This window comes from Vicia villosa, linkage group LG7, assembly GCF_029867415.1.
Source record: "Vicia villosa cultivar HV-30 ecotype Madison, WI linkage group LG7, Vvil1.0, whole genome shotgun sequence".
Classification (NCBI taxonomy): Eukaryota; Viridiplantae; Streptophyta; class Magnoliopsida; order Fabales; family Fabaceae; genus Vicia; species Vicia villosa.
The window spans coordinates 100,596,465-100,657,412 of NC_081186.1; the positions used below are offsets into that span (position 1 = coordinate 100,596,465).

The 60,948-nt window shown below is 33.6% G+C and overlaps 8 protein-coding genes and 1 pseudogene across 12 annotated transcripts; 6 read left to right on the top strand and 3 right to left on the bottom strand.

Annotated features, from left to right (window-relative positions):
• Positions 1–7,550: 7,550 nt before the first annotated feature.
• LOC131619834 (probable polygalacturonase At3g15720) lies at positions 7,551–10,658 on the bottom strand. Its single transcript, XM_058890884.1, has 8 exons — positions 10,515–10,658; positions 10,269–10,400; positions 9,388–9,552; positions 9,000–9,207; positions 8,648–8,729; positions 8,084–8,192; positions 7,891–7,995; positions 7,551–7,772 (listed from the first exon to the last, which is right to left on the bottom strand). The coding sequence occupies exons 1-8, from the start codon at positions 10,656–10,658 to the stop codon at positions 7,551–7,553; spliced, it is 1,167 nt and encodes a 388-aa protein (XP_058746867.1).
• A 13,536-nt stretch (positions 10,659–24,194) lies between these two features.
• LOC131616167 (FRIGIDA-like protein 3) lies at positions 24,195–28,831 on the top strand. The gene is made up of 4 exons (XM_058887426.1): positions 24,195–24,334; positions 25,193–26,250; positions 26,448–26,620; positions 28,213–28,831. The coding sequence occupies exons 2-4, from the start codon at positions 25,203–25,205 to the stop codon at positions 28,627–28,629; spliced, it is 1,638 nt and encodes a 545-aa protein (XP_058743409.1). The 5' UTR covers positions 24,195–24,334; positions 25,193–25,202; the 3' UTR covers positions 28,630–28,831.
• LOC131616168 (FRIGIDA-like protein 3) lies at positions 24,195–35,517 on the top strand. 2 transcript variants are annotated; one of them, XM_058887428.1, is made up of 4 exons: positions 24,195–24,334; positions 33,336–34,375; positions 34,572–34,744; positions 34,863–35,517. In XM_058887428.1, exons 2-4 carry the CDS (start codon positions 33,346–33,348, stop codon positions 35,283–35,285), a joined length of 1,626 nt encoding a protein of 541 aa, XP_058743411.1. In that variant the 5' UTR covers positions 24,195–24,334; positions 33,336–33,345; the 3' UTR covers positions 35,286–35,517. The 2 variants fall into 2 exon arrangements, with proteins under 2 accessions (XP_058743411.1, XP_058743410.1); XM_058887427.1 differs by lacking the exon at positions 24,195–24,334 and adding an exon at positions 32,293–32,452.
• Positions 35,518–35,684: 167 nt separating this feature from the next.
• On the top strand, positions 35,685–39,439 carry LOC131619835 (TMV resistance protein N-like; annotated as a pseudogene).
• An 824-nt stretch (positions 39,440–40,263) lies between these two features.
• On the top strand, positions 40,264–44,472 carry LOC131616170 (ubiquitin-like-conjugating enzyme ATG10). 3 transcript variants are annotated; one of them, XM_058887430.1, is made up of 6 exons: positions 40,264–40,402; positions 43,006–43,234; positions 43,394–43,472; positions 43,603–43,695; positions 43,847–43,944; positions 44,068–44,472. In XM_058887430.1, exons 2-6 carry the CDS (start codon positions 43,010–43,012, stop codon positions 44,272–44,274), a joined length of 702 nt encoding a protein of 233 aa, XP_058743413.1. In that variant the 5' UTR covers positions 40,264–40,402; positions 43,006–43,009; the 3' UTR covers positions 44,275–44,472. The 3 variants fall into 3 exon arrangements, with proteins under 3 accessions (XP_058743413.1, XP_058743415.1, XP_058743414.1); XM_058887432.1 differs by having other exon boundaries at positions 43,006–43,216; XM_058887431.1 differs by lacking the exon at positions 40,264–40,402 and having other exon boundaries at positions 40,409–43,234.
• Positions 44,473–44,608: 136 nt separating this feature from the next.
• Positions 44,609–47,308, bottom strand: LOC131616169 (uncharacterized). The gene is made up of 9 exons (XM_058887429.1): positions 47,170–47,308; positions 46,944–47,031; positions 46,346–46,425; positions 46,107–46,209; positions 45,856–46,012; positions 45,620–45,748; positions 45,431–45,517; positions 45,246–45,290; positions 44,609–45,159 (listed from the first exon to the last, which is right to left on the bottom strand). Exons 1-9 carry the CDS (start codon positions 47,273–47,275, stop codon positions 44,803–44,805), a joined length of 1,152 nt encoding a protein of 383 aa, XP_058743412.1. The 5' UTR covers positions 47,276–47,308; the 3' UTR covers positions 44,609–44,802.
• A 2,763-nt stretch (positions 47,309–50,071) lies between these two features.
• Positions 50,072–53,430, top strand: LOC131616171 (uncharacterized). The gene is made up of 13 exons (XM_058887433.1): positions 50,072–50,334; positions 50,406–50,463; positions 50,557–50,612; positions 50,685–50,785; positions 50,917–50,986; positions 51,097–51,166; positions 51,664–51,720; positions 51,857–51,924; positions 52,016–52,096; positions 52,295–52,372; positions 52,644–52,799; positions 52,979–53,131; positions 53,222–53,430. Exons 1-13 carry the CDS (start codon positions 50,218–50,220, stop codon positions 53,297–53,299), a joined length of 1,143 nt encoding a protein of 380 aa, XP_058743416.1. The 5' UTR covers positions 50,072–50,217; the 3' UTR covers positions 53,300–53,430.
• Positions 53,431–53,459: 29 nt separating this feature from the next.
• On the bottom strand, positions 53,460–55,444 carry LOC131616172 (probable polygalacturonase At3g15720). The gene is made up of 8 exons (XM_058887434.1): positions 55,261–55,444; positions 54,999–55,130; positions 54,693–54,857; positions 54,389–54,596; positions 54,197–54,278; positions 53,982–54,090; positions 53,794–53,895; positions 53,460–53,696 (listed from the first exon to the last, which is right to left on the bottom strand). The coding sequence occupies exons 1-8, from the start codon at positions 55,402–55,404 to the stop codon at positions 53,469–53,471; spliced, it is 1,170 nt and encodes a 389-aa protein (XP_058743417.1). The 5' UTR covers positions 55,405–55,444; the 3' UTR covers positions 53,460–53,468.
• Positions 55,445–57,725: 2,281 nt separating this feature from the next.
• LOC131618033 (probably inactive leucine-rich repeat receptor-like protein kinase At5g48380) lies at positions 57,726–59,160 on the top strand. Of its 2 annotated transcripts, none has more exons than XM_058889303.1 (2): positions 57,726–57,912; positions 58,277–59,160. In XM_058889303.1, exon 2 carries the CDS (start codon positions 58,303–58,305, stop codon positions 58,996–58,998), a length of 696 nt encoding a protein of 231 aa, XP_058745286.1. In that variant the 5' UTR covers positions 57,726–57,912; positions 58,277–58,302; the 3' UTR covers positions 58,999–59,160. The 2 variants fall into 2 exon arrangements, with proteins under 2 accessions (XP_058745286.1, XP_058745285.1); XM_058889302.1 differs by having other exon boundaries at positions 57,895–58,024.
• The last annotated feature ends 1,788 nt before the right edge of the window (positions 59,161–60,948 follow it).

The following is a 60,948-nucleotide window of genomic DNA, read 5'->3' on the forward strand; positions in this document are numbered from 1 at the left end:
TCTTCAGAACATTCACAGCTTCTGATTTCTGCTTCCCTCGGATAGCTTCAGAGCTTTGAATTTCTACCAACATCACTTCATGCTAGATTTGTATCAGAACATTGTTGAATGTACCAGAGCATCATCAGAGCATCTCTACATCCTAAAATGTTACAGAACAAAAACTAAACGACAAAAGTCAGCATGAACGAGTCAGAACATAAAATGTATATTAGAACACATGATATGTATCAGAGCCATATAGGCTAAAATAATGTATCAGAGCAAATAGAATTTTGTCAAAGCAAATAGACAAATTTTGGATCAAATTCTATTATCAGTGCTTCTGATTCTGAAGCTTGACAACACTCAGCTTGCTTCAGTTTCCATAAGCTTATTCTTTTTACAGAATAACGCTTCTTATGGTTTTGCTTTGAAGATTCTCTTCACTTCTTTATACCTGCAAAACACTTAAACCATATAGAACTTGCAGTTCTTGTTAGTAAAAGCAACTAATTAAATCAAATCATTTATCACATATTTCTCCCCCTTTTTGTCATATCATCAAAAAACAAAAAAGATTCAGATACAAACAAAAAGAAACACACGGAGGAAAAAGGATGATTTCATTGAAGTTCAAACAACAGGTACAGAAGTACACGCAGAGAAGGAAGACAAGATGCACAAAAACAGATGCAGCAAAAAGAAAGAAACAACACAGACTCAATCTAAGATGGCCCTAGCCTTGACAGGATCTTGGCCAGCATCTCTTGAACCTCATTGTTGTGTCCATCTTGCCTCACCATGAAAGTTCTAAACTCAGCATTGAGTGAACTTTGCTCATCCTGTCTCTTCTGAATTTCTTCCAGAGTCCTTGCAAGACGAGAAGATTTATCAGAAGAGGTTTCACCGCTTTCAACCACAGGAATAGCAACTTGATCTGTAGCTTCCATGGATAGATCATTTGCAGGGATTTCCTCAACAGGATCTGATTCAGCAACATGATCTTCTACATCTGATTCTTGCATAGAAGCATCTCCATATTCTGCAGCAGGAATTTCCGAGTCTCCATTCTCAAGTGCCTGAAGAATGGCAGCTAGATTCCTGGGAGCAGAAGGACCTTCAACTTCTGGTGGGTCAACAACTTCCGGAATGACCAAGCTTGGGTCTTTCTTAGAAGGGTTTTCCCTCAGATAGTTAAAGAGAGTCTTGAAGTCTCCGAGCAGAACAGGATAAACAGGAATAAAGATAACAATATCCCTGCATGGATTTGCTTCCATTTCAGCAGCCAGTCTTAATTGTTCCATCTCATCCACAAAGGGTTTCTCCTCAGCTGCAACACAATTTCTGAGAGGATGGTAGTATATACCATTATCATCCTCCAGAAGGTAACCAGGGTAACCAGGAGCAGCAACCACTAGTCTTTTCTGTACTCCCATTGCTTCTACTTGAAAATCCTTGCGAAATCTTCTCCAGAGATTTCTTGTAGAAACATCATCCAGACCATTTAGAAATGCATCCTTCAGAAGGTCTAGACTGCTAATCACCTCATGTCTGAAAAGTTCCAGGTAGGTATAGGGTTCAGGTTCAGGCGGATTGAAGGTGAATTTGTAGTCAGGGTAGAGAAGACAGTAAGGTTTGGATTTTCTGGTAGGTAAGGGATGGGATATAGAAGGTGGAGGTGCGGTGGATGAGGAAGAAGGGATATCTGAGAGAATGATTGATGAAGATGGAATATCAGAGATGATAGATTGAGAAGAGGATGGAGTATTTGTAAAGGGAATAGGTGAGAAAGATTTATCAGAAGGAGTTGGGGGAAGAATACTTAAAGGTGTGGGGTTTAAAATAGGAGAGGAGAAGGATGATAGAGAAGGATTTGGTAAGGTGAAGTTTATTTTTGGTTCAGATGGAGGTGATTGGAAAGATGGTTTAGGGACAGAAGGAGGTGGAGTAAAAACCTGCCTGGAGGTTTGTACAGAAGAAGAAGATCTGGTTCTGCGAAAGGAATCTCTGATCCTTTTATCTCTTCGTTCTTCAGAGTTCACCTTGTCAGGATCATAGGTGACTCTCAACTTCTTGGCTTTCTTACCCTCATCTTCTTGGGCTTTTCTTTTTAGCCTAGCCTTTAGTTCCTTTTGATCCTTCTTCAGAAGATCAGCCTTGGACGGAAGTATTCTGCCACGGATCCAAGCAGGATCAATATCTGATTGCTTCCTAACACAATCTTCCAGGTAAAGCTTGACAGCCTGATGCAGTTCTTCTTGAAACAAGGGGGCAAAACCTTCAACAGCAACTCTTCTTGAGAGAATGTCAGGAAAGCTTGAGCACACGGAAGGTACATTTTGAATGAGTTCTAATCTGAACAAATCCACACCATTGAAAATGGGACCTTGAACTACTCCAAGCAAATGGGATGCATTGAGTTTTCTGATGGAGTCCAGCACTTTGCTTTCAATCAGAATGTCTGAAATCATTCTTCCAAAAGGAATAGTCGTTCTTGAAATATGAGGGTACTTCGCCCTTTCGTCTTCTCTTGACTCAAAGATAGAAGTCTTCAGATTCTCAAACAAAATATGGGAGATGTTGATTTCAGTCTTTTTGCCAATGCAGAAAAGAGTATACTTGTGATCCGGACTGATGTAGGAGGAGGAGAGCATCCTCTTTCTATGGTGAAGGGAACCCAGAATAATCTCAGCCCATACTTTATAAAACGGCCTTAAGGTGCCTGTGTTATTAGAGTCAATTCCAAAAGTCTGAGAGATTTGTTGTTCAACTTTAGACCAATCAACTGATGCATGTCGAAAACCAGTCCAGCCTTCTTCATCATTCAGATTGTACAGCTTCCTGATGAGCTTTTCAGTGATAACCACTTCATGCCCTAGCACGAATGAAATGATGGCAGTTGGGGTAACCGTTGCATGTACCCAGAAATCCTTCACAAGTTCAGGATAAATTGGACCAACCAATCTATCAAGATACTTGGACCATCCTTGCTCAAAGATTCTTGCATCACACTTAAAGCCATTTGCTTTTAGGTTGTTGATGTCCACAGCAGATTCACATAGAACTTCCAGTTCTTTCGTGGGTATTAAGCATGTTTTCAATGGAGCATACTCATATTTGCTTAGAAGGATCTGTGTAGAGGTGAGCTTTTCTTTTGAGTTCGATGAACAAGAAGATGAGTTCGTGATGATTATGCTTTGAGATCAAATCAAAAACTAGGGTTTAAAAAAAATGCACATAGCAGAGTACCATATTTCCTGAAAAGGAAATTGCATTTGATTAGAGTACCATATTGTCTTAAGCAAAATTCATAATATTGTTATCATCAAAACTAAGATAATTGATCAGAACAAATCTTGTTCTAACAATCTCCCCCTTTTTGATGATGACAAAAACATATATAAATGATATGAATTTGCGATCAGAAAGAGCAGACGGCAAAAGACAAATTACACAGCTATAGCATAAGCATGTGAATATGTCTCCCCCTGAGATTAACAATCTCCCCCTGAGATAAATAATCTCCCCCTGAAATAAATACTCGAAGAACTTTAATAAAAGACTTCCCTGATTATTTCGGTAGAGACGATCACATAAGCTTCTGTCTTCAGAGAATTCATAGCTTCTGACTTCTGCTTCCATTGGACAGCTTCAGAACTTGAATTTCTTTAGATCCCTAGAACACTCATAGCTTCTGATTCCTTAGGGTCTTCTTTAGTACATTTGGGCCTTATTTGTACCTCCTTTTCACTTCAGCACCCATTTATCATATTTTAGGACTAAATAGTGGTCGTTTTAGCTCCATTTCCTCTCCTTTTCATAAATAGTCGTAATAAGAGTGTAAAACCTGAAACAAAGCAAAAACTCGCGTAATATCATAATAAATCAACATAATAAACGGAAAATGCTATCAATATCTACGGAATTCAAGCTAAATATACGATATAAAATCGTGTTATCAAATTCCCCCAGACTTGAACCTTTGCTTGTCCTCAAGCAAAATAATAAAATAAAGATAGGAGGACAGCGAAATGAAATATGCTTCCACCACGTCGTTCGGTCATACTCAGCTACATAGTGTTCTTTTTTGAAAATAATGTTGCAGATCCTAGCAATAAGCTTATAGTAGCGACACTAGACAACTCCCAGCATGCATACCAATCCGATTCATGCCATTATAGCTTGACCTTGACTCGTCATCATGTTTTACCCTTTTCATTCGCGCGCAATCACATTAAGCCCTTTATCTTGACACGCACATAGCAGAGTAGTCGGTTAGTGACTATGATCCTTCTTATGGAGTTCTGGCACAATTATGTGGTATACTCCTTAGCGCTCATTTGTAGATTGTGGGGAATCGGACAATAGTCCTTCCTACCAAGTTCAGTACCAGATGACATCTAAACCAATCAACAATGAGTTTTTAAATTCTTTGTATTTGAGATTTGTGACCGTTAGGTTAAATGATCTTGTGAGGATCACCTTACTTAGTAAGCACATTTCTTTTTAGCGGTTAAGCACATAATTATTATTATGAGGATCATACACTTATATTCATCGACTCTCTGCGTAGTTGGTATCTAAGACGGTGCCGACTGCTAGAATAAACTACTAAGGGTTACTTCAAAAATTAAAGTCGATGGTTTCGGTATAAAGGGTATTCAAATCGGTTGCGCATACTTGGGGGTTTTAGAGTGTTGGGACAATAAGGATATTGACTTGAATCTTTATCAATTTCTATGCGTTGAGTGTTTGAGTAGCTTCGTATTTCTCGAGCGTGTGGGGTTGTGCGTTTATCGTTTTGGAGTAAAAATTTTGTTATGGCTCAAGAAAATGGAAGAAATTGTTAACCAACTCATAAAAGCTAGAATCTACCTTAAGACTATTTAACCAACTCCAAGGTAAAATACTTGCACGCACTATATTGTTTTCTTTCTAAAAAAACCATGTAATTTGTCAATTTTAAATCTCAGTTGCTTCAGTGTATGTTTTTATTTCATTAAAAGTGATGTTTCCTGCATATTTTGTTTTTATTCCAAAAATAAATCACTTTTCATCTCAATTATATTTTCCAACCAATGATATATATTTTGTTTTAATAATGGAGGAGAGAGAAAAAAAGATTCACACATAATCTCCACCATTTATTTTAAAATCCAACGGTTCAGATTCATTCTCACATTCTATATATATATATATATATATATATATATATATATATATATATATATATATATATATATATATATATATATGAGGAGGGATATTCTTACTCCAGGAGTAAGTTATCAACACTTACTCCCCATCATGACCATTGATTCTTCTTAATCTAATGGTTAAAACTAATGAGTATCATTTTTCTCTCTCCACATTTAATGACTTATTAATGTTAACCATTTGATTAAAAAGAATCATTGGTCATGATGAGGAGTAAGTCTAGATAACTTACTCCTGGAGTAAGAATATCCTTCCTATATATATATATATATTATAGCTTCAGTTTCATTTGCCAAAAAACAACACACTAAAATAACACACACATAATCCTAACAAAGAGTCGTAAACAATGAGATCTCTAAACGCATTTCCTCAATACGAAGATGATATTTCTAGAGCTCTCGTTCGATATTTGCTAGAATTAAATACCTAAATCATTTCTTACATTTCTTTTTCACGAGTTTGATACGTCAAACATCACAACTCATGTTATATTAATGATATTGTTGGTATTGTCATTATTACTGTTATTGTTGTTGTTGTTGTTGTTGTTTTTTGATGTTGTTGTTGAGATCCAAAATTCTAGACTTTTAATATTAGTTGTTGATTAGATTGAGATTAAATGTTAATGTTGCTATTTATTGATGTTTTTGAGTTTATGATGTTATTTTTGTTGTTGTTTAGTTGTTCTACTTTGCAAAATTTTGAAAAATTATATGTTCTTGTTTAGTTATTGTTATTCAGTTTGAGTTTGAGATTAAGATTATATTTTTGTGACTCACTGTGCACCTCTCATCTTGTTCAGTGGAACTTGTCAGAAGGATATTTTAGTGATAGAAAATAAAGTTGAATTTATTATAACCTATTAACTGATTTTGAAAATAATAATATAAAAAATTATGTTGTATTTGAAAAAGAACTTACATACACTCGTTCAATGTGTTTGAAACATTATATAACTCATCATTCATCTCCTATTCATTTATGGTTAAAACTCTAGTTTTTCGTTCAACTTTCTTCTATATTTGTTCGTTTTGCAACAAAAAAAAAAATATAGGATGTGTGGAATGAAGAACTTGAAACATTGAAGAGATTCTAACCATTAAAGAACGAGAGATGAATGATGAGTTACAAATGCTCCAAAATCATTGATTAATGTAAGTTGTTCTTTAAATATAACATAATTGTTCATATAATTATTTTGTAAACCAATTTTAAAAGTTAAATGTTCAATTAAGACTTTTGAAATAAGCAATCAACATTAAATATAACAAACTCAATGGTATTTTACCTGTCGATTAAAAGTCAAAATTGGGGGAAAGGTATTTTTGTCATTTAAAAATTCTACAAATGATCTTCGTGGGGGTTGAATCCATGACTTTTACACCATACTCGTCGGTGGAGTTAAAATCGAGAAGTAAAGTAACACATTTTTTTGACGTCCTTCGTTATCTCGCATATGAAAGCGATGTAACACTTCATGTCTAATCGATATTAAATTTATTTTTCATGGTATAGTTGTTAAAAAGATGTATAATCAACTTTATCTATTTATTTGTATAAAAAACAATTTCTCATAATTGATAGAAAACGAAAACATGTATAGCAAGTGTAGAATAGAAGTTATGGTCCTAAATCTTATTTTATAAATCATTCAAAAACAAATCAATCATCATCTTAGATAATTAATAAAAAATAGAAAATTTAGTAATCATTATCCTGAACGGAACTATGCTTTTTTTCATACTACTTTTATATAATCGATCGTAGCTTATCATTTACGCCTTATCATTTACGCCTTATTTTTGACTGTTCTCGGTTCAGATGAGAATCCAAACACCTTAATTATTAGTTTAGATCCTATAATCCAAGACCCTTTCATTGGATAGTGTATATAGTTAATGAATCATACAAGTGAACTAAATTGTATTGTAAAAAAAAAACAAATCAATTAAATAATTAATGAAGTGATATATACAAAAACCAACTAAGATTTTGAAAGCTGAGTTGAACTTCTTAAAACTCCTAAACCAAGATATATGTTTGAAGGATACAAAAATACTTATAGTCACATTCTAGCAAGTGTACAATAGAAGTTATGGTCCTAACAATTATTTAATTATCTAAGATTTTGAAAGCTGAGTTGAACTTCTTAAGACTCTTAAACCAAAATTTAGAATGTCATGAACAAAGAAAGAAATCATATATCACCAAAAGAGTCACATTCTATAACTTAGAGGAAGAAATTCAAGATATAGAAGTTTATATATTTTTTTATTGATTTCAATGATGAAGTTAAACAATACTTGTATAAGCTAGTGCATTATAAAGGTCTAGCAACTAATAGCATATTATTTAGATAGACAATTAACATTAGGAATAGTATTTGTAGCAGTTCCATGAGCATTTTTACAAAATGCAGAAGCCGTCTTCCCAGGTGTTACAATGTTGTTTTGATCCAATAAAATGTCAAAACATCCCGATGAGCTGCAATTTAAATTAATGGCGAACACAACACTAGAAGTTCCAGTAAATCCTCGATATGTCACAGAACTCACCAACATCGATGTATCCTAGTAATTAGAAGGAAAAAATATCAAAACAAAGATAGCAAACTAATCTTGGAATTAGTATATATATTATGTAAATAAAAGTAGTAAGCGATAAAATAGAGTAAAGTGAAATATATACATCGTCGAGACGAGCATTGTATCCTTGATCTATATATATTGGGTTCCTAACATTTTGAAGGATGATTTCCTCATATGTAATATTTTTCGCATAGCCCGTTCCACCCTAAAAAAATCATGTGCATGTAAAATTGAAAGATTCACGTTTTTTAATCAACTATAAATATATTTAACGTTATTAGATAAAAACTCACCAAAACCGTCTTGATTCTTGCTCCATTTTGAGTTCCCGTGAAAGTGCAATTTCGCACATAAACATTTGAAACTCGATCATCCGGTCTCTTTTTTCCAAGGCTACCAACACTGATTAAATTATCAAATATATATTTATGTCATTGATTAGAAATATAAATGCTTGTACAAAATATAATTTAAAATTCAATCAAATCTAAATAAATTTATGGGATCCGCGTTCGACTTTGACGAATGTAGATCAGCTATTATTATGAGATCTTGAAAGTGAATGTTCTCTTATTATAAAATTTCGATTGGTTGTAATTTTTTCTTTTGGAACTTTAATCCTCTCCTTTGCTTAAAAAAGTAACGTTTTGTTGTATTATAGGATGGAGTATCCTTTATACTCTCTTTTAATAGATTTGCCTATTAAACAAAAACATTTGAACTCTAACAACTAAAAATAGGTTTAATAAAAAAAATATAGAATTTTAATATTAAAAATAAAATTTAGATTATTAGTTGTATGATATCTTCACATGGTAAGTTTGGAATTTAACTTAAACGAGATAATTTTTATAGACCTTATCCCATGTCCCGGTCCACAATAAACTCCAGTAGCATTGATAAAAGATGAGCCACCATTGATGGCAATACAATCATCACCTGTGTAAAAAAAAAACAAAGCTAACGAAAGTAAACATTCATAAATAAATTCTTTTTGCAAATGTTAATCATTTTAAGAATAGAGAAATACTTGCATGGATACGAAACTTTTTTCGGATTTTTTACTCATTTATAATATTTATTTATAATAAATTATTCCTCTTTTACATAACAAAATCATGCTTGAAATTTTAATGAAAAAACTTAATCATTTTTTAAGACAAAATAAAAGTTTAAAATATGAAAGGGTAATACATAAAAATTAATTACCAGCTTTTATGTTGGAATCTTGTATCAAGACATAAGTGGAAAAAGAAATGTCAAACCCATCAGTGTTAGGACTCGTAGCAGGTGAATCAATGGATATACCAGAGAATGTTGCATGATTGCATTGATTAACAGATACATGAACTTTTGGGCTATTGCTGATTTTCAGTTTATTAACACTGAGATCATTGCATGCATGAAAATACAAGACCTGTACCATCAGAAGAAAAAAATTATTACACAATATATTCACAATCACTTCCAAATATTAATTACTCCTTTTTTTATTTTGTATTTGTGTAGTTTTCATTTCTTTATTAATAAATTATTTTTTATTTAAGAATAACAATAATAATAAAATTTCAAAGTGAATAATAAAGTTACAAATTACCCCAGGTCGATTACAACTTTGACAACCCCACCAAGTAGAACCATCTCCATCTATTCCACCTTGATTATTTCCATCAATTGTAAGTCCATTTACACGTTCAATGCTAATGAAATATGCCCCACCTTTCCACCCATCTTTAGGAGGTGCAACTATTTGTCCTTCGAACTGACAGAAAAAAAAATGAATGTGATTTAATTAATTTATTTATACAATTTTAATTATTATTAGTATTATATAATTGAATACTAATTTTTCATTTTCCCAATTATTTAAAACTAATGATATAATAACATAATAGTTTTTTTAATAAAATAATATAAATAAAGTTGAAACTTGATGTTATATAATCAAAATTGTAAGGTAAACACATCCTAAAATAGTAAAAATATAAGAATATATAATTAAATAATATGTTAGTTTTCAAACTCTTACTCAATTTAAAATATAATTATTTATTTGACTAACTTTTTTTTATACTATTTGTGCATAATTATTCAGTTCAATAAAAATTATTTATAAGAATATAAAATGAGTCAAATTATTATATATCAACCATTTGTTTCAAAGTTGTCATATAAAAATTATTTGTATACTTTTACTTATTTTTGTTGATTTTTTTAAAGAATTTACAGAAAATTAGGAGAAAAAATATTCAACAATTTTTAATAATGATTTTGAAGAAAATTATAAACTAAAATAATAAAACACAAGAGTCTTTGAACCATTGATAAATATTTATATTTACAATTTCAACCAAAAAGAACATCAAATGAGAAAAGATATTTTATTTTGATAATGATCATTATTTTTCTTTAAAGAAGCACATACACAAACATTGTTCATAAGTGTTAGATCAAGGTTGAATGTTAGATAATATATACCTGAATTAGAATTTTGGCTTTGCAAGGACCAATAAAATTTACTGTTGTCACCAAGAATGATTTTCCTGATGGTATAACTAATGTTGACATGCCTCCTCCATTACACGTTTTACTCCATGCACTTGCAAATGCCTACAATTCAACATATAATTAAAATATATGCATTGTTAAGGGTCACACAATTAATCATAAAATGATATGAAATAAATAAATATATAAATTATTTAAAAATGAAGGAATATATACTTTTGTATCATCAGTTTTGCCATCACCAACTGCACCATAGTCCATCACATTATAAATATCATTTGTGGTTCCAACATTTGACCGTGTACTTAAACTAGGTGAAATAAAACAAAGAATCAAAATACAAGTAATGAATCTTTGCATATTGATTGAAGTGGAAAACAAATCTAGCAAGATTATGAGTTACTATGATGATTTGTGATGAAAATAGAGTAGTGGTGTGGGGGTTAAATAGAAAATGCAGGGAATATATTTTATTAAGAATATAAGAGGCTATAAAAAAAATAAAAGAAAAAATTATTTTTAATTAGAGTTTAATGGAAAAAAATTATTTTTAATTAGAGTTTAATGGAAGTGTATTGTAAATATAAAGAAGTATTACAAAAACATTCAAGCAGAATATTTTAAAACATTAAATCATACGAGTATTTTAAAATTTATAAATTGAGTTGACAGAATACATAGTTGTCATTGGTTGACAATGTAAAAATAATTTACACTGTCAGTGCATCATTCAATTTTTCTATTAATTATTAAAAAAAACTTAATAATAGATAAAAAAATATTGAATGTTTGAAATTTTAATTATTTTTATAATTATTTAAATTACTATCGTAAGGAAAATAGATAATCTTTTGATTTGTCCTTGTTTTTTATATTTGTTTTTGACTTTTTTTAAGTTAAATATTTATTTAAAGATATATAATTAAAAAATATTGGAGGACATTTATCTATTGCTGAAAAAGAAAAAGTATCTTTAAATTACCATAGTTTTCTACCCCTTCTATTAGTATGACCCCTTGTATTAGTAGTATGATGTAAGAGAGACACTACAAGAAAATTAAGGTTTAACGACATAAAAATTGTGACAGTTACTTGATAATTGTCGTAACTCTAATATAGAGACGCGTCTCACGACGGTATACCCCTACCGTCCTTACATTTTTTAGAAAATTATTAAATATAACGACAGTTATACAACTACCGTCCTAGAAATCAATTCACGACGGTTTAAAAACCACCCTAAATTATATGTTACAACGGTACATTAACCGTCGCCCACCAAACCAAATTACACACGCCCTGCAACATGAGAAACTCATTAAAGGTCACGACGGTGAATCAACCGTCGCACCCACTTGTTTAAAAATTATCAAACTTCACGGCGGTGAACCTACCGTCGCCCACAATTACAAAACAGTTATCAAAGGGCACGACAGTAAACCTACCGTCGCTACCTCATACGCTTCAAACGCGGATAAAAAATTCGCGACGGTGATTTCACTTGTCGTCAACTCTAAATGTATCTTTCGCGCTAAAATTTATTATATAGAATTTTATAAAATTCAGAAGAAAATTTATTATATAAAAATTCATAATTTTAAAATGATAAAAATATATAAAAAGGATATCGAGATTAGTGATTTTAAAAGAAATATGATATTGGATATTTGATATTTGATAGAATATTATGCCAAAAATTAATCCATTTAAGTGGGATAAGATTTTATTGTTGTTGAGTTAATATTTTTTATTTGTCATAGACATCACTTGTGTAAAATTATCTTTATTTGTATTAAAATTGTATTATTAAATATAAGGGTTAAATAAGTTTGTAATCTTCTTAAATCACAGTAAAATACTAGTGCGTCTGTATGAGCAAATTTACTTGATATAATATAAAATATATTTAGATGCACGTGTAAATTTGTAATTAATTACTAATTGTAAAATCAATAATATATAAAAATTTAATTTTATTAAATAATCATAAAAAAAACTTGTGAGATGGAGAAAAAAGGAAATTTTGACATTTGAAAATAATAAAGATAATTTTTATTAAAATAAAATAGTATTGCATTGATAGTGATCCGTGAGATGGAGCATTTTATAATAACGTCAAAATTAAAATAATATAGAGTGATATTAATTTTAAAAAATAATCAATTTCTAATAATTAGCTTGCTAACAAGTAAGCAAAGAAAGAATATTTTTAACATTTCAAATTACTTGTTATTTGATTTCAATATACTCGTCTCATAATTGAAGAAATAATATGTAAAGACCAATGTTGAAGAATAATGTTGATTTCAATATATTTACAGAGTATGCATAAACAAAAGGGCGTCACATGGTGTTTTCATAGTAATGAAAACTCAAAACAAATCATACAAACATGCACTGATCACCTTATAACACTATTCGAAACTTCATGCTTTCATACATTATGCATAACGCACACGGAATTATGAATATAAAGTTATTTCATTAAATATATCTCATACTATATCCATCTACCAAAACATACAGCATAATCAACTCATATATATACATGTCATATGAATTCAACAACTACGCAACATAGCCTTCAACTTCAAGTATCCAAAATATCATGTCAAATACCATAAAGATGACAATATCCAAACATTAAAAAAATGAGTTCAAAATCCCCAGTGTTACATGATCATAGCATTTGACTCATAACCTAATCAAAACGATAAAACCGAAAGGCTCCTCGGCTAAATCTTTGTGCAAGCACGCTACTCGTCGAAACCTACACGATGCCACAATGAACATCATTCAAACAAAATGGTGGGAATTCACATCATAAAGAATACATCATATATGTACAATGAATATAGCATATCATAGCATAATCATTCATCACACTTCATAATTTTAACAAGTTTCATAAGTATTGCACATATCATAAATACAATTATCACACAAGTAAGTACATCAATTCAAACATTCATATATTAACAATGTGACTCAAAATGCAAATTAATGTGACTCATGCATGTGGTACCGCGTGAGTATCAAGCTCACCGCTCCCGATTAAAAACCAGAGTCACGCTTAAGATCCAAACAAGATCAAAGCCCTCAAAATATAAACATATAATTCACCGATTCCGAATACACAAAAGGAACAAAGTCGCTCATGTTTCTACACAAGAATCAAATCCAACCGGAGTTCAATCTCCCCATGAATGCATGTACAACAATGTTCACAACATATAAAATTAAGATTATCACACAACCTTAATCATCCAAGCATATCTCAATAATTCGCACAATTTGAATCATCCACCAAAACATTGTACAACATGCATCAAGTAATCATTCACAACAAAGTGCATTCAACGAGCATATATTCATTCACATAAACCATGAATATCATATCACATAACATATCCACAAATGTTATGCACAATTCACTAAATCATAATGCACATAAAGATAATCATATGTTATTCACACAACAACATCATAATTAATTCATCAAGTGTTAACTATTTCAATCTTATCAAATAGATAATCACATTAGCTTCCTAATGCTTCGAACGGCACATAAAACGGAGTTACGGATCAAAAGTTATGCACTTTAGCAAATTGGCAAAACATGGCAGTTTTACCCGGCGGAACGAATGGCTCGCCATGCGCTCCAAGGCAGAAACTTGGCCATATTTTTACCCCTCTCACCGGCTATCTCGCCCGGCGGCACAAATCCTTCGTCTAGCGGAGCCCACCGGAAACAGAAAAATTTGTGCGTTTTCAGCACCTCCAATACCAACCCAAACGCAATTTCAACCAACCAAAACTCATTCAAACAGCAATTTAACACACATATAAGGTTACTAATCATGTTTCTAACCATGAGTTAACATATAAACATCCTTAAACATGATTAATTCACAAAATCCCATGGATTCAATATAAACCCTAACATGTAAAATCTATGAAATAGAGGGATGAATATCCTATCATGCTACTACCCATTGGATACATATATATTCAAGATAATGAAGATTATCCCCCTTACCTTAGATTAATGTCCTTCTTCTTCTAGATTCCCCCAATCCCTTCTCTTTCTCTTGAGCTCTCTTTTCTCTTCTTTCTCACAGTGATAGTATAATCTCTCACTACTCTAAAATCCTATCAATTAGTGTTCTCTCATATTGGGCTTAACCCACAAATCCACATAATATTCTATTTCTACCATTTAGGCCCAACTAATTATATCTCCCTAATAACACAACTAACTCAAATAGCACAAATATACACATAATCAAATAATTAAATAATTTGTATACCACATAATAATTAAATAAGTAAATAATTAATAAAACACCAAACAAAATAATTAAATAAAATAACTATTTTACTGATAGTGATCCATGAGATGGAAAGTGTGTTGTCTGTAACAAAAAAATATTGTTAATTTAAAAATGTATTGTCTCCAACAAAAAATTATTGTTCTCCCTAAAATTCTAAAAAATTTAGGGAAATGTAAATTGAGTTGTGAAAAGTTCATACTTTGAAGACGTGTATGAGAATTTTCCCACTTGTTTCTTAATGACCAAGCACGAAGGATTTCTTCTTGAAATTAAGGTTAGTCATAGTAGAATCTGATTCAATTCATAGGTTCTTCCAATTGTTCATTGTTGCTATCTCAATTGCTTTCAGCACACCATTGATTTCAACCGTCACAAAAGAAATAGATGGTTACTAAACATACCTCTAGAAGTAGAAGAGGATACACCAAATGAGCTCAGAAATCAAATGGGCTTTAGGGGGTGAATATCCATATTGATTTTATTCAACAAAAAGAAATCAGACATGGATCCTCTATAAGTTAACTTGATGGGATTGCAAGTCAAAGCAACACTATTCGAAACCTGGGTAATATCACATTTCTAGTTGATGGATTTGCTTTGAAACCTAGTATTATTCCTAGCCTTCCATATGGTGTTGGTAATGTTGATAATGCATGCATGGATGATCACTTTGGTTTGAGGAGACCAATGTTTCTCACATATCAACTAGATTTCCTCCACCGAGTTGAAAAAAAGGTATGCCAAGTAAACCAGATAAGCATCTCTAGATGTTATAGGCAAAGTGGCAATCAACACTACAACAAGAAAACATCTTACCTCAGGGTAAAAGTGGATTGTACGTCGGTTACATAGGCGAGGTAAGGAAGAGTGACATAAAAACTTGTCACTTTACCCCTCGGTTTCTGCAAAACTTAGGGGATAGTTGAAATGGTCCTAGGTTTGATCCCTAGGGAGTCCTATTTGTAATTTTTAAATAGAAAAAAACATATCCCCTTGCTTTGAAATCTAACTGCAAGGTAAAACAAGCTTGAGTTTATTATATCTAATATGGACTCCTTGTATAATTTAACCCTAGTTTAACATATAACTTTCTAAATTGGTTAACAAAATAATTATATGAACAATTATATTTAAAGAACAAATTACACTAATAAATATTTTCGAGCATTATGCAACTCGTCATTCATCTCTTGTTCTTCAATGGTTAAAATATCTCCAATGCTTCTAGTTTTCGTTCAACTTTCTTCCATACTTGTTCTTTCAACAAGTGTGGAAGAAAGTTGAACTAAAACTATAAGTATTGGGAAAATTTTAACCATTAAAGAACGTGGGATGAATGACGAGTTGCAGAATGCTTGAAAAATATTTATTAGTGTAAGATGTTTTTCAAATACAAGATAACTTTTCATATTATTATTTTCAAAAATAATTTTATAGATTATATATTCAAAGAGGGGTTAGTGAAACAAATAATCAACATTAGATATAATAATAATAATCTTAATTGTATTTTCTGTCACAATAATGTCCTAATGACATGTTCAGAAGAACAAGATGAGAGTTGCACAAAGAATCACAAAAAATATAATCTTAGTCTCGACCTCAATAACAACAAATAAACCCTAAACATGTAGATTTTAGAACTTTGCTAAGTATAACAATTAGACACAATAACAATAGCATCAACAACTCAAAAACAATAATAAATAACAACACCATTAACAGTATATCAATCTAAACAACAACTAACATTAAATGACAACTCAAGAAAGAACAATTTCTCAACGGAAATACGGCAACATCAACAACTCAAAAACAATCATAAATAACAACAGTGTTAACAATATATCAATCTAAACAACAACTAACATTAAACAACAACTCAAGAAAGAACAATTTCTCAACAGAAATACAGCAACATCAACAATAAACTCATAACATCAATCTTAAAAAACCTATAATGTATTTATTTTAACAAAAACAACAATATATAACATGTCTCTCAGTTTAAACAACAATAACTTGATTAAACCTATAAGGTTTTGGGTCTCAACAACAAACAACAACAACTACAATAACGTTAATGTAATATGAATAGTTAGACATACAAGATATGTGAAGAAGAAATGAAGAAAAAACAAAAGAAGAAGAAGCGGACATGCACCTTAAACACATATCATCTTTGTATTTTCTTGCTTTTTCAGGAGTTAGAGAATGATATTTGTTTTGGAATTTTGTAGTCTAAAGCTCTTCATTATGATTCTGTGGATTTTTTTTAGTATACATTTTTTATGTAAGCGAAATTGAATGCTAAAAGTTAAGCTATATATATATATATATATATATATATATATATATATATATATATATATATATATATATATCACATCGGCTAGTAAACAAAATGGAGGTGAAAAGTGGCTTTTTTTTTATTAAAAACATAAACTCCATTTGTAGTGATTCGAAGCATGTACCTTGAATTAGTTTACCCTCGTTTTTCAATCAAAACTGATGGGTAAACTAATTTGAATCATAAACTGAAGTTGTTGGCATAACCTGAATTAGTTTACACCTTGGTTTTCTAGCAAAATCGAGGGAATAGTTTATACATTTCTAAAAGAAAAAAACATGGCACGTTAAATCACTATACCTTGGTATTTTGTTACGTGAGATGAAAACATTGTCATAAATTGTAATATTTGTAGTAGTGCAAAGAATAAGTGGAAAGAGATTTTCATGGTTTTGCAAGTAGAGATTACAAATTGAAGGAATAAGGTAGTCTCTCAATGAAAGGTTCTCATTAGTTGGTAACTTATTATGCATCAATCTTCAAGCTACCATAGATTTAGAGGGATGGATGTCTTTGTGCCAAATGAACTTAGTCCAAAGACATTGATTAGGAGACGAGTTTTTAGGTTTGAAATTATAAGCCTCAAGTAAAGATAGCTCACTAGATTTTGTGTGTTTCTAGCACAAAGGGTCTTTCTTTTAAACAATATGGAATGGTAACTTTCTCTACAAGATTCCTTAGGTTGAAAAACTACAAGTCAAGCTCAAGTGGGATGGCCCAATTGTTGTTCACTAGAAGATCACTAACATAAATATTAAGTTTGCTAGTCCAATGATCTAAGGCATTAAGTAGTTGGTCTAAAGGTTGGACACCACACCAACAGTCAGACTATAGATTGATTTATGTACCATTACCGAGAATGAAGTAACCATTTATGTGAATGATTGAGATATCAAATTTAAGGCTATTCCAAATAGAAGATAATATATAATCCTTTATAGGTATGAGATTTCTCATAGCTCTAATTTTAATAATCATGGCCCAAGGCTCAATAGACCTGATCATATCCCAACCTATTTTAAGGTCAGTTACTTCATTGAGGTTGATGAGAGACCTTATTCCAAGCCTTTCTTGAGATAGAGGTTAGCAAATATTTTTCCAGGCCACGATCACCAACTTCCTTTAATTTATGTCACCAGCCCAGATAAAGTTTTTGATCCACTTCTCTAAGTAGGGGTGTTCGCGGCCCGGTTTGGTTCGATTTTAAGAGAATTTGATACCCGAACCGATTAAAATTAAATGGATTGGTTTTGATTGAATTTACAAATTTTTGCGATAAAATTCAAACCGAACTGAGAAACAACGGGTTGGTTTGAGTTGAAATGATCAGGTAGATAAAAAATTGAAAAAAATAACTTATTTTCATAAATTAATTTTTCATAATAATATAAAAAATATAGTATTAATAGTATTCAATTTTAAATATTACACTAGCGATTTTTCCTAATAGATTCAAAAATATCTAACATAATGACTTTTGAATCTATAACTGGTCACTTGAGTTAGTATGATAATGAATGTGTTTAATAGCTTTATGTTCAGTTACCACATTACACTAACAATTTTTTAATAACAAATTAAAATAGCATAACTTGTCCATATACGACTTATGGGATATTGGATCGAACTCTAGTATGGTCGAAGGGTAGCTTCTTGGTTCGACAGGATTAAGCATGAAGTCGAAGGTTGTTCACATGCTTGTGTCGAAGATGCTAGGGTTGTTAGCATGTTAAATTAGGTTTTAGTGTTTAAACCCCAATTTGTTAAGTTAGCTTGTTTATTAAGTTGGCTTGTGTAATGGGTTTTGTGGAAAAAGCCCATTAGTTAGTATGTTAGGTTTTATTATAAATAGCATACTAGTCTCTCATCATTGCTAAGCTGCATATCCTAATTTAGGGTGAGAGAGGTTATTTGTTATTCTTGTAAAATTGTAATCTTGTTTTAAGAGAAAGTAAAAGAATAGCAGTTATAATCAATTCTTGTGTTCTTCTTATCTTCCCTAATTTTTATTATATTTTGTTCTTGACATTGTTTTTCACAACAAATTGGTGCGGTGAGCGTGGAGAAGATGCCGTCAACAAAGTATGAGATTGAAAAGTTCACCGGAGTGAATGATTTCGGTATGTGGCGCTTGAAGATGAAAGCCCTACTGGTTCAGCAGGGTTGTTTGGAAGCGTTGAATGGAGAGGCAGCCATGAATGTTGCATTAACGGCAACGGAGAAGACGACTATGATCGAGAAGGCACACAGCGCAATTTTGTTGAGCCTTGGTGATAAGGTTCTCAGACAGGTATTAAAGGAAACGACAGCATCAGGGTTATAGGCGAAACTTGAAAGTTTGTATATGACCAAATCGCTGGTAAATCGACTCTACCTGAAGCAGGCTTTATATTCATTCAAGATGGTTGAAGACAAAGTGTTGGTTGAGCAGTTGGATATGTTCAACAAGCTGATTCTTGATCTTGAAAATATTGATGTAAAGATCGATGATGAAGATCAGGCGTTGTTACTATTGTACGCTTTGCCTCGATCACATGCTCACTTCAAAGAAACTCTCTTATATGGAAGGGATTCCCTGACCTTTGAAGAAGTTCAATCAACCCTATATTCAAAGGACCTGAACGAACGAAAGGAGCATAAATCTTCGACTGTTGGCGAAGGTTTGGCCGTTAAAGGAAAACTCTTACGAAAGGATGGTAAGTTTGACAAAAAGAAGGGCAAAATCCAGTCGAAGTCTTACAGTGGCGAAGCATCTGGCATTCGATGCTATCATTGTAAGAAGGAGGGTCACACAAGAAAGGTGTGCCCTGAACGCCTGAAAGATCATGGAGGTAAGGATAATGGCAATGCAACCATTGTTCAAGATGATTTCGAATCATCTGATGTTCTTGTGGTTTCAAGCAGTGACTCGAGAAGAGAGTGGATTATGGATTCAGGTTGCACTTGGCACATGACTCCAAACAAAGACTTGTTCAAGGAATTATGTGATCAAGATGGTGGATCAGTATTGCTGGGAAACAACAAGACTTGCAAGATTGCAGGTGTTAGATTTGTGAGGTTCAAGCTCCATGATGAGTCAATAAGGTTGTTGACTGAAGTCAGGTATGTTCCTGATTTGAAGAGAAATCTACTTTCTCTTGGTGAATTCGACAAGAATGGATATGTTTTCCAAGGAGAGAAAAGTATCCTAAGAGTCATGAAGGATTCGAAGGAAGTCTTGAGAGGCGTGAAGAAACAAGGCTTGTATACCCTTGAGGCTGAAGTTGTAAGTGGTTCGACAAATGTTGCATCCAGGAAACCTTTGTCGAAGACAGAAATCTGGCACATGAGATTGGGCCATGTCAGTGAAAGGGGTCTGGTCGAATTAGGGAAACAAAATCTGGTTGGTGGAGACAAAGTCGAAAAGCTAAAGTTTTGTGAACCCTGTGTACTTGGAAAATCTTGCAGAGTGAAGTTCAACAAAGGCAAACAAAGAACACATGGATCCCTTGATTACATCCATGCTGATCTTTGGGGGCCTGCAAGGTGTCCATCACATTCAGGAGCAAGGTATTTTCTATCCATAGTTGATGACTATTCTAGAAAATTATGGGTATTCATCCAGAAGACTAAGGATGAAACTTTTGAGAATTTCAAAAGTTGGAAGACTCTGGTTGAAAATCAGACTGGCAGAAAGGTCAAGAGGTTGAGAACCGACAATGGCCTTGAATTTTGCAATGAGGCATTCGACAGTTTTTGTGCTGCCTCTGGTATTGCAAGGCACAGAACTACTGCAGGTACTCCACACCAAAATGGTTTGGCTCAAAGGTTTAATCGAACTATTTTGGAGAGATTCAAATGCATGTTGACTAGTGCGGGGTTAAAGAAGGTGTTCTGGGCTGAGGCTGTTTCGACAGCGACATATCTGATAAACAGATGTCCTTCGACAGCGTTAGATATGAAGACATCTGAAGAAGTTTAGTCGGGACATCCACCAGATCTCGACAAACTGAGAGAATTTGGCTGCGTAGCCTATGCTCACATTAAGCAAGACAAGGTCGAACCTAGAGCTCTGAAATGCATGTTCATGGGATACCCTGAAGGAGTCAAAGCTTATAGGCTATGATGCCTAGAGCTAGGTCACAGGAGGTGTATCACTAGTCGAGATGTAGTTTTCAATGAAGCTGAAATGGCTTTTAAGAAAACTGATGTTGGTCAAAATGCAGAAACATCTGACGAAGAGCTGGAATAGGTAGAGATTCCTGTTGAGGTGGAGCATGTTGACGCTAAATTGCATATCCCTGATGAAGTCGAAGAAGAAGCAGAAGATGCTGAGGAAATTGAGGAAACTATCGATGACTACCTATTGTCAAGAGATAGGTCGAGAAGAGCCATCAAGCCACCTCAGAGACTTGGATATGCAGATCTTATAGCTTATGTCTTAATCTCTGCAAGTGAGGTTCTAGACGAAGAACTCAGATACTACAAGGAAGTTATGAGGAGTCGTAATAAGACTAAATGGCTGAAGGCCATGGATGATGAGATGAAATCACTTCATGATAATCATAATTGGGAACTGATCAAGAAACCTGCTTGGGCAAGGTAAGTCAGCTGTAAATGGATTTTCAAAGTTAAGGAAGGAATTGAAGGAGTGACGTCGAAAAGATACAAGGCAAGGTTAGTTGCAAGGGGTTTCACTCAGAAAGAAGGTGTCGACTTCAATGATGTGTTTTCTCCTGTTGTGAAGCATAGGTCCATTCGAATGTTGCTTGCCATGGTGGCACAGTTCAATCTTGAACTGGAACAGATGGATGTGAAGACTCGTTCTTGTATGGTGATCTAGATGAAACGATCCTGATGAGGCAACCTGAAGGGTATGTCGAAAAGGGGAAGGAAGATTATGTGTGCAGGTTAAAGAGATCTTTGTATGGGCTGAAACAATCTCCTCGACAGTGGAATAGGAGATTCGACAAGTTCATGGCACGCATAAGTTTCATTAGAAGTCAGTTTGACCACTGTGTTTACTTTAGATTTCGGCCTGGTAATTCATTTGTTATTTTGTTGCTTTATGTGGATGAGATTCTCATAGCAAGCAACAATGTTGAAGATGTGACGAGAGTGAAGGCTGAACTCAATAAGGAGTTCGATATGAAGGATCTGGGAGCTGCTTCCAGGATTTTTGGAATTGACATTCGAAGAGATAGAAAGAAGTCGAAGTTATGCTTATCTCAAGAGGCATATCTACGGAAGATTCTCGAAAAGTTTGGTATGTCGAATTCGAAGCCAGTTGTGACTCCAACAAACTCTCAATTCAAGCTGAGTATTGATCAGTGTCCCAGTACTAATGTCGAAAGAGCCTATATGAATAGCATCCCATATGCTAATATAGTTGGTTCTTTGATGTATGATATGGTCTGTACTAGACCTGACATAGCATATGCAGTAAGTCTTGTAAGCAGGTACATGGCGAACCCTGGAAAGGCTCACTGGCAAGCATTGAAGTGGATTTTAAGGTACATAAATGGGTCTCTGAACAGAGTCCTAATTTATGGTGGAGCCTTGGGTGAAGATAGTAAAGCAGCATTTGAAGGATATGTCGACTCTGACTATGCAGGTTGTATGGATTCTAGAAAATCTATTTCTGGATATGTTTTCACTATGTTTGGCACTGCAATTAGTTGGAAAGCAACACTTCAGAAGGTTGTTGCTCTATCAACCACTGAAGCGGAATATATTGCCCTAACTGAAGCTGTGAAAGAAGCATTGTGGCTTGAAGGTTTTGCGAAGGAGCTGAAACTTCAAGGTCGAGGTATCACTGTTAAATGTGATAGTCAAAGTGCAATACACCTGTCGAAGAATTCAGCCTATCATGAGCGAACTAAGCACATTGATGTGAGGCTGCATTTCGTCAGAGGAGTAATCGAGCGTGGATAAGTCCAAGTGTTGAAGGTTTCGACTGAAGACAATGATGCTGATATGATCACCAAGACATTGCCGAGTTGCAAGTTTTTCCATTGTATGCAGTTGATAAAGCTGCATGAAGAAAGCTAGTTTGTTCCCTTGATGTTGTAGAGTTAGGTCCAAGGTGGAGATTTGTGGGATATTGGATCGAACTCTAGTATGGTCGAAGGGTAGCTTCTTGGTTCGACAGGATTAAGCATGAAGTCGAAGGTTGTTCACATGCTTGTGTCGAAGATGCTAGGGTTGTTAGCATGTTAAATTAGGTTTTAGTGTTTAAACCCTAATTTGTTAAGTTAGCTTGTTTATTAAGTTGACTTGTGTAATGGGCTTTGTGGAAAAAGCCCATTAGTTAGTATGTTAGGTTTTATTATAAATAGCATACTAGTCTCTCATTATTGCTAAGCTGCAAATCCTAATTTAGGGTGAGAGAGGTTATTTGTTATTCTTGTAAACTTGTAATCTTGTTTTAAGAGAAAGTAAAAGAATAGCAGTTATAACCAATTCTTGTGTTCTTCTTATCTTCCCTAATTCCTATTATATTTTGTTCTTGACATCGTTTTTCACAACACGACTTTTACTTTTTTTTCATATCGAACTTGAATGCTTGATAGTAATTTTCATGATAATTAATTATGGTTGGTTTGAGTTAGGCTTGCGGGTAGAAAATTGAAAATTCGATGCCCGAACTAATTGTCATTAGATTTTATTGGTTTGATTCGGTTCTTGCCCGAACTGAAAAAATGTCCAACCCAAACACTATGGTTTGATTCGGATTTACCCGAACCAATGAACACCCCTCTCTCCAAGTCTATCAATAAGGAAATATGCCAGGCATAAATTTAGCGTGGAAAAAATTATAAACTACTACTCCCTCCGTTTTAAAATTAGTGTGTTTTAGAGATTTTTTTTAGTTATAATTTTTTCGCACGCTTCTTAACTTCTACTATTACATATCTTTTTTTAAAAATGTTAAAATTATTGGATTCCAATTCCCATCATAAATCAAACTTCGTCTTTAGCAGAAGTTTCTTTATTACTCGAGTTCCAATTTCTTAGATTTAAAAAAAGTGCAATGTCCTCTAAAAAAGAAAGTGCAATGTATATTATTATTACGACTTTTAATCTGTATGCAAAATTTTTAAAGAGATATTGATTTTGAAATAGAAGAAGTATTAGAAAAAGCTTGGGAAAAAGTAAATAGGTGGTAGCCATTATTATTATTATTATCCGAAAAGAAAAGAAAGAATGAAGAAAGAGAGAGACAGTACTATACGTATACTCAATCGTTACTCTCTTCTTCTTCTTCTTCTTCTCTTTCTCTCTCTTTCTCTCTCCTAGGTTTTCAGTTTTAGAGAGAGAATGGATTGAAAATTCACAATTATTCTCTATCTAGTTTCCTTCATACTATTCAGGTAACTCTTCCTTTGTTACACTCTCTTTCGTTTTTATCATTTCATTTTATTGTTATCAGCTTAGATCTGCTTTATTTTCTTCATCGCTTGATTTAGTACTTGTTTCTTTTTGTATGGACTTAATTTGTTATGAATTCTGGAGGTTGATTTTGGTTGTATCATTGGTGAGAGATTACTTGAGGATCTGGAGTATGTTTTTGTAATATATGATTTTGAAAATTAGGTTGAAAATCTGAGTTTGTGCTTTGACTGTAGTCAGCAGAGTCGTCTCAAGTTTTTGGAGACGTTGTGTAGATTAATCGTAGTTTAACCATGACACAACAAATAGAGGTCTAAGATAGTTTAACCGTGACAAACATTTTATGAGGCCTTATTTAACTATGGTAGCCAGTCTTGCACTTTCTCAAAGACGGTCTTGGTACTCGGAGCTTACCATGTTAGCTGAGGAAGTTGTCTGTAGTCAACCATATTGGGGTAAACAGCCATTTTGGTTTTTTGAGAGTGTGAGGCGCTGTCACAACTCACAATAGTTCATGAATGTTTGAAATTATAAACGCATAATCAAATGTAATTTTTGTTAATAGTTTGATGGACTAAATTGACCTGCGAATAATACATTCAAGGACAAAATTAGTAAAAACTAAAACACCTTTAGGCTTGTGTTTGTAATTTTGATACATTAAGGGACAATAGTGACATTGCCTCACACATTTAGGAACCAAAATGCTTGTTTAGTTTACCCTTTATTTTTAAGCATAATGTTAGGTTTAGCTATAGGGTTTTGGATATTATTGCAATGGTACTCATTTGGATGTTATTTAAGTTGAACTTTGATTTTCACATCATTGTTTTGTTTAGCTTCTTTGCTATGGAAGAAAAAGATTCAGTTGCTAAAATGATGGACTCTACATCTTCAAAGATACAACAGCTGCAAAAGGCTTTTGCTGAACTTGAAAGTTACCGAGCTGTTACTCTTAACTTGAAATGGAAAGAATTAGAGGAACATTTTCATGGGCTGGAGAAATCCTTGAAGAGGCGCTTTCGTGAACTCGAAGACCAAGAAAAAGTATTTGAAAACAAAACAAGGAAAGCTCGTGAAATTTTGGAGAAACAGGAAGCGGCTGCTTTTGCCAAGGAGCAAGCCTCGCTGCAGAGTCTTCAAGAGAAAAGAGATGTTGCTGTATTCACCATTGTAAATGCCCGAGAAAAATACAGAAAGGTTTCATCAAAGGATTTGGGTATTGTCTTTAATGGGACTCAAGGCTCACCAGGTGTCGAGGAGAAACCTGGGGATGCTGTATCCACTGGGGGTGAAGCTAACTTAGAAAGTGTGAAACATTCTCTTGAAAATGGAAATGTGGACATGATGTCTTATCCAGAGTTGGTAAAACTATGCAAAGAGGTAGATTCCGCTGGACTTCACAAATTTATATCCGACAATCGCAAGAACCTTGCTGCTGTAAGGGAGGAAATACCACTTGCATTAAGAGCTGCTCCTAATGCTGCCCGTCTAGTTTTAGATTCTTTGGAAGGGTTTTATTCTCCCGAAGTGTCAAATCAAGATATAAAGAAGGATGCTAACTTGTTGGGTCTTCGCCGAACCAGTATCATGCTGTTGGAATGTCTAAGTGATTTCCTAACCGATTTGGGTTCTGATTCTAATGTGGTTTCTGAAGATATCAAGGATAGGGCAAAGGCAGTTGCTGAAGAGTGGAAACCAAGATTGGATACCCTTGACATTGATGCTAGCAATGGGAATTCCTTGGAGGCTCATGCTTTTTTGCAACTTCTAGCAAGTTTTGGTATTGCCTCTGATTTTAACGAGGAGGAGTTATCCAGGCTAATTCCAATGGTATCTCGGCGTCGCCAAACTGCTGATTTATGCCGGTGCCTTGGGTTGTCAGAGAAGATGCCTGGTATGTACTGACTCTCTTATTTCTATAATGTTTAATTTTACGCACTAAGTTTTCTTCTAATTATCTCATATTCATTTTTCTTTTTCTTTTAATATGTTTCTGGTTTTACATTATGATAAAGTTGTTTTCTTAGGTTTCTTTAAATATTTGTTGGTTTAGTATAAATTGAAATGATTCATTTTACTTTTGATGTGCAGGTGTGATTGAAGTTTTAATAAACTGTGGGCGGCAAATTGATGCTGTTAACTTGGCTTTTGCATTTGATCTTACAGAACAATTTTCACCTATTCCTTTGCTGAAGTCTTATCTGAACGATGCTAAGAAAACTTCTACTCCAGTCAAGAGCGTAAACTCATCTTCCACCGCACAGGTAAGTTTTTCAGTGTCTACTATATTAAGTGATCATTCCTTGTGTTGTTTTCTTTTAATGATTTGAACAAATGCTATGAACTAGTATTGTAGAGTTCTTGTGACTTGTATCTCTAGTTGTACATTTGTAATTAAATTTGTCGGTTGTCTAATATTATCATCGTTAAATATTAAGTAAAATTGAGTATAGGAAATGTAAATTTAGTAGGAGGTATGCTAATTCTACCTTAGAGATGAAAATTGGATAACTTGCCACATTAGAGGCGTGTAGTTTAAGTATTTTGGGTCAGTCATGCCAAAAGATGGGGAATAGTAGACGCAAATCACAGAATTCAAGCAGAAATGCTTAAAGACATAATTTGTGTTGAAAAGGTGCCCTACTCATACTTGAAAGTGAATTTTAACACACAGTGATAATACTTGTATTGTTGTATAGGGTTGAATGTTCAGCGATAAGAAGCTGGCCTACCAGATAGCCATTTCAGTTAGCATGAATGCTATGAAGGATGAATGGTTACAAGACAATATAGGGTTAAGAATAAACCATTAGAGAGAAATTTGGGGTAGTACATATTGTGGATAAGTTGATAGGGTCTTGCCTTGGGTAGTTTGGACATGAGTGTAGTGTAGGACACCTATAGATTAGACGTAGGATAATCCATTAATAAGATATAGAGGAAGGGGAAACCTATAGTGCCAGATCATTATGAAATGTAAAACAAAAGTAAAGTGACATTGTATTTGTTAATGAAGAGTGGAAGCCATTCTCAACGAGCTAGCCTAGTTTAATTAATTTACATCATAAAGTCTATGATTTGTTATCAGACTCGGATTTCTTTGCTTTAAGTTGAGTTCCTATGCTTATATTATGGGTTTCTCAAAGATAATGTGAGTGCACTGGAGAGATAACTTAATGGTCATATCATTGAATCGAACACAGAAATCATGCACAGTACTGCAATACACTTACTGGCCCCCGAGACCAAAGTCTCCTACAGATGGTATTCTCTGCACACAACAGAGCTTAACATCACATACATGATGCACACCCTACTATCACATATACTGCCAACAATAAGGTTTGCAATCATAACCGCCATTATATAGTTCTACCACTAGTTATTTCCCAATCTAACTGCCATCAGGCAGTTATTTCTGCTGTTTTTATGTGGTTTAGTGTACTTCTCTCAACTGGGTGGTTTGGCTGTCTCTCAGATTCCCTCCCAGGTACTTACAGAAGCTCAATGCTGGTAGGAATAGTGGCTTCTGTGGATGTGGGGACGGGTGATGAATCTGATGATTATTTAGATAAGATAAGATAAGTTGTTTACTAGTGTCTGTTGTATGGCCACTGGTCAAAGATGGAAGGCATTCTCTATCAATTATCATCTTGGATTGCCTTAAGTATGTATCCAATGCTTTTGCATTAGAAAAGCATATATTTGGTATTTCCGTTGCATCCCTCTTTATCTTTATGCTACAGAATAATTAGAATGAAACATATATTCAATATTCATCTTGATGTTTGATTATGGAAATGTGTTTGTACGTGTGTGTGTGTGAATATTCCTAATAACTTTCTATTTGTCTCAGATTGAGGTTAATGAAAGAGAGCTGTTTGCTCTTAAGGCCGTAATCAAGTGCATTGAAGAACATAAGCTTGATGAGCAGTATCCTATGGATCCTCTCCAGAAACAAGTGATCCAACTAGAGAGGGCCAAGGCCGACAAGAAGCGAGAAACTGAAGTAACAAAACCTCAACCAAAGAGGCCTCGCGCTAATGGTGTCGGATATGGTCCTCGAGTCACTAACGTTCCTTCCGAGAAAACCTCCTATGCTAGAGTTGCTGACAGGTACCCTCAATATGTGTATAACCAACCTTATATGTACCCTGGCCCAACTGAAAATCACTGCACCCCTTTCCTGAGTTCGGCAACCTATAACGTCTCTCCTAATCCTGGAAATTACTTCGGAAATGGTTATCAGTATCAAGCTACATATCTCCACTAATTAGAAGAGATGGTGAACCATAATTATGGCCCCTTTTAATATTTAGTCTTAAGTCTTAACCCTTAAGCTGTTGTATGTTGTACTTTATAAATGTAATCTGCAAGAAACCCTTAAACATGTGAAATGTCATGTTGAAATTAACTTTGGTGCTAAAAGATATTCTGATCCTCAAATGCATCAACTCTGTTATCGTTTTGTACAAGCTTAATTTGTTGTCTTTGTTTGTACTTGTACTATATTTTTCCTCTTTAATTTGCAACTGTCAATGCTTTTAAACAATTTGACTAAATTGAGGAACTCTCGTACCCCATTTTCATCTGCATGAATTTTTTTTCCTCCTTTTTTGTGGGGTAAGTGTGTCTGGGGATACTTGCAAACCTCGGCTTATGCTGAATTTATATATAAAACAGTTATCTTTATTTTTTTCACAGAAAAAAGTTTTTTATTTTACAAAAAAAACAGTTTTTTTTTTTTTCATTTTCATTCGCTTTGAATATCTATCACAATCCTTGGATTCCGACGGATGATGTTAAGAATACAACTGATTTATTATAATTTAGAGCTTAATTTAGTGTCATCGAATCTGTGGTTATATAAAGAAAAACTCCACATAACTTCTATAAATGTTGGTAAGTTTTATAACTCAACTAGTTTAATACTTATAGGAGTGGAAGAAGGTGGAGGACTTGGATTCAAACTCAGGTAATAGTTACAATATATCTAAATAAACTATTATTGAAATACTTACAAAAATGCTATGACAACAAATAATAGTTATTTTATAAGTTTTTTCACTGGAATTTATTTTACAAGTTTTTTTAAAACAATTACACAAGCATTTATATTATAAGATAACTTCAAAATAAGCTCTTCCAAATGTCTCTAAAATTGCTAACTTAATCACTAAGGCATTAGCCAACTTTACTTCCTTGAACGATTATCATTCCTAAGATCAAAAAAATCCTCCACAACATCAACCATATTTTTTTTTTACTATTATTCTTGTACTCACTATTCAACTCTATGGTCCTACAACACCAAGAACATAAACCAAACAAGCAACACACCAGAAAAATGTGTAGATATCGTGTCTCATTTCAGTGTGATTTATTACTGTCTTGAATCAAATTTCTTAGAAGATTTTAGTGTCAGTTTATGCAGATCCACTGTCTTGAATCAAATTTATTAGAAGTATTTATGTTTGGAAGTATTTTTATGTTAGTTTATGCAACCCCTTGCTAGCTACTAGTGGATGGTAGAATTAGGGGTGGCAAACGAGCATTCCCGCCGCAGTTTAGCCCTGTCTCACAAAAGCCATCAAAAAACGAGGCAGGACAGAACGGACATAGATCAGAGTGCGGACCTAAAACTTTGTCCAACCCCGCCAAAAAATAAGTGCAGGCGAAAAATGCCTGTGAAATTTGTATATTTTAGGTCTAAAAATATAAAATTTTATATAAATGCTCGTGCCCGCAAAAAAATAGGGCAGAGCGGGACAGACATGTTAGAGGATGCGAGCTTAAAATCTTGATCCGCTTCGAGAAAAATGCAGGCAAAACAAACATTGCCCAACAGACCGGATCCGTTTTGACACCCTTAGAATTAGTCCTTGAATTAACAAGCCTCAAGGCCGGATAGTTAATTTTTTTAAAAAAATTCTTTGAAATATGTAAACACATTGAGATTAAAAACAGACACAAGGAAACCAAGTAAATTGGGCTCGAGTGGTAAACGAGCTCCTGCTAAGGACGGAGTTCGGGGAATATCGAGTTCGATTTCTAGTGGGAACAATATTTGGCCAGTGCCATGACCTCTGTGCACAAACTCTGAATTACTAGGGCCCCTTTCCCCTAGGAACCAGAGTGCATAAAGCAAAAAAAAAAGCAGACACAAGGAGAGAAGATAATATGGATACTCAATCATATCCTTTTTCAATATAAATTATATGAATTTATTAATCATTGATTCTCGTGAGACATAATGCTACTCTTTCATCGTTCGAGTAGTTGAAATAAGGTCTATGCAGGTGTTGTATTTGCTCTTATAATCTCATTTGATCATAGTGGAACTATTTCATTGATTTGTACAAATTGTGACTTTACCCTTACTTTAGGGGTTTTTTTACATTAAATATATGGTGTTTTTTTAATAACTCGATTTAATTAGAGGTGGCAAAATGAATGGATTGAGTGAATATGAATTGAATGACTAATGGGTGGATGAAAACAATCCATTAGTCCACTAACAGTCCATTAAAACTTCCTTAAAAATAGAGGGTTGGTTGATCTTTATACACCCTTAGGGGTGCGATTCACGCCCCTGAAAATTCGAAAATGCCCCTCATGTGTCCGGAGACCGGACGCACCTAAAATTCCACCAACAAAGACTTTGCAAGTGAGACGCCTCTATTTTGTTTTAAAAAATTATCTGGAGATGTATCTTCGGATTTCGAATATGTATCTCCGTAAATTGTTGTAAATAATATTTGCAAAATTTTCCATTATGCAACAACATACTGGTAACCAAAACAAACAAAAATGTCACTGAGAGCATCTATTCTACAAGCCTATTTTTCATACTAACATGTCTGTTCTAGTAAATGGTAGTCCAACATTCTCTAAACTCCAACTTTGTTGATTTGATAAGGATGGCTGAGCAGAGAGAGTTATATCTGCAGATAGAGAATGTTGCTTACAGGAAAAGACAATTTACATTAGGACACCATTCTTCAGATGTACAAATATTAGATCATATAAGGAGGCTAAACTAGCAGAAAACTCCATTCACCCACAACATTAATACAACCAAGAAAATATAACATCAAATCCATTAGCAAACACTCAGTTGGTAACAACATTTAAAAAAGCTTGCTAGAATACTTCTAAGCTTTGATTCATCAAAATTAAAAAATAATGTAATTTTGCAACTGCGACCAGCAGCGACAATCCCAATCAGCGTCGTAGCAGAAGGCAAGAACACAAGATTGTTTATCCAGTTCGATCAAATGTTCTATGTCTAGGGAGAAAGCGGTTCTCCAATTCACTATATTAGAAAAATTGTTACAACAAATTACATATGAGTCACAAGAAAATAGCCTTCTCATTCAGAGTTCCCAAGAACAAATCCTGAAGGCTCCTAAGAATAAAGCCTATTTTCTACCCAAATATTTTCCAATCTCTCCAACTCTAAATACATGAATTACTCAAACTCAAGGTTGTATGTACGAAGTAAATCATTTTATTTAATATTATATTAAAAATATATATATTTATTAGAAAAATTATTACAACAAATTACATATGAGTTACAAGAAAATAGCTTTCTCATTTAGAGCTCCCAAAAACAAATCCTGAAGGCTCCTAAGAACAAATTTTATTTTCTACCCCCAAGTATTTTCCAATCTCTCCAACTCTCAATTCATGAATTACTCAAACTCAAGATTGTATGTATGAAGTAAATCATTCTATTTAATATTATATTAAAAAATATACTTATTTATAATTTAATTTTGAGAAGAAGCAATAATTATAGCATTTTTCAAAAAAAGAAACATAATAGTAGAAGTTAAAAAGCCTGCGAAAAAATTATAAACTACTATTAGAAAAAGCGTGGGAAAAAAGTAACAAGGTGGGCCATTATTATTATTATCTTTAGAAAAGAAAAGAAAGAATGAAGAAACAGAGAGACAGTACTATACTCTATCGTTACTCTCATCTTCTACTTTCTTCTTCTCTCTTTCTCTCTCCTAGGGTTTCAGTGTTAGAGAGAGAATGGATTGAAAGTTCACAATTATTCTCAATCTAGTTTCCTTCATACTATTCAGGTAACTCTTTCGTTTGTTACACTCTCTTTCGTTTTTATCATTTCATTTTATTGTTATCATCTTAGATCTGCTTTATTTTCTTCATCGCTTGATTTAGTAGTTGCTTCTTTTTGTATGGACTTAATTTGTTATGAATTCTGGAGGTTGATTTTGGTTGTATCATTGGTGAGAGATTACTTGAGGATTTGGGGTAGCTTTTTTAATATATGATTTTGAAAATTAGTTTGAAAATCTCAGTTTGTGCTTTGCTTGTACAAAGAGCTTAGCATTTTAAGGAGGTGTGTATATTTGGTTCTGCGGTGAAAAAAATTGATTTTGTAAAATTGATTCTGGTTAAAGTGAGTTGAATGTAAAATGATTTATGTTTGGATAAGGTTATGTAAAATTGAGTTGAACAGTAAATTTCAATGTAAAAATCACGTTTAAGCTCAAAAGCTACAAATTCTAGCTTCAATTCAAGGAGAATCAATTCTGGTGACAGAATCAATTCTATTTTAGAAGAACCAACCATTTTCCGGTAAACAACCAATTTGGCCTTATGAGAGTGTGGGCGCTGTCACAACTCACAATAGTTCATGAATGTTTGAAATTATAAACACATCGTCAAATGTATTTTTTGTTAATAGTTTTAATACATTCAAGGATAAAACTAGTAAAAACTAAAGACACCTTTAGGCGTGTGTTTGTAATTTGATACATTAAGGGACTATAGTGACATTGTCTCGCCCATTTCAGGACCAAAATGCCTGTTTAGTTTACCCTTTATTTTTATGCATAATGTTAGGTTTAGCTATAGCTATAGGGTTTTGGATATTAATGCAATGGTACTAATTTTGATGTTATTTAAGTTGAACTTTGATTTTTATATCATTGTTTTGTTCAGCTTCTTTGCTATGGAAGACAAAGATTCGGTTGCTAAAATGATGGACTCTACAACTTCAAAGATACAACAGCTGCAAAAGGCTTTTGCTGAACTTGAAAGTTACCGAGCTGTTACTCTTAACGTGAAATGGAAAGAATTAGAGGAACATTTTCACGGGCTGGAGAAATCCTTGAAGAGGCGCTTTCATGAACTCGAAGACCAAGAAAAAGTGTTTGAAAACAAAACAAGGAAAGCTCGTGAAATGTTGGTGAAACAGGAAGCGGCTGCTTTTGCCAAGGAGCAAGCCTTGCTGCAGAGTCTTCAAGAGAAAAGAGATGTTGCTGTATTCACCATTGTAAATGCCCGAGAAAAACACAGGAAGGTTTCATCAAAGGATTTGGGTATTGTCTTTAATGCGAATCAAGGCTCACCAGGTGTCGAGGAGAAACCTTTGGATGCCGTGTCCACTGGGTGTGAAACTACCTTAGAAAATGTGAAACATGTGGACATGATGTCTTATCCAGAGTTGGTAAAACTATGCAAAGAGATAGATTCAGCTGGACTTCACAAATTTATATCTGACAATCGCAAGAACCTTGCTGCTGTAAGGGAGGAAATACCACTTGCATTAAGAGCTGCTCCTAATGCTGCCCGTCTAGTTTTAGATTCTTTGGAAGGGTTTTATTCTACCGAAGTGTCAAATCAGGATATAAAGAAGGATGCTAACTTGTTGGGTCTTCGCCGAACCAGTATCATGCTGCTGGAATGTCTAAGTGATTTCCTAACCGATTTGGGTTCTGATTCTAACGTGGTTTCTGAAGACATCAAGGATAGGGCAAAAGCAGTTGCTGAAGAGTGGAAGCCAAGATTGGATACTCTTGACATTGATGCTAGCAATGGGAATTCCTTGGAGGCTCATGCTTTTTTGCAACTTCTAGCCAGTTTTGGTATTGCTTCTGATTTTAACGAGGAGGAGTTATCCAGGCTAATTCCAATGGTATCTCGACGTCGTCAAACTGCTGATTTATGCCGGTGCCTTGGGTTGTCGGAGAAGATGCCTGGTATGTATTTCTTCATTTATAATCATTCGTTTCAATCTTATTCTTAACCCTATCTTGTTGCCTTGGTTTATCAGCATTTTGCATGGTGCATGCAAGATCTAGCTTTTGTATCAGTTGTAGACTGAAGCGATGAAGCAACCAAATAATTATCGCATCTGTTTGTTGTAATACTTTGTTTTTCGTTTTTGACATGCAGGTGTAATTGAGGTTCTGGTGAACAGTGGGAGGCAAATTGACGCGGTTAACTTGGCTTTTGCATTCGATCTGACAAAACAGTTTTCTCCTGTTTCCCTTCTAAAATCTTATTTGCAGGATGCTAGAAATTCTTGCTCACCTGTCAAAAGGGGTAACTCTTCCCCCACTGCACAGGTTTGTCATCGACTCTGCTATATATTGAGTCGTCGGTCTTTATTTGCATGAATGAAATTTTTGAAATCTGAATGGTACAATCCTTGGTACTTTACTTACCTCTGACTTCGTGTATCAGATTGAAGTTAATGAACGAGAGATGATTGCTCATAAAGCTGTAATCAAGTGCATTGAAGAACACAAACTCGAAGAGCAGTATTCTCTGGAACCTCTCGTGAAACGAGTTGTCCAACTAGAGAAGGCCAAAGCTGACAAAAAAAGGGAAACTGAAGCGACAAAGCCTCAACCAAAGAGACCACGTGCTAACGGTGTAGGATATGGTCCTCGTGTCACTAACAACATCCCTTCTGACAAAACTTCCTATGCTAGAGTTGCTGCTGACAGGTACCCACAATATGTGTACGACCGACCTTACATGTATGCTGGACCAACCGACAATCATTATCCCCCTATCCTCAGCAATGCACATTATAACTTCTCTCATAATCATGGAAACTACTTTGGAAATGGCTATGAGTACCAAGCTACTTATCTTCACTAGTTAACTGAGTTATGAGCAGGAGATTATGATCCTTTTGTTTAATATATCTAGTATTAACCTTTTTAAGATGTTCTATGTTGTACTTTTAAAATGTAGACTTTAAGAATCACTAAAAAAGGGTAAAATTTCATGTTAATGTTTTAACTTTTGTACTAGAAGGTATTCTGATCCTCTAATGTATGAATTCTGTTCTTGTTTTGTACAAACTTATCTTAATATTTTCTTTGTAGTATGTTTATCTTGTTTTAGATCTGAGACTGTCTTTTAATTTATTTAGTTCTCCAGCTTTCTTGATTGCCTCTGTTGGATAAATTTGGTTGATTTATTAGTCCTATATTATCACGACAGCGTTGTCATGCGTACCGTGCCGTCTATGAGGGTGTGCGTACCGTGCCATCTATGAGGTAATGATTAAAATTGTTGTTCGACTTACATTTTGTTACTTAAACACTTGTGTTATAATCGAAACCAAAGTTATTCCAAATTTTGGAGTTGGATAAATGAATTAAATTACTCTAGTAAAAGAAAATTAGGTAATGATTAAAATTGTTGTTCGACGACCTCTAACAATATTTAATTTAGAAATATTATATTGACAAAATTTTCTTAGTAAATTTAATTAATATTTTATATAAATTTCCAAAATAATTATATTTAGTCAACTTTTTTTATCAATGTCAAATTAATTATTTGTGCCAGTAATAATTGAAAAAAAGTAAAAAAAAAAAAAAAAAACAAAGCTTTATCCTACTAAATAAGATTACACCATAATATTTTATCAAAGACAATGTTTCTCTCTTATCGTCCATATTGAGATCTTTTTTAATAGTTTCTCTTATAATTATTTCAACTCTTTCTCTATCTCTATTTGTTGGAAATGAATCCTCTCCTGCATTTCTTCTATTGCCATCTCTGCTGTCCAATTTTCAGCCCTTGAATTTAATCTAATCATTTGATTTTGCTTATTTTTCAATGCAAATTTTTTATTTTTTTTCCTAACCATTAGATCAAGGCAGAATTTCGATCAATTGTGCATACGTCCCCGACTATAGAGCAACAATAGTCTTGTATTATTGGAAATGAATGAAATTAGGGACTACACATAACAATTGGTCGGGTTAATGTAGTCAAACATGAGAGCTTAAGTAGGATCGGTCGGCTTGTGAAAGATTGTAAAACTCAGATTGTTAGCACGACACATAAGATCATACTAAAGGGAAAAGGGTAATTTCACAAAAACATGAAAATCGTAATACAAGGCAAAAGAAAAAGAAAACGTTTTTTTTTTTTTTTTACAATCTTGCTTCAGAAAGCTTATTCTTGAGCACCCCGGAGACGAAAACAATTTGTCTCTGATCGTAGCACTCTCAGGCATCCTTAGCAAATAAGATCTTACGATTTTACAATTGAGCACTCAATCTTGACTACACTAACAACAAAGGCAGGAGCTCCGCTCCCTCGTCCCCTGTCAACTTGGCATTCCCTATGAGTCAAACTGAACAGTTAGAATGTTAGATATGTTGTAACTAGATTGTTGTTAATTATAGTTTTATATAAACGCACAAGCTGTATTCCCTCTCATATTTTCCATAATTTATGCTCATTCTGTCTGTTTTGTAATGATTATTGAAGGAATGAAGCTGACTTAGTAAAGCAAATTGTTAAGGAAGTTTTGGCAAAACTAGACAGCTCGCACTTATTGATTACCGAATATCCAGTTGGTTTAGAATCCCGTATCCAAGAAGTTATTGAATTTATTGATGATCAATCAAACAAAGTTTGCATGGCGGGGATTTGGGGAATGGGAGGATCGGGCAAAACAACCACAGCAAAAGTCATTTATAATCAAATCCATCGCAAATTTGAAGATAGAAGCTTCATTGAAAATATTAGAGAAGTCTGTGAAAAAGATAATGACGGGATTATTGGTTTACAAGAACAACTACTTTTAGATGTCTTAAAGATAAAGGTTAAGAAGATACATAGTATAACATCGGGGACTACTTTGATACAGAAAAGACTTGTGAGGAAAACAGTCCTCGTTGTACTAGATGATGTGAGTACATTTGAGCAAATAAAAGCCTTGTGTGGAAATCGTAAATGGTTTGGTTCCGGAAGTGTATTAATCGTTACAACCAGAGATGTACACCTACTTAAATTACTTAAAGTTGCACATATTTGTACAATGAAGGAAATGGATGAAGATGATTCGCTTGAGCTTTTCTGTTGGCATGCTTTTAGAGAACCAAGTCCAAGAAAATACTTTAGTGAACTCTCTAGAAATGTTGTTGCTTACTGTGGAGGATTGCCACTTGCTCTTGAAATCCTTGGATCTTACTTATATGGAAGGACAAGAAGAGAATGGCAAAGTGTATTGTCGAAACTAGAGAGGATTCCTAATGACCAAGTACAAGAGAAACTGAAAATAAGCTTTGATGGTTTAAAAGATGATACGGAAAATGATATATTTCTTGACATATGTTGTTTCTTTATCGGCAAGGACAGAGCCTATGTTGTTCAAAGATATATCAATTGAAATCATTGAAAACTCTCATCTTTTCTGGTTGTTCAAAGATTGACAACTTGGAAGAAGATGTAGTGCAAATGGAATCCTTGACAACACTGATTGCGAAAGATACAGGTGTAAAAGAGGTTCCCTATTCGATAGTAAGATCGAAAAACATCACATATATTTCCCTATGTGGATTTGAAGGATTATCACGTGACGTTTTTCCCTCTCTCATTTGGTCTTGGATGTCGCCAACAATGAATTCATTACCCCGCATTTCCCCATTTGGAAACATGGCTTTGTCGGTAGCTTCCATCAATGTACAGAATAATAATCTTGGGTTCCTATCACCAATGGTTAGGAGCCTTTCACAACTCAGAACTGTCTGGATACAATGCCGCTCAAAGATTCAACTAACTCAAGAATTGCGAAGAATTCTTGATGATCGATATGATGTAAACTTCGCCAAATTGGAAACTTCAAATGAATCACAAATCTCAAATCTTTCCTTGAGATCGCTTTTGATTAGAATGGGAAGTTGTCACATAGACAATGATACTCTTGGCAAGAGCATATCACAGGTTCCTTCTATATCCTTTATTTTATAAATATGTTATATCTAAATTACATGTGTAGCATTTATACAACAATGCTACTGTTCAGGTCTTGTCTCATCGAGTGTGAGACTCTTAACACACACGTTTAGAACTGGACAATTGGAATGTGATATGAATAGTCTGATAGCGGCGACCTAATAGCATGTAGTACTATTTAACTTGTTAACTTGTGTACGTTCTGAAAACATATTAGGATTTGGGTTTTGTATAAATCAAATATACAATAACCGGATTTGTAAGGTTGGGTTAGACCCAACCTAAAATTCTGATATGGTATCAGAGCTTGGTTTGACTTGGTGGAGTATGTTTGTTGCCATGTTGGTTTATATGATTGTTGTTAGTTGTAGTTAACAAAGCCTATGCTTATAATACAGGGATTAGCAGCCAATGATTTGAGTGACTTTTTCCTTCCTGGTGGCCATTATACTTCTCGCTTAGCCTACATAGGTAAGGGACCTTCAGCACTATTTGAAGTTCCTGACAATGTTGATCATCAGATGAAGGGAATAATCTTATGCGTTGTTTATTCATCAATATCCGAAAACATGGGAGTTGAATGTCTTACAAGCTTCTTGATCATTAACTACACAAAGTGCACCATCAAGATATACAAGCGAGACACAGTAATGTCCTTTAACAATGAAGATTGGAAGGGTTTAACATCAAATCTAGTCCCTGGAGACGAGGTGGAGATCTTTCTAGTTTTTGGACATGGATTGATTGTTAAGGAGATCGCGGTCTATCTAATTTATAATCAGTCAACTTTTGTAGAAGTTGAGACATCAACTAACTTAAAAATGGATCCATTGGAGGAAGTGAAGTTGCAGCCATGGCCTAAAGTTGACATGCAGCCATCACCGAATGTGAAAGCGGAGGCGTCAACGGATGCTAAAACAAACGTGTCTCTGGAAGTGAAGGGACAGTCATCACAAAAGCTCAATAAAAGTATATTTACAAGAATTCCAAAAATAATGAGGGCTTGTTTATGCTTGAACAAGCATGGAGACAAAGGTTTGAACAATTTTTGAGAGAGAGACAATGTTCTATATGCACAAAAAGCTGGATTTGTGTGCTCACTATTTGTTTTAATGAAATATACATACTTGGGCATGTTAATTTCTTCTCCTTTTTATTTCTTTTACATGTCAGAGATGGCATTCATTTTTCTTAATTCCAATTAGTTTACTATATATCAAATCATACACTACTCATGCTAAGTATTGCAAATCTTCAGTATTTGGGATACAAAAATTCAGAACACATTAATGGAATGTCAAGCCATATTTCATAGCCATGCATTTGAAGCCTTGACAGCGTCATAATTTATCCATTCACAAGCCAAAGCCAAACCAGAGTTTTCGCCGCAAATTGTGCAACATTTTGAGTCTCATTTCAGTAACAAACATGTCAACACCAAAGGTTTTAAAAAACGGTCGCGGACGCGTCACGTAAAGTGACGCGTAAAGGTTTTCGCGATTCCGATCGATACAAGTGTATTGTGGTCATTGCAGTATGAATTGATGATAATTTGTTCTTCAATATAGAAAACAGTAATAATATATCGGTATCTGTAAAAACTGTTTTGTCGCGGCCGTATTCGCGATCGCAGATTGTTTTTTTAAAAAGTATCGGCAAACTTCAATCAAGTATACCGAATCAATAACTCCTCTCCAAGTTTTTTATTTTAAAATTATTATTTGAAAAAATATAATCAAACGAAAAAATATGTTTTTATTTACATATGAGGGCAAAATAAAAAGTAGTGAAATTATGGGTAGGGTGATAACTATAGAGGTGTGAGTAGATTTTTCCCTTCTACATTGGAGATAAAAGGCCCAAGGCCCAACAAGATAGAGATTACGAAGCCCTAAAAATATTTGTAAACCCTAATTCCGATTCCACCGTTCCTTCAACCGAACCACCATTTCGGAGCGTGCTATAAAAACGGATCATTGGAGTGAAGAATTTCATTCATCATCTCTCTAACTAGGGTTCGCCTCTCTCAGCTTCTCTCGCTTTTTATTTAATTTTATCTTATTTCCGATTGAATTTTGCGTTTTTTTTTTACAATGCTTGTTCTTCTTTTCATGAAACGTTATTGATTTACGATGATTTTGTTATTGAATTGAATTTGAAATCCAGGCATATAGTCAGGCTTCTACCGTGATAATAATTGGTAGAAACCGTTACATGGCTGGGAAATTAAACTGAGAGAGTTTGTGTTGGATCAATTTGGGGTTTCCCATTTTTTTCTGATGCATCTCTTTCGTTAGGTGTTCATCGTTGCCCAATAATACTCTTTATTATTATGTGAGCTACATCTGGACACTACATGTCAATTACGAATACTTTTATACATTTCAATTACTCATTTTTACGTAATATGTTCATAATTTTGATTTTCATTATATGTTTGAGGAGCATTAACTGGTTTTATTCGTTTAATAACGTTAATTTACTTGGATTTTTATATATTGGAATTAAGCTAAAAACATATCGTTAATTTACTTGGATTTTTCTGTATTGGAATTAATCTAAAAACATTTCGTTAATTTACTTGGATTTTTATGTATTGGAATTAATCTAAAAACGTATAACGTTAGTTTACTTGGATTTTTATATATTGGAATTAATCTAAAAGCATTCCTGTATTTTTCTCTATGTTTTTGTATTTGAAACAATTTTTTAAGAGAGAACTTTGAGATGTTGTATAACTAATGGAAGGTGCCAAGGAAATTGCTCGAGAGTAATAACTATTCGATGACAAGGATATTCAAAACTTATATCTAAATTAATTAAAGGAAATTAAGGGAAAATATATTTGTTAATTAGATAGAGTAATATCATACAGTGCTAATTGTTGACCAATTGCCGAAAATTAATCTCAATGACCTAGAATAGCCCTTATGTCAATACCGCAACTATTATGAAAGTGGCTTAGTCAGAATATAAAAATATGACAGTGGCTTTGACAATATCAGCACTTTGAAGTTGAAGAGTAGCTGGAATGTGCTTGACTATAAGGCTATGTTTGGGAGTTTGGAGGGGAGGGGAGGGGAAGGCTTCCGAAAATGAATTTTTAAAAAAATATAGAGAAATATTTGACATTTTTTGAAAAAATGATTTTGTTTAGAATGATAAAAGAGTCATAATCATTACAAAATTTTTAATTTTCAAAATAGTATAACAACCTAAAAGATATTTGGAAAACTTATATAAGCCCTTCAAAACCCTCCAAAACCCTACTTCAATACAATTTTTGAGTTCCCCCATTTTATGGGGTTTTTGGTGTTATGAATAAAACTAAACCCTCCAAAACCCTCCTACTCAAAATCCTTTTATTCTTTTCACCCAATTCTTCTTATTTTTTAAAGCCCTCCCCTCCCATTCCCTCCAAACTCCCAAACATAGCCTAAAGGTTTTATTGATAACTTTGTCCAGCTCCATATGCTAGTTTTGGCTACCATGAACACCATGGGAGTACGAAGGCTCCCTTTTTTGAGAATAGACACCATGGGAGTAGGAAGGCTCCCTTGTTTGAGAGTAGACACCATCGGAGTAGGAAGGCTCTTAGCCTAACTCAATGGAGTGATGAGAAACTTCAATTCCTAAAAAAATAATCAGTTTGCAAAGTGAGAGATCATAAGTGCTGATTTGAGGCCATAAATGACTTCTCTCAAGTTGCACATAAGTGAGACATCAAAATTTTGAAAATTACTTACAAAAAAGGCCAAGTTATGACGCACCACTTTCTAGAGATTTTAATAAAACTGAAGCATCAAGTCTATTTTGGATTTTAAGTGGTTCGGGTATTTAGGATCTCTCCTAAATAATAAGGTTCTTAAATGTACTTCATGCTATGAACATATATATGGACTAGATCTCTCCGTCCTCCAAATAGTAAGGTGGTCTAGGAAACAAACTCTGGTGGCTAAGTCTAGTACATAAGTTTAGCTAACACATCAGCTAAAAGTGCACACATCTCCACCATTTCTCTATTCTCTACTGGGATAACCTTAGCATCACAACCACTCTGCAGACTGCAGACGTCCTTACTAAGTCACTCTCTTCTTTAAAGGCTTTTAACCCTTAGAGATCATCTCAAAGTAAAACATAAAATCTTTTTGGCCCAAGAGAGTTCTACAAGAGCAACTTCAACATAGAAGACTCCTTAGGTTATGGGGAAGATATTGGAGAATATGATAATGTTAGAATATAAGTAGTTAACTAGTTAGAATGTTGAGCTGTCAAAGATGCTAAGTAACAAACTTAGTGCACTTATGTTTGTCTATATATATCAGCATTATCATCTCTGGTAACTAACAAATTATATGATTCAGAAAATTAACAAATATTTGATTCAGAAAATTTAATAATAGAATTTCCCTTCTATTCTCTCTCCCTTTCAGTTCTAATATGAACTCTATTTCAATTTCTAATAATAGTTTGAGCTGTTTAAAGCAATTCAGCCATAATTCAAAAGTCTTGCTAGTTTGATGTTTGATTAAATTTTATAACGTTATGCTTCCATTTTTAGACTATTTGAGCTTCATTGTTTAAATCATAACAATATAAATGTGCCTCCATTTTGTAGGGGTATGGACATTGAAGAATCTGTTAAGAACAAAATACCTTGGGATGGATCTCTCTCTTTAAATGATTTTACTCTTTCTGCTTCTACATTTTCTAACAAGTGGAAAATGTTTAATCCTTCCTTTCCTCCATGGCTCTGGACCACTTGTCCAAAACATCATTCGGAAGGATACTTATCACTTGAGAATGTGTGCCTTGTCAAATCAAGTGAGGTCTGTCTGCAATTTAGTGTAAGACTAATTTTTATGGACATGCATATTTGAAATCACAATGAATTTGACGAAATTATAGTAAAACACCTTGATTATGTCAAATTCATTGTCAGTCCAAACATGCGTGAATTGAAGTTTATGTTAGTTTTTGAATTGTAATTGTCATTGTCATTACAGGAAGAAGAGAGCAATAGAAGTCTTACATGGAAAGAAGAGAGTCTGACAGAAGAGCCTTTTGATGATGCAACTTTAGTCTGTATGGCCTATTTGGTATTCTTAAATTAGTATATACTTTTATCCCTTACCATAAATTTGGATTCTCTTGCAATTTCATTACTCTTCCTTTCCAATAGTACTTATATAATGTATTTGTTCCTTTCTACTAGGTCCAGAGTATGATGTAAAACACTATGATTTTCATATTATTTACAGTCCTTCGTATAGAGTTCCAGTTCTGTACTTCCGATCGTATCACATTGGTATGTTCACTTTTCTATCTTGTGGAGTTTGTGTCAGTGTTGTCCATGGAGGAGAGCTAAAATTCTGCCATACCAAACTATTTGCGGTTCCGATTTAGAATGTTTCGAGCTTGAATGTCATAATTGATGTTCACTATGTTCGATTATGTAGATGGACAACCTTTGCCCTTCAGTGAAATCGAAAAGGACCTTCCTGGTCATTCTGCAGAGTTGCTTCTAGAATCCAAATGGACATTTATAACTCAAGAGGTAAATAACTTGTTTAAAAATTTTTTATTAAAAAAACTACTATTGATCTGCATACTCTATAATCAATTTGTTTATAACCCTTGTTCTATATTAAATTAATGGTTTCAATTTTATATGTTGCAGGAACACCCCTATTTGAATAGGCCATGGTACAAGCTACATCCTTGTGGGACTAGGGATTGGATGAAACTACTCCTTTGTGGTGATACATCTTTGAATAAAAACTTCATTGAACAATATTTAGTTTCTTGGTTCTCCGTTGTCGGGCAAGTTGTTGGTCTTAAAACTCCTCTGGGAATGCTGGATGATATAGTTTCAAATAATTCTTAGATAAAATGCAGTTTTGGAATTGAGATGAAGGAAGGGATGTGTTTACAAGTGTCAATGGTAGAAAGTTGTAGACTTGTAGCAAAAAATATGGTGGAAAAGTTGAGACATGTGTATAGATATTGTATACTTAGAAAATTCACAAAGTAGCTTTTTTAAGAACAAATTGTATACTACTCCTTTAGTTTAACAATTTAAATTAAATTCAAACATGTCATAATGCTAATCAATAATAATTTTTTTGATTTGTTGGGTTTCTAATTTGTTTTTGTTAGTTAAAAAATGGACTACTTTTTTCAGTGTCTCATTATATTTGAAGACAATAAACTACTAGTACTAGCAAGAATCAGTTCAAAGAAATATCCAGCTTTTGAATCAAGATGACATGGTTCAATCAAATTCCAACATTCATATTACTCATCCCATTCTCTCACTAATAATGGTTCATTTGTTTTAATGGTTCATACAAAATTCCATTACTGCTATTCAATGACTCATTAGTATACATGAATACAACTCTCCCACCTGCTGCTACTTCTCGGAAGATTGAATAAATGCATCATCAAGCTTAGATTCTTTAATTTCTTCATGATTCTCAGAAGATTGAAGAAATGCATCATCAAGCTTAGATTCTTTAGTTTCTTCATGATTTTTAGAATCTTCAAGCTCAGATTCTTTAATTTCTTCATGATTCTCGGAAGATTGAAGAAATGCATCATCAAGCTTAGATTCTTTAGTTTCTTCATGATTTTTAGAATCTTTGTTACGGATTCTGCTGAAGTGAACAAGAAATTCTGTATTACCTTCGGCACCTTTGAGAGGGGACTCGATCCAACCTTTGCTGCAGAAACCAAAACTCTCGACTCCCTTTGTAATCTTTTCAAGAACCTGAATTTAGAATAAGTCAATCACAATTTTAACTCAGCCAAGTTCTCTATATAAGCATTTTGTTCAGATAGCATAAAACCACCTACCTCTTGATGGACTAGAGGATCTTTCACTATCCCTCCCTTTCCCACCTGCACGGATAACGGGATTCCAAATTTAGAATTGATATTTTTTTTAAAGATGTCGATCAATAACTTGTTTACATTAATACATAAATATAAATAAATACTGCCACCAGAGATCGAAACTGTTAGGAGTTGATATTCCTTACTTGAGATCTTCGAGCTTCAAATTGCGGTTTAACCAATGTCACTAATGCAGCATCTTCCTTCATTACATTTACCACAGCAGGCATGACCTGTTAAAAGAATATAAGAATATTTAGTGGATCAACAAGGCTAATCATACGCATTCAAACAGGAGAATAGGCCTATGTGTTAAACCAGATTTGAGAGCATACCGTAAGAATAGAGATGAATGAAAGGTCTAGGGTGACCAAATCAACATTTTGTGGGAGTTCCTTGAGATACCTTAAATTTGTCCGCTCTATTATAGACACCCGTTCATCTCTTCGGATTTTCTCTGCTACCTAGGTAAGTCAGTAACAGATAATCACTAAACAACCGCTGATGTGTAATAAAGCAAAGCAATTAGGAAAATGCCATAAGAAAACAATAATAGTGGTAAACAAGTTACCTGTCCGTAACCTACGTCAACCCCATAAACATGTGATGCGCCATACTGAAGTAAGCAGTCAGTAAAACCTCCAGTCGACAGCCCAGAATCAAGAGCCACTTTACCAGCAACATCGATACCGAGCTGTTCAATGGCACCTTCCAGCTTATGACCAGCTCTGTGTAGATATAAAAAAACCAAAAAAACAATTCTGTTTCGTTAAAGTTTCTGTTGAGATATTATTTCAAGTGAACAGAGATTGGTGACTTCACCTACATACATATTTGGGAACTTCAGCTATTATCTCCACTACAGATTTATCAGAAACAGGAGTACCGGCTTTATTAATCACCTTCCCATTCACATATACTTTTCCTGTGGTACAATAGTTGCCGATTATATAAAACGGTCAACTTTTCCCAGTATATCAAGTATAATCCAAGCAAGCTCAGGACAGTATCTAGTATCTACAGATTAAACTAAATTGGAAAGAAAAAAGTGAAATAGTTACCTTGCAAAATCCATGACTGGATGATGGATCGACTATATTGCTGATACCTTTCAAGGCATACTTCATCCAGCCTCTTTTTCCTAGACGAATCAGTTTCGTGTTATTAGTAATTTTATTTCAAACGGAGTGGCGAATAACTAATTAGCGAAAGTAACATATGAATGATTATTCCTTTGAAAGATTATTAACACAAACTACTTTACCCTATATATACTACAACGATTGGTGGGATGTGATGGAATTAGAATGAAGTGGTATATAATCAGATTCCATTATTTAGATTTGCAAATAATGGATGAAGCAGAATGGAATGAACTAATTTGTTCCTATTCTGTTCGTCAAATTATAAAAAATACACAGACAATGGAATGTAATTTTTGTTCTATTCTGCTCTACTCCACTTCATTCCATCCTGTTTCATTCGACTCCACTCCGTTCTAGCGACTCCACTGCGTTCTAGTCTATCAATCCAAACATAGCCTAATAGTCAATACAAATTCAAAATAATTTGCTCTGATGAACATTGCAAGATATAAATTTTACATAAGAATGAAGATTCATATACCTAATGGTTAGAGTTAGAGCAATGAAAGCTTACTTTTTGATTGGTATAATCCTTTCTGATTTTGCAGTAGCATAGCTTCTAAAGGAAGACTTAACTGGTATTTCACCACTGACCCATCTCACTAAATCAATTTCAATCAAAACACAACAACATAAGAAAAAAACAAGTATTCATTTGCCTCACATAATAAATTAACATAAAAAACAATAAATATTTATAAATTGTTTTTCTGGATGAATTTGTGAGAGAGAGAATGAACCTGTTCCTGGGAGCTTCAGATTTCGTAACAATGAAAGGAAAGTTAAGGTTGTTGTCCCGTTCTGTAAACCTCGTAAGTGGTGCTGTTTCACAAACTGTAGCGCCATTTTTTATTCTCAACAAAACGAACTACCTCTTTATTTTTGTTTTTGATTTGTTTTCATTGTTGATAGATAGGATATGGACAAGATGGGTATGGGCCTCTCATTCAAAGCCCACTCTAATTTTGTTAAGAGAATTTTACCTTACACCCCTAAATTATATACTTGACACCTCCATATTTTCGTAATACCAAAAATATTTCTCTCATTTTTTTTATTAAGCACAAAATAATTCCCCAGACGCAAAAAAATTTGGTAGGTCATATAAAAAATCTAATATACATTTTTGTCGACATTTTCAAAAAATCTAGTGCGTGACAAATTTGACCGATTTTTTCAAAATATTTAGTAGTGTTAGTTTTCAACGGTTGAGATTTTCAGACAATTTTGTATGGATGTGATTGCAACGAAAATTTTGTGTGGTCCATAATGATTTAAAACTTGTATAAATATACATCATATGTTGTTAACAAAAATACCTCACAATGTCTCAATTTTAGTATTTCTCATTTATGTACTTCAATGACCTGAAACCTCCTGTTGATTTTATGCCCACATAGGACACTCCTATATCTGTTCTGAAATTTAAATTGAATAATCTCTTGCACCATAGTGATAAGAGAAAGGTGGTTAAGATCAAATAAAGTTCACCATCGATGGATAATGAAGGTAGGTTCGATATGTTTGAGCTGAAGACAAATGAAAATTTATAAATTATGTGGAGAATATATCACCGATGTCAAACAAAGGGTCTGATCGAGATGGATGTGATAGTTGCGAGATCTGTCAACGATATTATCAAACTTCCTGAATAATCTAGTAGTGTTTAAGTTTTGTTCATGTTATTTTCTTGTTAAATTATGTTAAGCAATGTTCGAGTTAAGTTATGTTCATACAGTAGTAATGTAATGCTAATCTTCATTTAATGAAATGTTAAGATAAAATGTCAATAGTATACAAATAATTCGTTACAAAAGCAAAATAATGTCAGCAACAACAAAAAATAGACTAATAAAATTTACTCAGGTCCATCAAAGATAATGTGTGCTATATGAGACAACTCTAAAAGAAGTGTTATCGTCTGCAGCCGCTGGTGGCTAGTCATACTAGATGGATGTGGTGGAGGAGGTGGCACATCATTTGAATTTCCTCCATCGTGGGAAGGTCCAACATCATCTACAGACTGAATAGGCGGGATGATGCAATGTCATCAAACTTCTGATGCACTATATGGTCTATGTAGGGTGTACGTATGATATTGTCTATGGTTAGCGCATCAATCCTCCACATGTACTCTTGAAGACTGTTAGAATGACAATGTAAGGCCCTCAATCGGGTGGCCTATGGCAATGCACTAGTGATAAGACCATAATCACCCGTGTCACAAATGAACTGAATATGCTCGTATATCCAACAATGGACAAGAAGAAAAAAATTACATGTAAGAAATGTCTTTGATCAATAAGAACTAAAAAAATAAAATAAATATTCATACCTAAAATAGATTCATATAACCGGCAAACTATCTCGTCTCAAAGACATTCACCTATCTAAAGACGATATATAATATCATAAAAGCAACACACTCCCCTGCCTAGTTGAGATGCTGAAAGCCATAAAACGTGGATATGCATCGTACATCGATGTACATATGATAATTATTTGTTAAGATAATACATCTTACAAGATGCAACATATATAGTCTAACGGTCTGTTCATACATAGAGTGTTGCGCCAATGACTAATATATATTTCGGAGCCACGAGAAACAAAAGTGAGTACCCTTGTTAACCTTGAACTTCTCCAAGTTATTGATAGGAGAGATGAAAAAGTTATTTGTAACGCGAGATGGAAGAGGCTGGAGACATCATCCAGGGTAATCTTCATCTTACTAAATGGAAGATGAAATGAGGATGTCTTCTTATTTCATCACTCAACAAAAGTGGATAGTAGTGAAGCGTTGAACATGATGAAGGAACAATCCACCAACAAAAGCAGATCAACATCAACTACAATCACTGAGACCTCATCTGGCGTTTGCATATCAGATAATTTTTTCAACTTCGCTCCATGGTTGAGCACTTTTAATAAGGCGTAGTCACATAAAAATTAAAGTATAAACAATCAGTTACTTTGAATTAATTATTAATAAATTAAAACAACTTAAAATAAAATATTTATATTCCTCCATGCTATAATCTAAATGGCACATGATCGACATATTCAGTGAGCAGGGTTGGATCATTGGACCCTTTAGGAATCTCTACATCATCAACAACAGCAAGATTTGCCTCGTCATCAAGATCTCTTGTCTTCTCAACTCTATCATCTCTATCTACGTTGCAAAGTGCAGGGTTATTGAGATTGCTATATCATCTTGCGGTGAAAATCAATAAGGGCTACTCTATCCACCCTAAGATGCAAATGCCCAAGACACTTTATAATTGTTCTGCTCTATTGGTCAATCTAAAAACAATCTTGGCTCTCTTCCTCTTGTCGTCATTAGAGAAAAAAAAGAACTATCAAATTTAAAAAAATCGCAAATAACCATATATTTACAGACATTTTTAAAAATTGCAGTATTCTTCTATATACATTTTTACTGATATTTTTGAAATTACCGAAAGGCTTCAAGATTCCAATAAGTGACAACCTCTCATTCAACAAAAATTACTTATCATATATATATTTATATAATTTAGGACTAAATTGAAAAGATGTGATAATTTATGCAGTAAATTACTAAATTAATGAATGGTTTATTGTAAGATTATCAAATGCCAGAACGCAGTTTTGAGACCATAGAATCCATATCCTCTCCCAAATGGACAAAAAAACATCATGTTTCTTTTTCCACGTTACCATCAAAACTATACCAACGGTTTTTCTTGTTAACCCACTTTCCCCCTTCAATCTCCAACCAAACCAACCATCATTTCTTTCTTCCAATGATCATTCAAGCTTTTCATGCTTCTTCTTCTTCTTGTTACTTCCATTCCACAAAGCGTTTCCCTTCAAAAAAGTCTCCGAAGCTCAACTGTAAAACCACTTCAAATGGAGACAAAGTTTGTGTCTTTTTGTTAATCCCTTGTTTTTATCATCTTTACTTCTTTATACTTTCTTTCCATTGCTGCAGAATGATTATCTTCTCGATGCTCCTGTTTCTGTTGGCGATGGTTTCTCTTTCAGTGGAGGTAATAATAATAACAACTAGCTACTACTATTCTTTCATTTTCAACAACTTTTTACTGTGATTCTGATGTACTATTATTGGAATCTTCTGTCAGGAAAATATTCAGATGGACCAAACCCAAGTGATGAATGGTTTAAGCAAGGGAAAATGGTAATTAATCATAATCATTTTTCATACATATCTTCATTTTATCCAATGTTTTTTTTTTTTTGTTATCATTAGGTTAAAGCCTATTCAATTCCTGGAGCTGGTGAAAAGGCTAAAGATCCTATTTTTGGGCTAACAATGGGTAATAGCTCTCAAGCTAGCGGCGATCGTTTCAGGTAAACTAGATGTAACTTCATATGTCAGTGATTCGCGAACTAATAGCTTTTCACATAAGTTGAAATCAGCTTCTACACTTCAATATGTTACTAATTGAATCATATTTTGTAAATATGATTTTTCATTATAGATGGTTTTGTGTTGAAAGCGGAAATGCTGATAATCCTGCTGTCATATTAATCCATGGTTTCCCTTCACAGGTAAGCTTATTAATTTTATTCGTCAATTGTAAATCAACACCTCTAAATTTGTTTTCCTTGAAATCGAAAAATGATGACAGTATCTTGAGTTTTTTGGTGCTGATGTCTAGGCATATTCTTATCGCAAAGTTCTCCCGGTACTCTCAAAGGACTATCATGCTATAACATTTGATTGGCTAGGTAAGATCAAAATGGTTTTATTCGATTTATGTGACTAAAATTTCTTCTATTTTATGTTTAGAAGCTATGTGTACTTATGACATACTCAACTATGTTTTGTTTCATTGTTTACTTTATAGCTTTTAATTGATACAAACCAAATTAGGGAATGTTAGGAAGCATATGATTTTGTAAAATACTTTCAATGAAATCTCTTTCAGAGCAACTATGGAGAGTAGATCAAATAAAAGATAGTGAGTCTAATCGCTAGAGGCAGAGGAAAACTTAAAAATACTATGAGCGTAACTAATAAGAAAGATCTAGAGATTTATAAGTTGTATAAAGATATATGATGTACGGTAGAACATTATGGCATCGTTAGATCCATCTAATGATTCTGATTCTACTTAGTGTGATAAAGCTGAGTTGCTGTTACGATATAGTTTCCTTGATAATTAAGCTTTGGTTCTACTGCAGAAACAGACAAGTTCACACTTTATTTTCCTTTTCTATTTCAGGATTTGGGTTTTCCGATAAGCCTCAACCCAAATATGGGTTTGACTACACCCTTGACGGTAATTGCTTGTGTTTGGTTACATGGAAACAAAAGCTCTGAATTATTTTTTAAGTTAGTATCAATTCTAGAGGAAAAATCATCTCTACTCGGGAATATCCAACCATGTTTAAATCTTTTTCTTCTTCAATATGTAGAGTACGTGGCATCGTTGGAGTCACTTATTGATGAACTTGGTGTTACTAAAGTATCAGTTGTTGTTCAAGTAAGTTTGACTTAGTTGATAAGAATCATGGATCTACTTGTTATAATAATCTCTTCTTTAACAACATATCATTATTCTTGTTTGTTCACAGGGCTATTTTTCACCAGTTGTAGTTAAGTATGCCAACAATCACCGGGAGAAGATTAACAACTTAATACTCATTAATCCACCGGTACGTTTATTTTTGAGTGATGTTATTTAGACAGAAAATTTTCAGTATGTAGTTACATTCAGTTGTTGATTAATGAATATAATTAGTGGTCGTCATAAATCGTTAATCATTGATTGAACACAAATTAATATCATCTGTCTTAAATGGAGTACTTCTTAACAGTTTGGTAACTTGAATTTCTCTTTCTTGTTAAATAAGTTAACAGCTCAACACGTCAAGCTTCCACCGACATTGTCCATATTCAGCAACTTTCTGTTAGGTGAAATATTTTCACAGGTATTAAACAGTCATAAATACTATTATTCAAGTTTAATATGAACTATTCTGGTCACGATTATAAGTAAATATTATCTTTTCAAGTTCATTGTATAACTGATATATCTGGTCTATATTTAGACCCGATACATAATTATTCAGAGAATCTAAAAAGGGAATCTTTACTTATGATAGTGACGAGACGGTATACCTTTAAGCATATATTTATAATTGGATCTAGAAATGTTGACAAAAAGTTTCCATGTAATGTGATTCTCTTGTGAATGATTAGGATCCATTGAGGGCCAGTGACAAAGCTCTAACAAGCTCTGGACCCTACAAAATGAAAGAAGAAGATGCAATGGTCTATAGAAGACCCTATCTCATATCTGGATCGTCGGGTTTCGCATTGAATGCAATTACTAGGACCATGAAGAAAGACCTCAAGGTTTTGCGCCTTATTAATTCAAAATTGATAACTAAGTAATTAACATATACTTGACGTTGCATTGTAAGTGGCACAGTAGCTTTGCTGCTACGATCCACAGTGATTCAACTCTTGTCACTTCGATTCGTACTAAAGAAAGTAAACTAACACGTATGTATGTTTAATTCATTTTTCTTCAGAGGTATGTAGAGGATATGCAAACAATACTTACGGACAAAAGTTGGAATGTTCGAACAACTATATGTTGGGGCCAGAGAGACCGCTGGTTAAACTACGATGGAGTTGAAGATTTCTGCAAAGGTTCTAATCACAAACTTGTTGAAGTTCCAAGGGTATGTAATTACTTTAGATTCATTTTCCTATCATAAACTAGTTCACCAAAATGCTATCTTAGTAAATCTTCGTATTCGTGCTCTTTGTAGGCCGGACATCATGCACAGGAAGATTGTGGAGAAGAGTTTGGACAACTTATTTATGGAATATTACGCAAAAAGAACTAAACAAGAGTGATCGATCATATATAAATTTCTAGTCTTTTGAATACAAAGTAAATGAATTACTATACTTTAAGGCGAAAGTATATTTTTCAAACACATTATATATTCCAAACACTTCTCTATGCTTTTTTTAATAGTTTTGTTCCTTCCACATCTGAATGCAAATAGCACATTATTGGTTTAGACAAAGGACATTTGGAATAGTGTTTGTAGCAGTTCCATGAGCATTACTACAAAAAGCAGAAGTCTTCTTTCCTGGTTGAGCAGAAACAATGTTGTTGTCCGCCAATTGAATATCATTACAACCAGATGAGCTACAATCTAGTTTAATGGCTACATCGGTCGCAGAAGTTCCGGTAAACCCTCGATATGTCACAGAGCTCACCGACACAGATGTATCCTAACAATTTCAACACATAATTATGATACATAAAATCGGCATATATATACATAGTATAGTATAATAATATGAATAGCGTAGAGTGAAATATATGTACCTGGATACCAGGATTATATTTTTGATCTATAATTATAGGGTTCTGAACATTCACAAGGGTGATTTGTTCAAAAGTAATCTGTTTTGCATAACCTGATCCACCCTGAAAAAAAAATAGTAAAATTAAGATCCATATTTTTACATGAACTATAGTATAATCATATATTTAACCTTATTAGTGATACTCACCTCAACCGTCTTGATTCTTGCTCCATTCATAGTTTCAGTGAAAGTGCAATTGCGTACATGAACATCGGAAACTTTATCCGTAGCTCTATTTCTACCAAGGCTACCAACGCTGGTTAATTCATGAAATTCATATTTATATGAGATTTCTGAAGAATACAAATACGCGCGAAATACAAAACTTAGATTAATATTTGAGATAAAAAAAATTTATAAACCTTATCCCGTGACCTGGTCCACAATTAACTCGAGTAGCGTTGATAAAAGTGGAACCGGTGTTGATGGCAATACAATCATCACCTACAAAACTCAAATTAAATTTACACAAATTTTATCATTTTAAGGAGAATGATTGATTCTATAATTTTTTTTACAAATTTCTAAGATTTACTTGTACAAAATTTAATTACCGGATTTTATATCGGAGTCTTGTATCAAAATATTACTAGCATAAGAAATGCCAAACCCGTCTGTGTTAGGGCTAGTAGCAGGAGAGTTAATAGATACATGAGTGAATGTTGCACCATTGCACTCCATAACATATACATGAATTTGTGGACTATTGGTGATCTTCAAGTTTCGAACATTAAGACCATTGCATGCATGAAAAAACAACACCTGCACCATTAACAAGATATTCACAATCACTTCAAAATAATAATTTGAGCCTCACTAGTGTGGAGATCATAGAGTGTATTTTTTATAAAATCGTACCCCAGGTCGAACACAAGTTGGACAATTCCACCAAGTAGCGCCATTCCCATTGATTTCTCCAAGGCCATTTCCGTCAACAATAAGTTCGTTTAAATATTCAATCGAAATCAAATTATTCCCACCTTTCCAATTTTCTTTAGAAGGTGCAACTATTCGCCCTTCCATCTGCAGTTCAGAGAGAAAATAAAATAATTTTACACTCATGCAGTATAATGTCTCTGCACTGTTACTAACTGAGCTGATATTTTCATTACAGCAATCGATAGGTGTTAGATCGATGTTGAAATAATGTTAGATATTATATACCTGAATACGAATTTTGGCATTGCAAGGACCACTAAAATTTACTTTAGTCACTAAGAATGATTTTCCAGATGGTATAACTAATGTTGCCATCCCACTTGATGCACAGACACTACTCCATGCTTTTGAAAATGCCTACATATAATAAAAATATATTATTGAATTTTCATAAACCATAAACTTTTCATAAAGATGTAAAAATTAAATAAAACAAAGAGAAAAATTTCTCATGATGATATTTAAAAAAAATCATAGAAACATATACTTGTGTATCATCAGATTTGCCATCACCAATTGCACCATATTGCATTACATTATAATTATCATTTGTGGTTTCAACATTCAACCTTGTACATAGACAAGGTGAAATAAAACAAAAAATTAAAATATAAGTGATGAATCCTTGCATGTTAACTAGAATGATATAACAAAGAAGAGAAAATTTGGAGTTACTATGATGATTTGTGATGGAAGTAGAGTAATGGTGTTGTGGTTAAATAGAAAATTAGATGAGTAAAGTGGTATATTTTTTTATTTATAAAATATATGCTAATGATAAAAGCACTAAATATTTGAAATAAAAGTATTTGTTTTTTCTAATAAAATAATATTTAAAATGTTATTATTATTAATATTTTTATTGTTGTTCTTGTTCTTATTATATTATTGTTTTTAAAAATAATTAATTGCAACAAGAAACTTGACCCATAGGTTTTGTCTTAATGTTTAATAAATCATTGAAATTTGCAAGCTTTCTACACTTTTAATCAATTCTGATTTTTTAAAAGAGAGTAAAAGTGAATTTAACGTGTGTATATATATATATATATATATATATATATATATATATATATATATATATATATATATATATATTGATATTTTAAAAAATATACTATATATAATTATTTTTAAAAAAAGTCAAAAGAGATATTAAAAGAGAAAATTTCTCACCCCACCCCCATAGCATTTAGGTGCACCACCAAATTAACAAATTTGCCTTCGTGCTTCCGTAGATGGATCTCCGAAAGTACATTTTTTTTGTTTACGTTTACTTTGATCCGTAGATGCACCTACGAAAGTATTCCGTGGATCCATCTATGGAAAGTGTTTGATGTTATACTTCACGTCAAACCCTTCCCCTCCCCATTCTTCAGTTTTCTCTTCTTCAAACACAAACTCTCTCTCAACCCCAAAAAACAAACATCTCCTACAGTGCATTTCTTTCGCTCGAGTTCGACCGACATTGTCAACATCAACTTCCAACGCATTCCATCAACTTGAAATATCTATTTAAACGGTAAGTTTTCGATATTTCGAGTTATTTTAGAGTAGTTGTGAAATCGAATTAGAATTCGATATTTAGGTGTATAATTGATTGTATAGGTTTACAAATAGTGTTTATAGACAATGTAGGTAATATTTTAGGTTTAAAACAGACGATCAAGACAAAAAATGGTGTTTTTGGATGATTGAACAGTGGAGAAGACGCCATTGTTGTGTTCTCTGCTTTCATACTGTTCCGTAGATGCATCTACGAAATACTCTATTATCACCACCTTCGATAGATGCATCTACGAAAGTATTTTTAAATTGAAAAAAAATGTGTTTAAATATGATTTCTTTGATTTTGTACGTTTCCGTAGATGCAACTACGGAAAAAATCAAATTTTTTTAAAATATGAGATGCTTCCGGAGATCCATCTAGAAAAGCTGAGGGCAAAGTGTGTAAGAAATCCATGGGGTTGTATGAGAAAATTTCTCAAAAAAAATTATTTTAACATCAAAGTGTGCAAAGAATAACTTCCAACAAAAGTTAACATACATTGAAATAAAACGCAACAAAAAGAAATTAAAAAAAAATCTAATTAGAAGTTTAGTCTTTTAGTTAACTTAATTTATGGTTTTATATTGATTTTATAATTAATATTCCTTATTTTAGATTTCATATTTATAATTTTATTATTCCACTCTGTTAATTTCTGACATTAAATATTTAAGGTGGAATAATAATATTAGATGTATTCCATAAACTTAATTTTTTTAAAAAAAAAATTTAATCACTGAATCTTAAAGTAAATCATCAACATTTTTTATTTTATTTTTTTACATTTTCACGCCTTCGTTTTCTCTTTTTTCTCTTTTGCTTCTCCTTCATCTTCATCATCATTTTCGCCCACATTCATATTAAACTTTAAAAAAATTAAATTAAAAATCTAATAAAATCAAATAAACACTAGTAAGAAAAACATAAAATAGTTGATAAATGGATGCCATCACAATCATTGTGAAACGCGTAATTTACAACTATGATCTATTGTCCGTTATAGTAAACTAAAAAACCCGCTACCTATAACACAGTTGTATTAAACAAGTGTTTGAAATCATTTAAATGTCCTGAGTTTGATACCAATGACACTAAATAACCTACAAATAAAAAGTCCAATGACACTAAATAACCTACAAATAAAAAGTTCACAATTCTCTATACATATACATAATTTCAATCGTAGTTACAGAGATCGAACCGTGATTCAACCTTCTGAATTCAGCGTCAATTACCACTAGACTATCTATTGATACATTTATACATTTTTGAACCAAACATAAAATTAACTCCACAACATTTGTCCCATTGAATGAAAATGTTGTTTCTTTTGTTTTCCTTTGTGTCACAATTTTCTTTAGTTTGTCCTATATCAAGAAACCCCACCCCAATTTCTCAACCAAAGGCTATAGTCAGCAAGTGAACAAGCACTTTCACTTTCACAAGTCTTCGCGCTTCTCTTTTCCAAGTCTTCTCTCAATCTTGGAATTTTTGGCCTTTCCTTCTTTGAACCGTTCCAATTTTCATTTCACATTTCCCTTTTATGTTTCTTGTTCACAACAAATATATCATCTTGAGAGACTATCATAGGTAGCTTCCTTATTCCCTTCTCATCTCAAAGTTTCAAACTATATTTTTTTTTAGTTTTCTTCGGGGTTGACAAAATTTGCATCCAAGCTTCATTGGGTTGTGAAAAACCCAGGTGGGGGTCTTTTAGTATATATGTGAAAAATTGAAAATTTATGTTTTGTCATTCATATATCTTAATTTTACTTTAATGGGTTTCTCATGTTTTAGTTTCCTTATATAATGGTTCTATTAGTTTTGTTCTAAAGTAAGGTTTTTTTTTGTGTTCCTGTTTTTATTGACTTGCTCTATTTTTTATGTTGGCTAATTGACTTGATTTGTGTGAAGTTCTAAACTTTGTTTCTGTTATTTTGATTTATTTTTTCAGGGTGTGTTCTTAGGAGGATTGTGTTAATGATTTTGATGAAGATGGTTCTTCAAAGTAGCTGGATTTTCAGTTATCATGTTTTTGTTAGTTTCTTGCTGCTGATTAGTTCTGGTATAAGCTATGGGACTGAAACTGATATCTTCTGTTTGAAAACTATAAAAAATTCCATCCAAGATCCGAATAATTATTTGACATCTTCATGGAATTTCAACAATAAAACCGAAGGGTTTATATGTAGATTCAATGGTGTTGAATGTTGGCATCCGGATGAAAATAGAGTCTTTAATCTTAAGTTATCGAATATGGGACTCAAGGGTCAGTTTCCACGCGGCATTGTTAATTGTTCGAGCTTAACAGGATTAGATCTTTCGATCAATGATCTCTCTGGAAACATTCCCGTAGATATATCTTTGCTTCTAACCTATGTGACGTCTCTTGATCTATCTTCAAATGAATTTTCTGGAGAGATACCTCCTAGTCTTGCAAATTGTTCTTATCTAAACACCCTTAAACTTGATCAAAACCAACTCACTGGTCAAATTCCTCTACAGTTAGGCACTCTCACACGTCTTAAGACGTTTGATGTATCCGACAATTCTTTGACTGGGCAAGTTCCATACTTCACCCATGGTAACGTTAGTGTAAATTATGCAAATAATTCTGGTCTTTGCGGTTCTTCTTCATTGGGTCCTTGTAAGACGAAGAAATTTGGAAATCTTTGAGGATATCCAAAGAAATTAAAAAACACTTCTAAATACTCTGAGTGTTCTTCAGAATTTAAGAGATTATTTTCTTGTAACTCACTTGTACTATTTTCTTGTAACACATTTGTAATATATTGTAATAGATTTTGGAGGTATAGTGAATAAGAGAACTTTTCTATCTTTCAGAGTCAAATAGGTTGATCGAATTAGTATACTAGTTCTTTTTGTATTCGTATTTTATCTTCCTCTTGCTTGTTATGGATTTATTTGCACTGTTTGTGTGTTATTTTGTTTATTGAAGTCATTTGGTTGATTGTTATTGTTTTTTATCTTCGTCATCATTGTTCTCAAAGAAATTAATGTTATTGGTACATTTTTAACAAGAAGTTATTGGTGTGGTTAACCTTTTCAATTTCACAACAATCATCTTGTCTACTTCTCTAGTAAGTTCGTAGGCTTCATGAACGACTCTACCATGGTGTTCCACCTTGGTAAAATCAGCAAAATCTTTTGATCTTATCAATAAAACAATTTCTTGAACAGTTGACATTATAAAGTTTTCATTAGTAGAGACATCCATCAAGTTTTTTTTGACAAGTTTGGTGTATACAAGTTTCTTTTTGTAATTAAAATAATTCATCTATATCACCTTTTCAAACAATTCAACATAAATGCCATTGATGGACATGCTTTTGAACTCAGCGATGGGTTCAACTAGAATAGTGAAAATAAACATTGCATATTGTGGTTGGATTTTTAGTTGATCAGTGTACTTTAGGTAAGTACAACAGGGGATATCTTATATGTTATGAGATGCATAAGAGAGCTTTTTGAGTTTTGATATGTTAAAAAAATGAATGAATACTCTAGCTGCATGACTAGGCTATTTATTCATTCAGTTACTTGATTCTAGAAGATGTTGTGAAGATTAGTACAAGCGCCTATGTATTAACTCGACCATGCGTCCCCTGGGGTTGGTCTAATAGTGTAGTGAGTTGAGTGAGACACACCTCCATAATAGAGTGTGCATCTAACCTCACATGGTCTCCATATGGATCACACCCTTTTGCGCCTAAGTTTGTTTCGTACTACTTACAAGTTATAAAGTAGGTGGGTGAGGCTATTTGAGGCCCAATCGAGGTTATTTCGATCCACAGTCCCTCAAGCACGACGCTTGGAAGGGCAATATGATTAAGTTAAGACATTTCAGTTCACAACCCCTCAAACATAAAGCCAGGAGGGGGCGATGTGATTAATTTAAGACGTCCTAGTTTACATTCCCTCAAGCATGAACCCAAGAGGAGCGATGCGATTTGGGTGTGTTTGCGGGCGCAGAGGGACAAGTCTAGTTTTTTGAGGTGTGATGTTCCCCGATATTGAAGTTGCAACTTAGATAGGTGTGACACTTAGGGTTTAGGGGTAGTGGTGCATTTAATGCCATGTAATGATAAAACTATCTTGGGAAAGACCAATTGATATACGTTGTCGATCTATTTGCATGCTCGCAATGAGGATTATTGATGCTTTATCCTTATTGGAATATATAGGTTGTGCTATCTATGTGATAATGACTCTACTCGGTTTGGAAAAAAATCAAACCCTTTAAATATATGAGTCACGATTTTTCTTCTTCCATCGTTTTCTTCTACATTTTGTCTTTGCATCAATGGTGGTTACAAGTATCAACTGTTTCAGTCGCAAGGTTGATGGTATTCAATCCGTCTATACTAGTGAAGCCATGATGGCCTCATTTCTAAAGGGTTTGTATATATCCACCAATGGTGACGAAGGAAACTTCACGTTGTAGCCATGCGATGATGAGGGTGAGAAAGTCCATTCGACGATGCTTTGAGGACCTAGGGGTGAGTTATTCTTCAAGTATACTCTTGTCATTTATGATTTAGGATGGAGGACTCGATTTACTGTGTTTGAGTCAGAGGTCCTCAAAACCATCGACCTCACCCTCCC

Coding starts and splice junctions, on each gene's coding strand:
- LOC131616170 (XM_058887430.1), top strand. CDS start 43,010: ATGGACATTGAAGAATCTGTTAAGAACAAAATACCTTGGGATGGATCT. Junction 43,473..43,602: donor TGATGATGCAACTTTAGTCT/GTATGGCCTATT, acceptor CCTTTCTACTAG/GTCCAGAGTATGATGTAAAA. Junction 43,945..44,067: donor GGACATTTATAACTCAAGAG/GTAAATAACTTG, acceptor TATATGTTGCAG/GAACACCCCTATTTGAATAG.
- LOC131616168 (XM_058887428.1), top strand. CDS start 33,346: ATGGAAGACAAAGATTCGGTTGCTAAAATGATGGACTCTACAACTTCA. Junction 34,376..34,571: donor GTTGTCGGAGAAGATGCCTG/GTATGTATTTCT, acceptor TTTGACATGCAG/GTGTAATTGAGGTTCTGGTG. Junction 34,745..34,862: donor ACTCTTCCCCCACTGCACAG/GTTTGTCATCGA, acceptor TTCGTGTATCAG/ATTGAAGTTAATGAACGAGA.
- LOC131616172 (XM_058887434.1), bottom strand. CDS start 55,404: ATGCAAGGATTCATCACTTATATTTTAATTTTTTGTTTTATTTCACCT. Junction 54,858..54,998: donor ATGCCAAAATTCGTATTCAG/GTATATAATATC, acceptor TCTGAACTGCAG/ATGGAAGGGCGAATAGTTGC. Junction 53,896..53,981: donor CAAGAATCAAGACGGTTGAG/GTGAGTATCACT, acceptor TTTTTTTTTCAG/GGTGGATCAGGTTATGCAAA.
- LOC131619834 (XM_058890884.1), bottom strand. CDS start 10,658: ATGCAAAGATTCATTACTTGTATTTTGATTCTTTGTTTTATTTCACCT. Junction 8,193..8,647: donor GGACCGGGACATGGGATAAG/GTCTATAAAAAT, acceptor TAATTTAATCAG/TGTTGGTAGCCTTGGAAAAA. Junction 7,773..7,890: donor ACAATGCTCGTCTCGACGAT/GTATATATTTCA, acceptor TCTAATTACTAG/GATACATCGATGTTGGTGAG.
- LOC131616171 (XM_058887433.1), top strand. CDS start 50,218: ATGATCATTCAAGCTTTTCATGCTTCTTCTTCTTCTTGTTACTTCCAT. Junction 50,786..50,916: donor GCTAGCGGCGATCGTTTCAG/GTAAACTAGATG, acceptor TTTTCATTATAG/ATGGTTTTGTGTTGAAAGCG. Junction 51,167..51,663: donor TATAACATTTGATTGGCTAG/GTAAGATCAAAA, acceptor TTTCTATTTCAG/GATTTGGGTTTTCCGATAAG.
- LOC131616169 (XM_058887429.1), bottom strand. CDS start 47,275: ATGGCGCTACAGTTTGTGAAACAGCACCACTTACGAGGTTTACAGAAC. Junction 47,032..47,169: donor TCTGAAGCTCCCAGGAACAG/GTTCATTCTCTC, acceptor AAATTGATTTAG/TGAGATGGGTCAGTGGTGAA. Junction 45,160..45,245: donor ATCCTCTAGTCCATCAAGAG/GTAGGTGGTTTT, acceptor TTCTAAATTCAG/GTTCTTGAAAAGATTACAAA.
- LOC131616167 (XM_058887426.1), top strand. CDS start 25,203: ATGGAAGAAAAAGATTCAGTTGCTAAAATGATGGACTCTACATCTTCA. Junction 26,251..26,447: donor GTTGTCAGAGAAGATGCCTG/GTATGTACTGAC, acceptor TTTGATGTGCAG/GTGTGATTGAAGTTTTAATA. Junction 26,621..28,212: donor ACTCATCTTCCACCGCACAG/GTAAGTTTTTCA, acceptor TATTTGTCTCAG/ATTGAGGTTAATGAAAGAGA.
- LOC131618033 (XM_058889303.1), top strand. CDS start 58,303: ATGATTTTGATGAAGATGGTTCTTCAAAGTAGCTGGATTTTCAGTTAT.